Below are 72,089 nucleotides of genomic sequence, written 5' to 3' on the forward strand. Positions count from 1 at the left end.
TGCCTCATCCTCCCGAGTAGCTGAGAATACAGGTGCATGCCACCACACCCAGCTAATCTTTGTATTTTTAGTAGAGATGGGATTTCACCATCTTGGCCAGGATGGCCTTGATCTCTTGACCTCCTGATCTGCCCACCTTGGACTCCCAAAGTGCTGGGATTACAGGCTTGAGCCACTGCACTAAGTCTGATATTTTATTAAGTAGAAGCTACATAGTCAGAATCATAATACATAGAATTTGAGTTAATGATAGCAATATGAATCTAGATTTTAAGAAGTTGAAAGGCTTACAGTTCTAGATCACAGCTTCTCAGAGTTTAGTGTGCAAACAAGTCACATAGGGATCTTGTTCAAAATGTGGGTTCTGATTCGTCAGGTCTGGGTGGAGCCTGAGAATTCGAGTTCTAATACAGCCCCAGGTGATGACTATGTTGCTAGTTGATGCATCACATTTTGAGTAACAAGAGACTAAAGGAAACTGGTTCAAATTACCTTTTTAGAACCCCAAAGCTGAACAACACTCAGCATGTAATTATGTTTTCCTTTATTTTTGGAAGAAATAGAAATGTAATTAATAAATGCATCAAGATAGCTGCAGCTCCTTTAAGACATAGTGCAAACAGCTAGAACTTGAATAGATATGTCACAAAGTCCCTGTAACAAAAACCTGTCCAAGAATTATGTTGTCATGTTTAATTGGTTAAAAAAAAAATCACTGGGGGTTCCTTTCATTGAACTCAATCCAATGAGAAAATAATTCTATTCATTGCTCACTGGAATGATTTTTTTAACCCCAAAATATTTTAATGTAGTCACTGGTTATAATCAAAACTTTGTGTGTCCTTCTCCTATAAACATTGGTGTGTGGGAGTGGGTGAGTGGTGTTCAAATGGCCTAGGACCTTACTTAAAAAACATCATATACAGGGGATTGGAAATAATGTGAGTACTATATAAATGTTGCTTAACATTGCATAAGATATAAAATAAAGTGACAGTAGAAAAATCCTTTTATTTTGCAAGTCTTATCAGAGCCTGGAATTTTTGTTGCACTTCTAATTTTAAAAGATAGAGAATCTGAAGATTCCAGAGAAGAGAATCATCTATGATTTTGGCAATGCAAACACTGGTCTTTAAGAAGGTAATTTGTGTTTTAAGGAGTAAGCAATATGATCCATTGAGATTCAGGAAGAAAATATTAGAGTTTCTATTTTCACATATTTTTAAATTGAAAAAATAAGAAAATTATATTACACCAGTGTTTACTATATCACTTGACACATGGACCTTCATTCAGTCTCTATGTCATAGACTTACCTTGAAGAATTTCATTTTGGATATAAGTTTGAAATATTTTGGGGACATCCAAACAAGGACGTCAAGGAAGCAGCTAGACAAGTGATCACAAAAGAGAAGGGCAGATCCATAAACCAAGAAGGTGTCTGAATATAGAAGGAGTGGATGGGATGCCTTTGGTGACAAAAGCAAGTGTAACTAGGAGTGGAGCGTAACATTTAGACTTTTGGTACAAGAGGAAGAAATGAACAAGGAGAACTGAGAAGGAGACAAGGGTCAAAGGTGGCAACAGAAGCAGGCGAGTTTCCAGGAAAAAATGATAGCGTGTCAAGAAAGACGGATTAACCACATTAAATACTGCTGGAGGGTTGAGGAAAATGAGGGCACAGTGTGCCTACTGGGTTTGGTTATGCGAACACTATGGTGAACTCAGCAAGAGAGCAGCTATCTCAGAAGATCCTGTGAAAACTGGAAGTCGTGGGTCCATATTTAAGCAAGGACATTTTCTCCTTTGGTTGTTAACAAAACTTGATTTTATTCTGGTGTAAAGAAATGCACGCATCTTGTTTTAGTGTGCTCAATGTGAACATTTTTGAAGATCAAAGAAATGCAAAAGGCAAAAAACAAAAATATTTTTAAATCAATCACCAAGAATCCCATTATCTAAAAGCAATCCCTGTAATAATGCTGTGTCTAACTTCTGTGTTTTCTCACTTGATAAGTTTTTATTCTTTTAACTTATTCTATGTAATTGTGATTATATTTTATGCAGCATTTTATGCACTGACTTTTTCACTTCACTTTTTAATAAACATTTTCCAAGTTTTAAATGCTTTGTAAGCATAATATACCATAAAGTGAGCATACCATGGAGATACTTATCCCATTTAGGTTGTTTCCAATTTGAAGGCTGTTATAAATAAAGCTGAAGTGAGCATTTTTCTGTATAAACCTTTTCCCCAATTTTTCTAGATTATTTTCTTACGGAGGAATATCTGCAGGGAAATTTCTGAGTTAAATGTTAGAAGGACCCTCAAACTCTAAGGGCCTATTTTAAATGAACATCTGTGTGCTGTGGATTGGAAAGAAGAACCCCAAATCAACGCTAAAGCAAGATGATAAACTCTTAGTGGTTTTAATTCATTAACTCCCATGGACACACCTCATCCCAATTTCCTTTCTCACAACTTAGAATCTTACTTTTCCACTTCCTCCTCCAAGTTCATCTGGAACTTTCCTAATACTGAACAGAAGAACATAACTGACAGTAAAATGAGAAGGAGAAAGAAGAATAAGAGGCAAAGAGAGAGAAGAGAAAAAGAGGGAATGGGAGGAGCGGGGAGCAAAAAGAAGGAAAGAGAGGAAGATAAGGCCACTTGGTGCGTTCATTGATACGGTTTGGCTGTGTCCCTACCCAAATCTCACCTTAAATTGTAATAATCCCCATACAGGGCATGGCTAAGTGGAGATAATTGAATCATGGAGTAGTTTCTCCCATAGTGTTTTCATGGTAGTGAACAAGTCTCACGAGATCTGATGGTTTTATAAGGGGCTTTGCCTCATTTTGTTCAGCACTTCTCTTACCTGCTGCCATGTAAGACGTGACTCTGCTTCTCCTTTGCCTTCTGACATGACTGTGAGGCTTCCCCAGCCGTGTAGAACTGTGAGTCCACTGAGCCTCTTTCCTTCATAAATTACCCAGTCTCAGATATGTCTTTCTTAGCAGTCTGAGAACAGACTAATACATTAATTTTTTTAAAAGCCTTTGAGTTTTGTGTAATTTATATTTTTCTCCAAACACTTCCATTTTTTTAAGGCTGGAGCATTGTCACAGAAGACACATCAATTTTAAGCTCTTTGACAACCAAGCTTCTTTTTCTGTTATCTCACTTTCTCCCTTTTGAGAAACTCCTCTTAGTGAAGTCTTGGTGAAACGCTCCAGTCTATCACTTAAAAACAAAAAGCAAGCGCAGCTCTTCCCACCCTGTCCTGGGTCAACAGGAAGGTGGCACATGAATTGGGCTTATCCAGTTGTCAACTAATTCTGGGGTTTGTATCCTGAAAGAGTGGCCCAATAATGCGGAGGCCTCAGCAGCCAGCTCATGCTTCTGTTGTGACCCCTGCTGCAATCTTCAATGATCAGCTCCCCTGGTGATTACCCGTTCCTAAGTCTGGTCCTCCTGCTTCTTGTTTCTTCTATAGATCCCCGAGAACCCTTCCAATAATCTCCCTTTTCACTGAGTCCATCTTTGTTGCTTGTAAAGAAGCCTCTGTCTGAATCAAGTAGGCAGAACAGGGCCTCATTTAGAAATTTGGACTTTAGGGCAGTGGGAAACCACTGCACGCGTAAAAACTCTTTCTGCACTCGTTGCCCAGGGGGAAAACAGAGACATGGGGTATGAGGGGAGTTAGGGGGAAAAAAAGAAGGAAAGAAAAGAGAGAGAGAGAGAAAGAGAGAGAGAGAGGAAGAACCATAGGTCACACACGTGGAATTGCCCGGAAGGGTGGGGAGCAGACAGAAGGCTTCCGAGAGTGGCCGACACATCAAGATCAAGAACATTCAAGGACATTCTCGCTTTAGCATCACACTCAGACTCGGGGGACCAGGAAGTGAAGACAAGGACCAAGAGACTGTAAAAACTGCATGTGTCTGAAAGCAACGGCAAGGGCAAATGAGGATGGCAGGAGAGACATTTTACGCAGCTCCTGAGCGATTTTGCAGGGCTTCATGTAGCTCACTTCAGGGGAACAGAAAGAATAAACAGTCTGGTAATGATTTGTCCTTCTGACATCCTCTGACTCCACAATACTCATCTCCAATATATTCGACACAAAAAGGCCACCCCAGCATAGAGCTACCTCTCCTCACCTCCTAGAAGAGAGTTTCCTAAACTTTGCTGATAAGATTCACTTGCAACTCCAGTTCAAAATTTAGCTTCCTGGCTGGGCACGGTGGCTCATGCCTGTAATCCAGCACTTTGGGAGGGTGAGGAGGGTAGATCATGAGGTCAGGAGTTCAAGAACAGCCTGGCCAAGATGGTGAAAACCCATCTCTACTAAAAATACCAAAATTAGCCGGGCATGGTGGTGGGCGCCTGTAATCCCAGCCACTCAGGAGACTGAGGCAGGAGAATTGCATGAACCCAGGAGGCGGAGCTTGCAGCGAGCCGAGATCACACTACTACACTCCAGCCTGCGCAATAGAGCGAGACTCCGTCTCAAAAAAAAAAAAAAAAAAAAAATAGCTTCCTAGGTTTTGCTCCTGGAGATTCCTATACAGAGGGTCAGGGTGGGATCTGAGAAGTTTTTTTTTAACCAGTTCTACCACATAATTCTTGTCATCATAAAAGTGTGGAAAACACTACCGTGCAATTAGTTACTTGGTGCAGGTATGTAATAGACACCTAGCAGGGTCTATCAGGTGTCTATTGGAGCAGGGGCTAGAGGAGAGGATTGGTATAAAGTAAAAATGATGCTTTCCCTGCTGTGGGAAGGATTACAGTCTTATGGGATGGACAGAACTATTCATAACTAATTTGAATACAAGCCAAACTACAAGCATAGGAGTGACTGTCCAGTTAAGGGGCTATAGAAGACAGAAGACAGCATTGAAGGGGTAGATGGCAAATTGTGGAGACTGGGTGAGAAAGGAGGACTTTGACCTCGGGCCTAAATGGATTTTGAGCAAAAATAAAAATCAATCCCTTTGAGGCCGGCACTGGAAAGAAAATAACATGGAGGAAGAAGCACCAGATTCTGGAGCTCCGAACTTGTTTTCAAATCCTCTCTTGCTTCGTCTCCTTCTCTGGTTCCACTATCACCATCCTGCTGGCCTCAGAGGGTAATAATCTTCAAACACTCTGGCCCAGACAGAAAAAAGAAAGCCCTTTCAATGAACTCCCCATCGTCCAGCTGAGGCTGAGGCAAGGCTGAAATTAAAAATAGTGAAAATCAATAGGCCCTTTACTAAATGCTGAAGAGCAGAAACAAGGAAATAAACAGTCCTATAAAATCAAAACTCAAAGAAGCCCACTCCATCCACATGGAACCCCTAAGGAAAGGGAATTACTCCTGACTCCTTTTCTTCCTATGTCCTGATCGCCCTTGACTTGACAGGTATTATTTTCATCTTTGTCTATCATTTGGACTCCTAAAAGTCTAGACAAGGAGAAGGAGAATCATTCTCCTTGAACGGAGTGTTTCCCCTCCCAGGTCCAGCATCCTGAGTTAGAACTCACCTCTCCTCCAAGCAACTGAGAGCGACTGACTTTCCTTTCTGAGCTTCAGTTTCTTTACGGCCTTTCAAAGAACACCATGGCTACTTTGTCTGAAATCAAGTCTGGATGCCGTCATTAATTAACTGCATAAATTCTGCCTAGGCATTTAACGTTTCTGAGTTTCTATTTTTCTGTAGGTAAAATTAAAGGTTTGTATTAGAGCTTAGCTCAGTCCCATTTCTGATCTGTCTGTAATTCTAGGGACATCCATGGGCATGACTCAAATTGTTCATAGCATATGTTTTGCCTCAGCAGTAACACCTTAAATGAAATAGCCTGAACCTGAAAGCTCAAGTCTAAGAGGGCTCACATACCTAAATTCAAACATCCCTCTGCTTTTAGAGAGCAAGCTCCGTGTGTGGGAACTGAGCTCTTGGATTCTCTACTTCTCTATGTATAGCATTTAAAGTACATTAGGACTGAGGGACTCCAGAAGACCTTTCTCTCTCTGGCAAACTTAGCTGCACGCAAAAATAGCATACTGGTACAAACAGAAAAAGTGAGTCATCAGCTTCTACCTCAGGCCCCCGTGTCCAGTGTCTGAACCATTAGAAATGAAAAGCGGGATTCAAACTAACCTCATGGCATCAAGCAGTTCCCCAGGATCTACAAACCATAGTACTTACAACTTCCTTTTCATGCATAATATGTGTACAGGGCTTTAGTATGATGATGATGACAATAATGCTCAAAGATGAAAAGAACCTCAATGGAAATAACAAAATGGCTTGAGGTGTCTTCCTTGGCGTCCCCCATATCTATTCTTTTGCTGAAGTTCACACTACCCAATACAGGTTTTTTTATTTTTATCATTAAAGGAGCTTAGAGCATTAAAATCTTCTTTAACAGGAGATCTATAAGAGCTAGACCTAGAAAATATAGACAAAACAGAAGCTAGATTAAAACACTTCCGGTTGAGGGTATAGAAGTGATCAAAACTGGGAAACCCTGCTCCAATGATGAATCAAAGTTAGAAGGCCTGGAGGGCAGGAGCAAATATTCACAGCTGGGTATGGAACCAAGAAGTCCAAAAGGAAGGCAAAGAAGAGAACTGGCATTGGAGAAGATGGGTGAGCAGAAGGTTAGTCCGGGGAAATACTAGAAAACAGCTCTACTGGCCAGGCACAGTGGCTCATGCCTGTAATCCCAACACTTTGGGAGGCCGAGGTGGGCTCATCACCTGAGGTCGGGAGTTTGAGACCAGCCTGACCAACATAGAGAAACCTCGTCCCTACTAAAAATACAAAATTAGCTGGCCGTGGTGGCACGTGCCTGTAATCCCATCTACTCAGGAGGCTGAGGCGGGAGAATTGCTTGAACCTGGGAGGCGGAGGTTGCAGTGAGCCGAGATCACTCTGTTGCACTCCAGCCTGGCAGCCTGGGCAACAAGAGTGAAACTCCAACTCAAAAAAAAAAAAAAAAAAAGAAAGAAAAAACAGCTCTACTACTACTACTACTACTACTACTACTACTACTACTACTACTACTGCTACTACTGATAAATGGCCTTTTAACATTCTCGTGGTGTAGGCCATGGAAATTATTAGGGGTTCTATAAGTCAATGCAACCCTTCAAAAAGAGACAGTAGGCCAGTGGGCATATATATATTTTGGCTACATGATGTCACAGGCTTCCAATTGAATTTTGTTTCTACCACTTAATTGCATGTTGCTGATAAATAATTTACAACAAAGTTAGCAGCATAAAACACCACACATTTATTATATCACAGTTTCCATGGATCAGGAGTCAGGCCTGGCTTTGTTGAATCATCTGCCTCAGAGTCTCATCTGGAAGCTGCAATCAAGGCATCAGCCAGTGCTGCAGCCTCACGTCAAGGTTGGACTGGGAAAGCATCCTTTTCCAGGCCCATTTGGTTGTTGATGGCATCCTGTTTCTGGCAAGCTGTCAGATTGAGGGCCTCAGCTTCTTGCTGGCTGTCAGCTAGAAGTTGCCCTCAGTTTCTGACTATGTGGCCTCCTCCCAGGGACAGCTCACAGCCTGGAAGCTTGCTCCTCACAGCCAGCAAGGAAGCAATGTTACAATCACACCAAATATAATCATGTACATGCAATCACATATATCCCATCAGCTTTGCCATATTCCATTGGTTAGAAGCAAGTTACAGGACATGTCTATACTCAAGCCAAGGGGATTATCAAAGAGCATGATTACCGGCAGGCAGGGGTCATGGGGAGCACCTTACAGTCAGTCTATATGTCACACATAGAGCTTCTTGTTGGTGTGTGCTATTGATGCTACTCTTCTGTTCTCCTTGAAAAACCAAGCAAAGACAGCACAGTACCAGAAATAAGCTACCTCACATAGTGAAGTATACGTTGCCGAACCTGAAAATGGAGCTCTCCAGCCATACCAGGATTAATGAGACACAGTTGTTTCTCCTTTGTGTGGACTACCTGCTGCATTTCCTTTCCCAGAAACCAAAGCCTTCATTTCCCCAAATGCTGCAGACAGAAATCACTAACTAGATGAGATGAGGGGAGTAAGCAAACAGGGAAAAGTCTAAAGATCTACATTTGGGTTCCCCAAACCACCTGCACAAGTTGAGGCAGAGCTTGACAATAAAGGCTCCTGGAAAACACTTAAGGGATTTGATTGACTGGACATGTGTCAGCAGGATGATGGGGCTGCCAAAACCAGTGAAGGCAACTGGAGGCTGTGTTAGACTCAGTATAATTGGTCTAGACAGAGGGAGGAGACACTCCTTCCTCACCCTGTGCTACTCTGACCACACATGCAGAATGATGCTAATTGCAGATCCCATGTGCTAAGAGAGACATGCATCAACAGCACCTGCAAAGAGGACCCCCAGGAAACCAAGGACATTAAAATCATGGGAGATAACAAAATGGATAAGGACTGGGAATACCTATTCTGCAAAGATACAATCCTAACATGAGTAGTAGCACTGCTGTCAGGCATTAGAGGGCTGCCATATGGATGAGGAATTAGATGGTTTTATGTGAGCCTAAGGGATATAACTAAAACCTATAGAGGAAGTACAGGAGGATTCAATTTCTGCTCGGGGTAAGAAACATTCTCCAGTCAGCACAATTGCCATAGCAGATAATAGATGCTTCTCATTGGAGATCTTCATTGAGTCATTCACTTATTCCACAAACATTTATTAGCTCCCACTGACTGCCAAGCTCCAAACTATGCAGACATCTAACGAAGAAGATGCATTTCCTGAATGCACCTTGAATAAGACAAGCAAACAACCAATTTCAATAAAGTGCTAAGTGCTGAAGTAACCAATGACCCCCAAACCTCAGATATTTCTTTCTTGCTCATGTCACTTCTAGGAGGCCACAGCTCAAGTCCCATGGTTCCATGTGCCTTCTCATTCTGGGGACCAAGCTGAAGGAAATTGGCACAGGAAAAGAGCAATGAAGCTGGCAAAAACTTATAATGCCTTTGAAAACTTCCTCTCAGAAGGAACTAATCTACTCACTTTCCATTGACTGAAGAATGTCACTTGGCAAAGCCTGGCACCAGTGACAGAAAAGCACAGGGGGCCACTGAAAGTCATATAGCAAGAGGCAGGTATGTCTCATCCTCTATGTAGATGCAGGGAGCAGATGATCAGGAAAAAAATGAACTAATCAACTACAGTGCCCTTGGAGACATGCTGGGGGAGTTGAAAGAGAAAACTAGTCCTTTCCCCCGGAAGAAATCAGAGATTGTGTGGAAAAGATAACACTTCAGAAGGATCTTTGAAGATGGTGGCCATTCTTCACAGGCTAGGACTATCACCGTCACTTTCTAAGGTCACTCTATATTCACACATCTATGCATTACACAGAATAATACAATTTAATGTGAATGTTTATAAATCAGTTAGCACTGGTCTAAGCAGGATAGTTTTATTGCCTGGGGAGAAAGGTGAAAGAGTGAACAATCAAACTTTCCACTTGGGGAGAGAAATCTACAGAAATTTAAATGAGGTAAGTGAAATTTAACAGTTGAGAAATTATAGCTATAAAGATCTAGGTTAATCTGGGAATGAAAGTAGGTGAATCAAGAGAAAAATATAAGAAGCTGAATTTAATTAAGAAACCTAGAAGGAAGATATTAAGAGATGTTGTCCATGAGGAATAATAAATGAAAGATTTTTCTGTCATTTTTGGTTTCAAAGGCCTAAATTGTGGTTTTTCCATCCTCCTCAAAAAACTTTATCTGTGAAAATTCCACTGATAGGAGAATAACCACGCTGATTAAAGTTTGTTTATTTGTTTATAGGAAATTTTTATTGTCTGGCTACTGGGAGCAAAACAATCTTCACTGGGGTGGAAGATAAAAATTGTCCCTCTTTTCTAAAGTGTGGCTAGTGAACCAAGGGAATCTGAATGAGGCAAGAATGGGCACTTGGCCTAAAACACTTAATTACTCCCATTGTGCACCCTTTAATTTTTAATACATTTTATTTCTGCATTCAGGGAGTAATTTTTACTTTGTTTTGTTGTTGTTGTTATTGTTTTCTTCCTCTTTCTCCTGCTGCAGTGCTATTCCTTTTAAAACTTTTGCAATGAACATGCTAAATGCCAATTGTACCATGCAGTGCCTGTGAGAATAAGTGCTTCTCTATTAATTTTCAGCTTGAAAAAACTGCCTTCTTCTCCAAGGAAAAATACAATTTTAAAAAATAATGTTGGGATTGTAACAAAATTATCACATTACTTCTCACTAAAGCTAGTACTGGGGCACAATTAGGGGCGAGTGTAGTGAGTTTCAGAACTTCTGAATTGGTAAAGTTGTTGTGCAAGGCAAAATGTGTTAAATGGAAGTTAGAAGACCCCTTTGGATTTCTGTGTCCACAGTTGCTAGCAGTGTACTTTCGGCTAATCACAATAACACTGAGCACTTACTCTGTGCCACAGTTGGCTTGAAGCTTTTCTGTGTATTAACTGATACACTCCTCATAACAATATCATATGTGGGGAGCATTATTATTTCTATTTTATACGTTAAAAAACTGAGTCACAGCCACTTATCCCAAATATATAGAGGCTTTCTAGAAATCAGTAACAAAATTACAAACAAGCCAACAGGAAATAATAGGCAAAAGACAAGAATAGGCACTTCATTAAAGAAGAGATCCGAATAGCCATTAAACACTGTAACTAATTACAAGTAAACTAAACTGAAAGTATAGCTAAGTAAAAGTGTTCATGTGTCATCACAAAATCCAGTGAAAACCAAAATGACACACTACTACCTACTCAACAAAATGGCTAATATTGCCAAGACTGATACTACCAACATCTTTGAAAAAAAGCAGAGAAACACGCCTGGTAGGGTATGAGTTGGCCTCACTTCTTTGGAAAGCAGTTCAACATTAACCACTCAAGTTGAGCATTTGAAAGTCCTGTGATGTGACAATCTCACTCTTAGGTTTACACCAAACATATGCTTGAAATCGTGTACCAAAAGGCATATCTATGAGTATATTAGTCAGGGTTCTCTGGAGGAACAGAGCTAATAGGATATATGTATATATGAAAGAGAGTTTATTAGGAAGAATTGGCTCACATGATCACAAGGCACAGTCCACAATATGACTTCTGCAAACTGGGGAAGAAAGAAGCCAATAGTGGCTCAGTCTGAGTCCAAAAGCCTCAAAACCAAAGAAGCTGCCAGTGCAGTTTTCAGTCTGTGGCCAAAGGCCCAAAATCCCCCAGCAAAACCATTGCTGTAAGTCCAAGAGTCCAACGGCAGAAGAGTCTGGAGTTTGATGTCCAAGGGCAAAAACCATCCAGCACAGGAGAAAGATGAAAGCCAGAAGACTCAGCAAGCCAACTTATCCCACATTCTTCCACCTGCTTTGTTTTTGTCTTAGAGAGGACTGGGGGCAGTGGATTGGATGGTTCCCACCCACATTGAGGAACATCAGATCTTCCTCTCCCAGTCCACTGACTCAAATGTCAATCTCCTCTGGCAACACCCTCACAGACACACCCAGAAACAATGACCAGCCACCTAGGCATCCCTCAATCTAATCAAGTTGACACCTGATATTAACCATCACAAAGAATGTTCATGAAACCATGATTTGTGAAAGTCCTAACTGGAAACAGCACAAATACCCTCAACAGAAGGATGACTAAGAATATTTAGTACATTCATACAATATGACATTATTCAGCAATAAAAATGAGCCTTAGCCCAGGCAACAACATGGACGAACTTCATAACAACGTCAAAAAAAGGACTGAGACACAGAAGGATGCTATATGACGGTAGTGAAATAAAGTGTCAAAGATTGCAATAGTAAGCTCTAGTTTTAAAATTCAAGATAGTGGTGACTTTGGGGAAAGAGGAATATTATTATTTCTAATTTTTGTAAATTTCCCAATTAACTATAGTGAACAGGTAGTAATATACAATGAAATAAATGCAAGAGTAAATTTTAAAAATTCAGCTTAACCCTTGAGTACTGACATGTGGAGGTTGAAAAGCAATGCACAGTCCTCTCTTAGGTATCATCTGGGCCTGCAAATGCTTCTTTCTCCCCTCCTGCTTTCAGCAAGTTCAGTGGAGAATTTTGCTATTCGAAACTTCTCCATTGACACTAAAGCTGTGCTTCCTGGATGCATGTACAGATCCCACTTCCTTTCTGAGGCTTCCCCTTTTCTGATCAGCCAGCTAGAAGCAGAACTCCCAAAGCCCTTCCATTAAAGCCATGTTATTTCCATGAGTATGTCAAACATTTTGAGAGTTGGTACCCATTTCTAGAACACAGTAGTATCCATTTCCTGACTGTTTAAATGATTTAATAATTGGTACGTGCTCAAAATTTGATTTGGAGTTATTTTACTTTCTTTATTCCCTATTATAACATATAATATAAAAGATAATGTAAAAGTCACACAAAAAAAGATGAGAAAATGTTCTAAAACATGACTTCAGGGTGCTGTTTCAGATGTTAAAAAATAACATATTTTCTTTACTTTAAAATGACTTTTTTTACATTTTAATATTTATGAAATGAGGATGATCTCAAGATTGATGTCATTTTAGCATTATTGTTGGCCAAGCAGTCTACATGATGTTGATGTCACTGACTGACACTGATGGCCTTGCTCCTATTGGTAGGCAGACTCTAAACTGGCCTCCAGTGATCCCAACCTCCTGGTATTCATTCTCTTGAGTAAACTCTTCCCTTGAAAATGAGCTGAACCTAGCAATTTGGTTTTTTGTTTGTTTGTTTGTTTTTTGAGATGGAGTCTCACTCTGTCACCCAGGCTGGAGTGCAGTGGCACAATCTTGGCTCACCCCAACCTCCACCACCCAGGTTCAAGTGCTTCTCCTCCTGCCTTAGCCTCCCGAGTAGCTGGGATTACAGGCCTGCGCCACCACACTCGGCTTTGTATTTTTAGTACAGACAGGGTTTTGCCATGTTGGCCAGGCTGGTCTCCAACTCCTGACCTCAGGTGATCTGCCTGTCTCGGCCTCCCAAAATGCTGGGATTACAGACGTGAGCCACCACATCCGGCCCTAGAAACTTGTTTCTAACAAACAGAATATAGCAAATATAACAGGCTGTCACTTCTAAGATTAGATTACAAAAAGACTGTGGCTTCTATCTTGGGCATTCTCTTTTGCTATCTTACTTGCTCACTTTGATGAAGCCAATATGAACTGACCTATGAACAGGCCACACGACAAGATGCTAAGGGAACCTCTGGAACAGCCAGCAAGAAACTCAGTCCAACAACCTGCATAGAAATACAGTCTGCCAAAAGCCACGCTAGTTAGCTTGGAGGCAGATCCTTCCCTGGCGAGCCCTGACATGACTGCAGTCCTGGCCACCACCTTGATTACAGCCTGGGACACCAGGAGCCAGAGGACTCAGCTAAGCTATGCCAAGTCTCCTGACCCAAAGAAGCTGTGAAGTAATGAATATGCGTTGCTCAAAGGCATGAACTTTGGAGGTAACTAGTTATTCAGAAAAAATTAACTAATACGCTCATGCTACCATTACTTCACCTGAGAAATCAGTATTATTTGAAGTACATATGATGAGTATAATTGCTCTTTAAAACATCATTTAAAATGCACTATGATTTCACCTTGAAAAGGTAGCATATATGAAAGTAAACAAAACCAGAAACAGAATACTGGGGTATACTTGTAGCTTTATAAAGTCAATGCCCTTATTTGTAGGAATAACCATTCTCTTGCAAAGCAACAACCAAATCTTCGTGGGACTGTGTTTGTTTGCTAGGGCTACCATAAACACAGTGTCACAGACTGGGTGACTTAAGCAACAGAAAGATATTGTCTCTCAGTTCTGGAAGCTAGAAGTCCAAGAGCAAAGTGTTAGTGGAGTTGCTTCCATCTGAGGGCTGTGAGGGTGAATCTCTTCCACGTCTCTCCCTTTGGCTTGTAGATGGCTGACTTCTGCCCCTGTCTTCACATCATCTTTCCTCTGTCCTTATCTCTGTGTCCAAATTTTTCCTTTTTATGAGAACACAAATGACATTAAATTAGCATCTACCCTAATAACCTCATCTTAAATTGATTACCTCTGAAAAGACCTATCTCCAAATTTAGTCACATTTTGTGGTATTGTGGGCCACAACTTCAACATATTCATTTTGGCAGCATACAGATCAATCCATAAAACCATGTAAAGTAACATATTCATAGGTTCTGGAGATCTGGATGTGTATGTCTTTGTGGGGGCCACTATTCTACCGACATCAAAAGTGAATGATGTGTTCTCACTCATAGGTGGGAATTGAACAATAAGAACAGTTAGACACAGGAAGGGGAACATCACACACGGGGGCCTGTTGTGGAGTAGGGGGAGCGGGGAGGGATAGCATTAGGAAATATACCTAATGTAAATGACGAGTTAATGGGTGCAGCACACCAAAATGGCACATATATACAAATGTAACAAACCTGTACATTGCGCACATGTACCCTAGAACTTAAAGTATAATAATAGTAATATATATATATATATAAAAGTGAATGATGAAAGAGAAACCATGGGGACTTTCCTACTGCTGCAGTATGAATGGCATGTCACCCCGTGAATGGGGTACAGCTATCCTATATAGAAATAAAATAATGTGTTCTGCACAAGGAACATCTCCCAGACTTGGTTATTCAAACAAAAATGGGCCAGTTGTTTAGTTTTCCATGGAGGGCCTCTTCCTCTTGCTCTGCCCATTCAAGGTCACTTGCTTTGCAGGTAAGTACAAGTCAACTCAGGCAACATCCACAGCTCTGGGTAATGGCACTATTTGAAATCAGTTGCAGAAGGAATATTCCCTGGATTCAGTTATTCAACATATATTGATGTACAATGTGAATACATATTGAATAATGAACAATATTGAATACAACATATATTGATATAAAATACAATATATTGATGTACGATATGCCATATGCCATATACTATTAGTGGCTTTCAACTGCACCATTTAACCGAAATCTCAAAATACTGTATTATATGTAAATATCATTGTATTATTTTATTTAAAACATGAGGTTCAGGGGGGATATGTAAGTGGATTTGAAGGAAAGAGATTCAAACATACAATATCTGACCCAAAAATCTTGTTCTTTGAGAACGTTCTTCTTTCACTATGATCTTCAAGCATCAATGGCCTCTGGAGCAGATGTTGTTTGTTCTCAAGAACTGTTCCCTTAAAGCAGGTGTCCCCAGCCCCTGGGTTGTGGACCAGTACTGCTCCGTGGTCTGTCAGGACCTGGGCAGAACAGCAGGAGGCAAGGCAAGCCAGCACTGGCTGCCTGAGCTCTGCTTCCTGTCAGATCAGCGGCGGCATTAGATTCTCATAGGAGCCACAACCCAACTGTGAACCGTGCATGCAAGCTTGTGCGCTCCTTTATGAGAATGTAATGGTAAACGTAATGGGCTTGAATCATCCCAAAACCATCCTCCACCCCACCCGGGTCTGTGGAAAAATTGTCTTCCTCGAAACCAGTCTCTGGTGCTAAAGAGGTTGGAGACTGCTGCCTTAAAGAGTCGCAATACAGAGGTCATTCATTCAGAATACTTAAGAGAGTTGAGGAGCTTTTTTTTTTTTTCTGTATTAATTCTTTCTAAGGAAGGTAAAACCATCTGATTTAATTCCTTTTTGTAATAACAGCACACATGCATTCAGTGTGTACTCTATGTCAGGAACATTATGTGTGATAATATGAGAAGGGTGTCATTATTTTCCCCATTTTCCAGAGGAAGAAACTGAGGTTAAGTAATGTGGGTGAAGTTATAGAGCTAATATTGCAGAGCTGGAATCTGCTGGTTCCAGAACTTGCCCTCTTGGGGTTTGTGATATTGACTGCATGTCTATTTCAGGGGAGCTCACTTCCTGTTCTCTTTCTACTTATAAGTAGGGCCTAAAAGATGTAAGCTATAAACACGATAGACTCACAAAAACATCAAGAAAAAGCCATAGCCATGGTAACAATTAAAGAACAGGACAGTGCATAATGAGTGCTAATTATGGGCAAAGGATAAGTGAATTAGGAGCCAGAAAGAAAGGGATACAGAAAGCTCATCAGTTTTGTAGCTTTAAATCAGCCATGATGAATGACACCCCTCTTCCCTGCTCATGCAACAAAGACTAAGACAGATGAGAGCTAAGTATCTCCTTTATTACCAATAGAGGCCATGATGGAGGGTATAACTGTGACAGAGCCAAGATACCCACTAGCTGAACCCCAGAACTAGGCACACCCACCCAGGGAGGAAGAGGCCACCCCAGACCCAGGTAGATCTCTCCCCTACAGGGAAGCATCCCTGAGGAGCAGCAGAGAAGCCTCGCAGGCTAAATGCTCCCTGCATGCATCTCATTCCCAAGAGGAAGGACAGCTGATGAAAGCATTTATAGCCATACTTCCCCAATTTATCAATAAATAAGTCCCTCTATCTCCTGAGGCAGGCAGAGTGTTTCTGCCAACTCAAAGTGGATTCCAGGAAGAGGTGAATACATAAAGGCAGGCAGACTCCATAGCTGGAAAGGGCATTATATACTCCAAAGAATACACCAATACCTCTCTAATGTTTAGCTCCATGAGAATAAGGGTACTGTCTCTAGCTTGCTTTTGCATCTCCAGGGTCTACCCTAGTGCTGGATGGAGACTAAGAGCTAAAGAGTTAAGTGATGCTGAAATGAATGTGTGACCCTCGACCAAAAAGGTGATCTGAAACACCACATAAAGTCAAGGGCCTCAATGTGAGATAAAGTTTGCTGGAAACTGCATCTCTATAACAGCTTTTATATTTAAAGGATGATTATATGTGGGGAGAGAAAAATAATTACACTGAGAACTGAGCTTTTAAGCATAGCATTTTCCTTTGTCAATTAGTTGACTCAGGGCAACTAAAACAATATCATGAATATAGGATCTAAATACCTTATGGATAGCTAAATTCCTGGAATGTAAGTACATGTTGAAGGCATTAAGAACTCAGATATCTTCTTCATTTGAAGAAATGATGTAAAATATAGTGGAGTCCTCTTTCTAGTTTTATGAAGTATATATGTGCAGGTAGAGAATGGAAGGAGAGAATTCTATCATGAGACAGGAAGAAAGCATGGAACTTGACTTTGACCTGTTTCTAAATCCAACACGGCTAGTTGCAAGCTGGAACATACAACCTTTAAGAAGTTACTTCTCTCTACGTAAAATTAGGGGAAAGGAAAGGAGAATATTCAAATCTCCCAGCATACAGCTACTCAATAAATGCCATGTTTTTATTTGCCTCTTCATTTCTCTTTCTTGTTTCCCATATCATCTAATAGATTTTTCTAAGATTGCACAAAATAGTTATTTTTCATTAGTTTACAGAACTTACTTTACAATAATCATTGTGGTGCATATATTGAAATATCCTATCTTGATTATTTTAAATATGAAAGCTTTTTAAAAAAAAATTAAGAACTAATTACTGGTACATATACACCATGGAATACTTGCAGCCATAAAAGGGAGCGAGATCATGTCTTTTGCAGAGACATGGTTGGAGCTGGAAGCCATTAACCTCAACAAACTAACACAGGAACAGAAAGCCAAACGTCACATGTTCTCACTTATAAGCGGGAGCTGAACAATGATAACACATGGACACAGAGAGGGGAACAACACACACTGCAGCCTGTCAAGGGGGTGGAGGGAGGGAGAACATTAGGAAAAATAGCTAATGCATGTGGGGCTTAATACCTAGGTGATGGGTCGACAGGTGCAGCAAACCACCATGGCACATGTTTACCTACATGACAAACCTGCACGTCACATCCTGCACATGTATCCTGGAACTAAAAGAAAATTAAATTAATTTTTGTTAAAAAGAACTAATTGCCTAAGCTTCAAAGCATTCTACAAAATATTTATTTCCACCACAAAGCAGGTTAATATATATATAGCCAGCTCTTGTAAGTGTCATTGTAAACATTTCCAAAAGAACAGTATTCCAAAGTCTGTGGAAAGAGAACTCCACCATTGTCTAAGAGACTTCTTGTGACATTAGTGCTATTTTAAATCTAGAATTAAAACAAGGCTTTGAAAGGAAAAGCCAGCACCATCAGTTTTCAGGGACAATAGGGACATACTCTAGAGGACTTCAGTGGGGACTCCAAGACGGAAGAGAGCTGCTAGAAACAGCATGTGCTGATTGAAGTTGAGAGTTCAGAGTAAGAGGTAAGGGTCTGAGAGTCACAGTTCAAATGCTCCTTGGACCTTCCTATTACAAACAGAACTAGGGACTCATGAGAATGATTAGATTGAATTGTAATTTTTCTGTTAATGCACATATGTGAGCTCCTAAGTAAGGGATTGAATTTCGTTCTTCTTAATAAATCTCTACCCACGTACCTAGCACAGAGGCTGCTATATGGGAGGTACCTAATACATATTGATTCAATTGAACTGATGGCCTTGCCAGGAGAGAAAACTTTTTTTTTTCTGAAGAGTGTGAGGTTGGCAGTATCCTTGAATAAGGCCTAAAAGAGCAAATCATTAAGACCTACTCATCAAAAGATCAGCCAGCTTTGGTCCCAAAATCTAAAATCAAAGAGAGTGCCACAATTTTCCATTGCCCTGAAGGTATTCCAGCACTCAGCAGGGGCTAGTAATTTGAACAAGGGAACCACTTCAAGCCTGCAATACTGCAATTTTTGTAACACTGATGTGTGTAATTTTGGCCACAGTTTAACACAGGATAACAAATAAAAGCAATATTCTGTTTGTCTATAGTTGTTTATCTAACACCACAGACTATAAGCTTTTTTATGAAATTGTATTTACTGTGCATACTTTACCTAAATTAACTAAGCATTCCTCCTCTGCAATATCATCTGCACAGGGCCAAATTCTCCATTAGAAGTCTTAGGCACACTGCCCAGAGCTCATGGTACCTTGAGGGCTTCCCAAAAATGATTTAATTTCTTTTAAAAATCAGAAAAAGATAAACTTTTAGATTAAAGAAGATATTTAAATAAAGAAGAAAATATATTCACCTTTATACTAATGCACTCATAAAATATAATTTTAACTTGGCAAGGCAGGGAGCGGGATTCATAAAGGAAAACATCATAAAAGTCATAACTGGACCTCATAACCACATATGCCAAGATGTGTCAAATTTGGTGTCATAAAGTAGATAATCTTAACAATCCTGTTTTCAGAAAAGAATCACTCAATTTGTCATAGATGGATGGATTGTTGTTACATACACAGAGACAAAATTGGGAGTTGGGACGGGCTGGTTGGGGAGGCATGAGATGGGTGAGCTGAGTTGGAAGGAACAACAATCCTCCATGTTTTATGGCTGTGACCCTCATTTCCCCTCTCACTAGCAGACTGCTCTAGCTAATTAGCAAATCAAAAGCAATAGAAACAATTCTAGACCTCAACACAATCAAATGAGTGGAGTTATTTGAGGATATCATTTTCACACAGTGCAATCATGCTCTCTTTGTTTTGGTCAAACGAGTGAAAATTATCTTTCAAACCCAACGCCCTTCCCTCTACCCAACTGGCTCTGTGGATAGTGGCATTTCCTATCTGCTCTCATAAGTTTTACAGATGATCTTTTTCTATTAAGACAGGAACGTACAATGCACAATTAAACAATACCCAACAAGCTTCCTTTTAAAAATACATTTGACTTTTAAGGTGATTCAGCAGTAAGATCCATTAGTACATCATCTAAATCAAGACTTGGAAAGTTTATTAAAATTGAATTTTTAACCTGCTCCCAATTTCCTTTGTGAATAAAGAATCCCGCTAGAGTCTTTAATATTCATGCTATTAACCTGAAACATTAAAAAAGCCATGATGGGAAGAAAAGGCTATACAGGGCTGCCCACTAGACGGGGGTTACAAATAAAACCCCATTGAGTCTGAGCAGGTAGACTACTGTGGATTCTGGACATCTTCAAAAGAAGCAACTTCTCTCTTTTTCTCTCTCTCCCCTTTTCCTGACCTCCTGTCTCCTATTACATATTTTTGGGGAAAGAGAAAAACCACAAAAATAGCAAATATAAGCATATTACTTAATTACATAGAGCACTGGACTAGGAGTCTAGTTTTTACTGGAAGGGTAGCTTCCTCCTCTAGTGCTCTAATGAACTCCCTCAATTATAAAATAGGGAAGTCTGGGCTAATAATCTCTAAGATTGGTTGAGAAGACACACTTTGGAGTCAGGTGAGAACTATTTGAATATCAGCCCTACCACTTATTAGTATGTCACCTTGAACGAGTCACTAAACTCTTCTAAACCTCCGTTTCCCCATTTGTAAAATGAACAAAAGGTGCAGCTCATATGATTCATTTTGCATAGTACCTGGCACTATAAACCTTAGATACACTTTAGTTGGTATTATTACTGATTATTGCCCAAACTCATAGGTCAGTTGCTTTTGTTTCTATTTCACGCCTTGTCACTCCTTGAGCCTTTATCTTCTTCAGAACAGTTTACAACTGTGTTAACTGATGTCTGTGAGTGTCTGTAAAGGTAGGCTATGAGCGTTTGCCTTGTTTTTCCTTGAGATAAGATTTTATGCTCCCTTAGGTCAATGGAGATGTCTTAATTTTTCATCTCTCTCTTAGTAACTGGCATAGTGTTGTACACATACTAGGTGCTCAAAAAAGACTTTGAGATCTGAAAATATTAGCAGTACAGAGATCTTCCACTAAAAGCCTCTCATTTTTCAGTTGTTGGCACCGAGAAAAAGAGTCTTGGGCCACACATCTATGACTGACAGCCACTTTGACAGTCAACTACTACTGTGTCTCCTAAGAGCCTCTATTCTCACGCCCAAGGCTTTGAAAGGGAAACATGTTTGACTTAAACCCTGACTCCTTGAGGGAAGTTCCATTTACAATTTTTTTTTTTTTTAAGAGCATAGTATGTTTCAGATACTATGCAGGATTGCAGGATTCTGGGATTCAGATATCATGGAGGATTCATCATTAAATCACGATACCCAAGCTCAAGGCATTTATAATCTATCAGGGAAGACAGATCCCTAAATGGATGTTTCAATAATGTGATTGCGTTGTCATAGGAGAGCTAAGCTCTGACACTATATGAGCTTCTGGATAGGAAACCTAACTCATGACCAGAAGACTTCAGGGAGAGCTATTTAGGAGCAGTGGCAAATACCTGGACACACACATAAAGCTAAGTAAGAACAAAATAGCCAGTTGGTATTTTTATTCATCTGAATGTAAGAACATTGATTATTGATCAATGAACAATTGCTCAGATTTAAAAAGAAATCAGGAAAACTAAAATGTTAGTCCTCAAATTCCTGTCACTTCCCACATGTGCCTGCAGTCATTTCCTGCAAATGGAAACTTCTAACAACAACTCTAGGCTGGAGACCTGGGGTTCCAGTTTCTTTCAAGGTCTTGTGGTGGGGAACTAAGTAGGTGGGAAACCTGCCTTTGGCTTCCAGGGTGCAAACAGAATCATTGCTAACCCCTTTGTGTCTCACAATGGGTAATGAAATTCATACTATGGCACCAAAGCACTTTGAACTCTTTAGAAAAAGTGATCATACCAGCTTAGAGCATCAAAACCGCTCCGTATTTTGAAGGACTCATGATCTGCACTGTGCTTGGCTGCTGATGGAAGCTTAAAGACACCAGTAATTGGCAGAGCTTTACCTTAGACTTCCATTTGACCCTCACAACCTCACACATGATTTTACACAGCTTCCTATAATGGAGGAGAAAAGCACTTATTTTAAATCTAATGTTAGTTTAAATGCTAAGGCTTTCAAAATGGGGCTTTAAAGTCACTTTTTAGAATTTGTATTTTTTTTAACCTAAAATAGACATGCCAACATTATTCTGATAAAAGAAGTAGACAAGGTCATTCAACTCCTAAAAGCTTATCTTCCAAAAGCACACTTAGGTCTCAGCTTTCAGGGTGCTTCTGGCTGTATCAAAAAGACAGAAAATACTGGTCACTGTGTTGTTTTTTCAAAGTGCCGAGGGTAATCTGCGTGTGAGTTAAAGGGCCAATTTCCTATAGGAACCTTCTCTTAGAAGGGAGAATATTTTTAAATTAAACAATGTTGGTGAAATATATTTAAACGTAAATCACAAATTCGAAGTCTTCCAAGTATTTATTTACTAATATGGAAGACATGAAAACTATAGTAATCTCATTTAAAGGAAGTTACTTTGATGTGCCTTTGCTTTGGGGGGGCGTATGATTGCTGACCTGCCTTTCAGGGCAACCTCCTTTGGCTCAGGTAAGCAGGCAAGCCCGTTTCTCCAAGGCGATTCCAACCCCACGCCCCTCAAAACCTTAAATCTTAAATTGAGTTATTGGGTGCAGGTCCTTTCTCCCACAGAACCTCCCAGCTGCCGGAACAGAGGGGCGGGGCAGAAAGACCCTGCTTTTTATTTCAGAGCTGACGTTTGCAATCCTAGTGCACCAGCAAAAAAAAAAAAAAAAAAAAAAAAAAAAAAAAGCTGAATTTTCCGCGCTCTCCTGGCAAATTGGCGTCCGCTCTCCGACGCGAAACCACAGGAAAAGGAGTGTTCAATGGCGCCAGGGCGCTCTTTGAAGCTGGCTCCTCACGCGGATTCCGGCCCAGGCCGCCGCTCCGGTCCCAGTCCGGCTGCAGAGCGAATTGGAGAGGATGGCACCTCCTGCTTCCCGGGGGGCGGAAGGAGCGCCAGCGCCTAAGGTGGGTCACCTGCCAGGAAGGGAACACGCATGGTGCAGACGCACGTGGGAGGAGCACAGGTCCCGGGTACAAGTGCCAAGCTGTCGACTCAGGGAAGAGGTAGGCTCGGGCTCAGACCAAGCAGGTGTGAGGGAGTAGACGGGACGTCCCGGGTTTGCAGTGACGGCGGAGTCACCCATCCCAGCAGCCTCACCTTCTTGGAGCGCTGGTCCCTCCCCTTGGACTGAAACCCCAGGGGCCGCCGCACCTGGTAGGCGGGACCGACTACTCCCGGATCCGCGGCTGGAGCTGCGTGCCAGGCGGGGCCGTGCGGAGCAGCTGAGCGCAGAGCGGAGCACCAGGCACCTATCGGGCCGGACTCCGGGCCGCACCCGAGCGGGCCGGGCAGCAGTGGGCGCTCGCGATCCTCCTCTGCCCAACGCGCTCTCCCTCCGGGCCCGGCCTCCTCCGTCCCCTCCTTTTGCTCCTGCTCCTCCTCCCGCTCCTCCCCTCCTTGGGATTGAGCACCAAAACGCCCGCCTGCAAGGTCCTCTGCTCGCTGGCAGCCAGGAGTCGCCGCCACGACCGCCGGGTCTCAGTGGGTGCCTGCGCCTTCTCCCCGCCCGCCTGCCCCGGGCCATCCAGAAACTTGCTCCACCCGCCGAGGGTGCTCGGCAGTGCTGCCCATGGCCCAGCCCAGGAGCCTATTCAGGGTGCCGGACGGGCTGGACGGAGGCGCGGCTCAGGTGAGTGCAGCGCGCGCGGGGTGGGAGAGTGGCAGGACGCAGGCGTGGAGGGCTCCGAGGCGCCTTCGTCTGGCGTTCTGGACTTCGGGCAAGTGCAAAACCTAAGAAGAATCTGGGCTGGAGCAGGTGGAGTGGATGCAGAGGGAACCAGGAAGAAGAGGCTGGGGATTTTCCCATCCTCCTCACCTCCTGCCCTAGCACCTCTGCTCTGGAAGTCCCGAGGGATCGGTTGATCTGTAAGGACAGGGACCCAGATTTCTGACTCTTACTGGGTCGGATGTTTCTCCCCCCAGCAGAGTCGGGAGGTTCGCTCCTGCCGGCCGCTTCGCGACCGCAGCTTCACCATAGGACCCTGTAGGGCAGCGAGAGCGCAGCACTCAACGGAGCCTGGGTACCACCTGGGGCCAGAAACTGGGGCGAGGACACAGCCCACAAAAGTAACTCGGCCGAGGGAGCCTTTGGGAGTGGAGAAGCCTTGATCGGGTTTGCCTTTGCATTTGGTTGGAGATAGCCATCTCCCAAGGAGAGAGGTTGAGGTGACAGCCCTGACAATAAACCTCTCATCCCCAATGCCAGTTACATGAGGGTCTTGATTTTTTTCTTGTTACTTTTTACTGATTTTTTTTTTCCCGTCGTGGGTTTCTATTTCCGGGCCCTTGGGTAGTGGCAGCGGATGGAGGTGAGAGATGGCGGGGCGCGAACCCGCGGTTGGAGCGTCTAGCCCCCAGCTCCCAAGAAGGGTCTTATTCGCGGAGCTTGACCTCTCCAGGTGCGCTCTACCAGCCAGGGGGCGGACCGCGCGCTGCTCCTCCTTCTGGCCCCAGCCTGTCCCGGGAAGCGGAGGACAGACCCAGAACGTAGGCGGATGATGGGAAGAAGAAGCTGGAGCCAAAGCCGGGTACCGGCGCGGGATGGGGTGTGCTGGGCTCTGCAGTTATGTGCCGGCGCTATAGGTCTTCCATCTCTTTCCCTCCCCTGGGAGCCAGCGATTCCTCGCACACTCGGGGCGCTCTCTTGGGCCAAGGGTTGCATCCTCCCTCTTCCTCCTCCTTTGCAGAGCCAGTGGTACCCTTGCCTCGCCTTGCGCGAGTCTCGCTCCTCCCTTTCCCACAACGTTATCATGAGCTATTTTTATCCACAACTTGTGCCAAGATGCTTTTGGGGGGATTCTAGGGAGGCCACTCCAAATCCACTGTCTTTGCGCTGCGCTCCCAGAAACAGTCTCCTGTTAGCATGGAGCGGCCTCAAGGAGTGGCGGGGAGGGTGGCCGAGAACCAAAGGAGCCAGTCCGCCCTCTTCTCCTCCCTCAGCCCTAGCCCCGGAGGGAAACCCCGCCACCACCAGCTCGGCTGCGCCTCCCGCCAGTAGCCCGGGAAGAGGGTCCCCAGACGAGTCCCCACGCTCTCGCTCCCAGGCGCTGGGTGCTTGGGGACTGCTGAGGCAGCAGCCTGGCACAGGCAGGATCCTTCATTCCCACCCGTGCGTTCTCGCTTTGCAGGCAAATCTCATTTTATTTTGTTGAAATGCTTCCACCCAAAGGTTAATTCCAGGAATTCCATCTTAAAAAAAAAGAAAAGAAAAAGAAAAAAAAAAAGGAGGGAGAAATAACCCAACTTCTGCCTCCCTGCATTTCTAAAGCAAAGCGCATCCTTTGACGTTCGGATTTTTTTCTTGCTTTCTGCATTCCTGGTAATATTGGGTAACACTGAGTGCAATTAGAATAAGCCTTACCTACTGAAATTCCAGGAGATGCGCTTGGCTGCAAATCCCTGCCTTACCCTTCCCTTCGTATATCCAGTGCTTAAATTTTCCCCCACAGGATTGCAGAAATAACATATTGAAATGGACCACTGTGTTACATAAGGTTTTCTCCAGCGCTAAGCAGAGAAAGAACAGCTTCTAAAAGAGTCTTTCCAGGTTTCGGTTAGCCCATCTAACTCTTTCCGCTGAGTTTGACAGGGATGGACAACTTGATGACTAAGCACTCTTAAGTGGAAGCAGTTAATTACAACAGCAGCATAGATGAAGATTCCTTAGTGAGGCTTATTAAGCTGTGCTTCTAGACTGTGGATCCTCTGTGAAGCCACAGGGTATACAATGCTCTGTAGTTTTAAGATGGGAGATTTTTGTTCTGAGAAGCTGGTGAGAAATTGGCACCTTGAGATGGCATCGGAAAAAGCAAAGGGTTCTTTACTTTCCTGTTATGCCTAGGATGAAGCCTCAAGCCCTCCCCGGGTCCCCCTAAAAGTTGGAGCATGTACTTTTCTTATTAAAATAAGAAATTATTTTACTGGAAAAATCCTGCGAGGATTGGGGCGGGGGGCGGCTCTGAAGGGAAAAGCCACATGGAAGCTTCTCTTGCCTTGAATTGAAACTCGATGTTGACTAGAAAGGGGCTAGAAAGATGGCCTGGGTGGCGTAAATTGCTTCACCCATGCACACTGCCTTTCCGAGAACATAGCAGCTACCCACGATGGCATATCCCACCGTGGTTGCTAAATCATGTCTGTCTATGGGGGCTAAGGTTTGGAGGAAGGCACAGTAAGATGTATTGGGTGTCCTGATGAAATTGAGCCTGTAGGCTGGGTCAGTGCCCAGGCACCAGGTTTCCGGGCCTGCATCTAAGCCTGGGTCCCTGTGTTAGAGACAGTTGTTGCAGGAGAGTGGTAACTTTTTAGCAGCTTCCAGGGAAATGCAGTAACTTTCCAGCTAGTGTTGGAAAATATCAGGGCTATTCCCCAGTTTTTTTTTCCCTCAACCTGGCTACTTGACCTAGTGCTTTCAATTGAGGCTGCTCTTTTCTTACGGCAGAAGGCAAGAGAGTGCTAGCTGGATTTAAAGCCAACTTCTTGCCCCATGACCTTGGGCAACAATTTCTCCCTCCCTGAGCCTAAGTTTCTTCCTCTGCAAAACAGTGAGGAAAAGATTATTATGAGAAAGTGAGAAAATGTATACGAAGTGCATTTTGCCGATTATAGAACACTTGTGCAATTGTAAAGGGTAAAAAATACAAAAAATTATTAAGTTTTATCGTAGATCTATTTTAATGTTCATTTTAATCCTAGTTTGCATATGTCTGAGAAAATTACATATGCTAAACGTTAAGTGAGAGAGATTTCCTTTAATTGGCCAGTCTCTTCTTGTGATCACTCCGCCTGAATGCTACAAGCACCAGGCCTCACTGCTTCTCAGAATGATTCCTTTCTTGTTTTCAGGATCACAGTTAATTTTTAGAGCGTTTTTCCTTTTAACATAATACACATTACATGTCTTAAGAAAATCTGTTTGAAGAGAGGGCCCTGATGTTAATTCATCAAAAAAAAAAGGAGAAAAGTCATAAATGGGGAGTGACTCCATTGGGGAAAAGTAAAACATGACCAGCGTCATCAGATGACCCGGCTCCCCCTTGTCTAAATCTTTATCAGCATCATGCACTGGCTCCCCATTGCATTTTAGGTGTTGTTCCAAACGTGTCTCCAGAACCTAACTCAGTGCCTGCCTGGCACTTAGACATTCAATAAGTATATTTGGAATAATTGAATGAGTGATTGGACTGAATCTTCACAGCAACCTTGGAGAGCAGATGGCGTCATTTCTATTTTAAGGATTTGGAATCTGCCGATCGGAAAACTTAATTAATTTTCTAAAGGTACAAAGGATTCCAGACTAGAATTCAGGCCTGTCTGTTCTTATTCCACTCTACAGTCGTGCTTGTAGTGCTCTCTCTCTTCAGACTCACTTAAAACCCTTCTAAGCAGTTGGAACCAAACATCCTATTTAGGGAACACAACACTCCCTTCATAGAAGGATTTTTTTGGTGGGAGATGGGCCTCTTTCTCCTTGTCCATATCTCCCAGCCCTGAACTAGGGCTTAGTTGAATGATCCCACCTGGGGCCTGGAATCTTGAAAGACTAGCTAAAGGGCACAGGGACACTGGAGTGTTTATTTACCACCTTGGGTCATGGATCAAGTGGCGTCGGCAGCAGTATGCATGTCCCAAGCTGTGGTCCCAGAGGTGCCTTTTCTGCAACACCATCTTGACGTGCCCCTGGTGCCCGGGTTCCTTTCGTTCCTTCTCATTTTCCAATCCTGGCTTTTCAGCTTCTTGGCGATTCCTACAGGCAACCCATAGTCTTCAAGTGAATTCCCTTTCGCCCTGACTTAGCCAGAATTGCAACCCACTGATGTGCAGCCTCTCCCCATTCATCTTCAGGCCTGTCTCCAGCATGAAGCATCCTTAGCTTCCTCTACCCATGGGAAATGAAGTCTATAGCTTTTTCAGATCGTTAGAATAATATCTACTGGGCCGTAGTTTGTCAATAGTTATGTGCTACTACAAGAGGACTAGAAAAATGAATACATTATTCTTCCAAACAATAGTCTGAACATAACAGAAATAGATCCCAGTGGGCATCTTTCTTTTTCTCTAATACATGCTTTTTGGTAGTTTTCCAGCAGGGGTCGCAAACTCTAATGCCTTCAGCAGCCAGGCAAGTAACCGCTTGAGTGGAACAGGACTTGGGCCCTGTGCCTGCCTAAGTGGGGCTTGTAGCCCAGATCCAGCACAGGGGCTGCAGGCGGGACTTCAGGTCTGGTCTTGCCAGATCTGGTTATTTTATTTTATTTTTTTCAAGATAGACTGTCAATTCACAGTTTTATGTGAAATCTACTCACTTTCAAGTGCCAGCAGCTAATTCAATATTCCTAAATAACACCATGTGGGCCAAACCAAACATTTCTGTGTGTAAGCCTTATATCTGTCACACAGGCCTCCAATGTATGGCCTCCGGTTTCCAGAGATATGAGGGAAATTTGGAATATGAAATTCAGGAGGGTACGCTATTCAGAATATCGAGGCAAGAGTGTAGGGACATGGAGCGCAGACAGTGCTCTAGTTAGTTACTGTTTACAGGGTGAACCTCTGTTCGGGATGTTCCTTCTTCCTATCTCTGCAAGCGGTTACAGCAATCACGTTTACTCCTTTAACACGTGTTTATTGAGTTCCAGCCATGTACCACGTATTGTTCTGCTCACCTGTGACACAGTAGGGAACAAAACAGTTGGAAGTCCTCGCCCTTGTGCTTATCTTCCAGCGGAGGAGACAGACAAAACGCAAGACAGATAAGCAGAATCTCTCCTAGTTAGATAGTGATGTGCTAAGGATTAAAAAATAAATAAAAACTAGGGGACAGTGATAGGAAACATCAGGATACTGGGGAGCAACCTTAGGCTGTTAGCCAGGGAGCCTGCAGTTCAGTCTCTGGCTCAATATAACCCAAAGTTAAGTTTCATTATCCAACATAAAATATTTTCTATGTGGGAGTTTGATTGTATCCTGGGACTATCATCTGTTGGGTAGTTTTGGATATTGAGCTATACTCTCAATTTTAATAAAATTGACTATTGAGCACATTTATTGTCTGTCATATACCTGGCATTGCATTACATGTTAGAGTACATTGATGAACAGAACCAATCAAGGACTACTCTGTGAGGAAATTATAGACCAGCATGAAATACATTAAACATGATCTCAAATGATTAGGCAACTAAAGTGATTGAGGACTGTGGTAAGGATGCCTTAATTGTTGAGTTTTCATACTCAGAACTCTGACGTTCAGCACCTTTTATTTCTTTTTTTTTTTTTTTTGACGGCGTCTCGCTGTTGTTGCCCTGGCTGGGGTTCAGTGGCGTGACCCCAGCTCACTGCAACCTCTGCCTCCTGGGTTCAAGGGATTCTCCTGCCTCAGCCTCCTGAGCACCTTTTAAATTGATCATTTGTTTTGTTCCAGGCACAGTTTACATCTGTGCTTATTAACTTACTTTAAGCCTGCTCCCATCGTCCACGGAAATTTTTTTGAGGCTTTAATTTCTTTATCGGCAATGACATTTTTATTATAAAATTTCATTTTGTGTTACGAAAAGCATGTATTTCTAAAAAATGTGTTCCAAGTGTAAAGTGTGCTTGTGCCCTTGGAGACTCTGGTACACCTTCTCCCAAATCTGCCCCTACATTTGCTATTGATTGTTGTTCACAAGGCAGTTGTGCAGGAGATTAAGAAACAGTTCTTGTCATTGATGAATTTACAGTTTAGTATGAGAGTCAGATAAATAACCAAGTCTCTGCCTCTCTCATGAGATGGACCATCCCAAGAATATTTCCCTTTCATCACCTTATTTCTTTCTTTCATGGTAATAATTTCTTCAGTAACATAATTGGGTAGCAAGTATGTTTATGTGGAGTCACCTTGTTACTTGATTGCTTATTTGCTTACTTTCTCGCACTCTCCCACCAGAATACGTGCTCCAGGAGAGCAGGGGCCTGGAAGTGTGCGTTTGCTCCAGTTTCTAGAACAGTGTATTGCTCAGAAATGAAGAAACAGGCGGCATTTCTGTCTGGGGGAGTTAGGAAACGGTTCATGGTGGAAGAAATGTTTAAGAAAAGAGAGACGTGGTGAGAACAGCCAAAGAAGAATGATAAGATGTAGTCAAAATTGCATAGCCCTCAAACCTTTGTTGAAAACTGATTTGTCTATTTTAGAGATTCCCAATACGGTCAGTCCAGCTGAATAACTGGCATATTAATAGAAGCCCTTTGCTGAATAGATCCTGGTCTGCTTGTGCAAAAGCACTCTGGCATGAAAAGAATGTAGTAGATAATTCCTTACTTTCACATAATGTGACAATACCCACTGCCTCCTTTATCTCTCGTACCCAGCCCTGTGAGGGCTGCAGGGGAGCTCTTACCGTCTTCATTTGCTATTCAAGGAAACTGAGGTCCAGAAGTGAAGAAACTTTTCTTAGAGATGCCCAAAGTAAAGGTGGCAGACTCTGGATCCAGGGACAAGATTCTCTACCTGCTGTGAGCAGTTGGTTCAAGGTGGAGATTTGTTAAATCCCTGGAGAACTGAGTACCCCACATTTTCTATAAGCAAAGAAATACATTTAGATGTGAAACATTCACATCTCCTTTCATCCCTCAAGAACTTCTATTTCAGCATTTTATGCCTTGTCGAATTTCCCCTAGAATTCCTGCAGACGAAGTACTTGTACATCCTGCAGTAGGTTGTTTTATGTAAATGTCTTCACTCTTTAGTTTAGGAGGGTAAATCAAAGTTCTGTATCAGCTGTTAAAATACAGTGAGAGAAAGGTGATTTCGGATGCAGCTGAAATGAAAAGGCACGCTTGCCTAGCTGTGTTCTGAAAAATACATACTTGTGTGGCAGGAAATGAGAGTGGGCTGGGAGCCTCCTCTGGAAAACTGGCTTGCACTTTACTTGAATTACTTCTAAAACCAGATCTCTCCCAGTGTCCTGGGTAGGAAGGTGGGGGAGGGTGTTGGTTACAGATTTCTGAGATTAGATTTTGGAGCTATTTTTGTGGTTGAAAGAGCTTGACTTTGGAAGTCATGTATGTTTGAATTTCTGGCCTGGTTCTTACTGGTTGTGTCACTCTGAGTAATAGACAATTTTTCTGGGCCTCAGTTTTTCTCCATACCCTAGTGAGGACTGAGGGAGATGGCCAATATGTAGGGCCTAGCACAACGCTCAATGTGTTTTTTCTTGTGTAGATTTGCCAGATTCAGCAAATACAAATACGGAACACCTAATTCAATTTGAGTTTAAGACAGACAACAAATAATTTTTTAGTATAGTATGTCTCAGATACTAAAAAGTAAGAAGTGTGTCATGTTTATCTAAAATTTCAATTTAACTGGACATCCTGTATTTTGTTAGCATCCCTATTCTCCTGGTAGCAGTTCTGAAAGATTCTCTTCTGAAAGTTCTTGTGCCATAGGAAGATAAAGAAAGCAGTGTAGTCTTCAAGGTGAAATGACTTGTGCAGGGAGTAGGGTCCAAGGTGAAAGAGAAGGGCTGTTTTCCTTGGTGAGCTAAGCAACAGAACAATCAAACCAAAGCAAGCTTATTTCTTTGCTTAAAAGGACCAAAAAAGTGTAGAGCAAAACAGAACTCTGGGCATTGAAGAAGTGAGGCCGATTCCTGCCTATGTCACCAAAGCACAAGCCAGATTATTCTCAACACCCTTCAAGAAGAAGGTATTTCAACCCCGTGAGGCCACCAGGGTAGTGTTCATTCCGCTAAGATAGAACCTTATGAAATACTAACATTGCTCCAAGCTCGTTACTGTAGGGCTGGAATTAGAAAGACTAGCCTCACACAGCGTTCCACTGAATACACTGAAGGGATACTTTGTGCTTTGAAAACTCACACCTGAAATTCCTCCTGCAATAAAAGCTAATAAAACTGTTAGCTTTTCAGACTTGCTCCCCCCAAAAAGATGAACACAGATTATAAATTGAGTCTGAGATCTCTCCTGCGACTGCTGGAGCATGCTGTTCTGAGGAGGGCTGTGAAAATGTTGCATTTCCATTTCAGGTGATAGACCGATGGGGAACTAAATTAACAACAGTTTTGTTGCGTGTGGTCTTTCCAAAGCAGAGTTCCATGCTTTCTTCAATAGTGAGGTGTTGCTCATGCCAAAATAACCAGTTCCTGTTGCGTGTAATATCAGTGACTCCTCATTTAACCTGAGCTGCTAACTAGCAGGGTGTTTACATGAAATATGGGACAGAAAGAAGGTTACAGCAGTATGATTAGTGTGAAGGCTTAACCAGCCAGAGAGATCTGGTTAGAATCTGCTATGCTACTTTGCAGCCAGGCCATAAGAGGTGAGCTACTTTATAGCTCAACGTCTCAGGCTCCACCTCCGCAAAATAGGCTTAATTAAAATTATAGCACAGATTGTATTTCATGTGCATTAAATTGACAAGTTATTCATGCACTTATGCAGTGTCTGGTTCACGGTCAGAATTTTTTTTTAAAGGATGCCATTAATGATGAGGGAAAGCAAGGAAGGCCTCTGGATTGCGAACTCAATGTCCTGTCACAAAGACCACAGACTAATTTGTTTTTTCAAATTATATTTTTAATGGGTTAAATGTGCCCCCACCATATATGTTTTCTTACTGGAAGGCCCCTACTTTTTCTTTTTTTTTTTAATTTTATTGTATTTTATTTTACTTTAAGTTCCAGGATGCAAGTGCAGAACATGTAGGTTTGTTACATAGGTAAACGTATGCCATGGTGTTTGCTCCACCCATCAACCCTTCATCTAGGTTTCCAGCCCCGCATGCATTCGCTGTTTGTCATAATGCTCTCTTCCCCTCTCCCCAACCTCTGGCAGGCCCCGGTGTGTGTTCTTCCCCTCCCCATATCCATGTGTTCTCATTGTTCAACTCCCACTTACGAGTGAGAACATGCGGTGTCACAAACTAAATTTTATGCATCATGTTCATGGGAGAGTGTCTCAGTCTTTTGCCCTTTGTTTCTTTAGTCTTAATTTGTATAATTCAAGTAAGCACTGTTATTCATTTTCTAGGCCAACCAATGAGATGCAGCAATGTAGCAAAATATGGAAGGAACAGTGAGGGGAAGATGCAGAAAAAGTACAAGGAGAGGAAGAGAAGTGGGGAGATAAGACGAGATGGACAGAGGGTGAGAGAAGGGAAGAGAATACAAGACAAGAGAGCAGAAAAATCATGAAAAGCAGAAAAAAGGATTTGAAGAGCATAGAAGTCCAGTGATGTTTTGAGACAGGGTGGTCTTCAGCAGCCCCTGAGTAAACCCCAATGCAGCCAGGCCACTGAGAGTGGTACATGCCACTCCCTCTCCCTGCCTCAGCAGAGCTTCTCAGGACCCCAACACAATGCCTCATGACCTTGAGGGAAAGACATAGAAACTGTAGTGTTCCAACTAGAAAGCGTATGGAGCGTGATAGGAGCAGCGAGCCATGTGCTTTCTCCCCAGTCTGTTTCTGTGACAGCTGAACATCGCAGATGAAACTTGAAGGCAAGGGACCTGAGTGCCATCTTGTGGAGGAACAGGCCATGGTGCCCCTGGTGGTCCTTTCACTGTGTGGGGGTTTGGTTTGGTTTTAATGGTTTGCATGGTGTATCCTGGCCTTCCTCCTCTCCCTAAGCCCCACCTGCCTGCACCGTGGGAACTGATCCTTTCTGGGGTGATGAGTACATGGTCACCAGTCATTCTGTGATGCAGGATCATTCTTGGGGTCAGAGCTCCATTCGCCATGCAGTTTGAAATCCATGGTGGCTCTGGGTATGAGAGACTATTCCCTGATCCAAAAGGGAGTGTAGTATTTGAAGCATTTGATGACAGGGAAATGACTTTGCATCATTGAACCTTGGTCGCCTTATCTGTCAAATGGAATTATATTTCCTTATGGACTTTTGTTGTGAGAATCACATTTCATAATGTATGCAAAGCACCCATTAGAGAGCCTGGTATGTAGTTAAGTGTCTATAATGTGGCACTTAATAGCAATGATTATTTTTCTTGCTGGTAAGCCTGATTTTGATTGAAAAGCAGATTACAAATGTCATCATAGATCTAGCTGCTTATTGCCTTCCAGTCCACCTCTGCCTTCTGGCCGATCCTCCCCTCCAGGTGGCTAAAGTGCCACAGTGTCCCAAAGCAGCCGATCTCATTACTCTGCTCTAAAGTAGGAGGGGAGCAAGGTGCAGAAGGGCTGGAAAGAGAGAGGCTCTCTTTTAATCACAGAGGAAAATCTTTCTCAAATGCCAGAATATTTTCCCCTTGTGTGCCCTTGGCCAAAAACTAGGTCACAGGCTCACAGGCAAAATCATTACAGAACAGGAAACTGAGGCACAAAGACATTTGAAGCAGTGAAAGAGGAAAATGAATCGAATATGGTAACTCTGAATTGATCCCTCTTGCCTTTGGGCAACAATTACACTTCTGTTTGTATATTACAATTGGAGATTGATCCTGCTCCGCTTCATCGCTTCTCTTTTACTGCCATCTTCAGCTAAAATACAAATCTTATATCTTTCTGGCTTGTGTTTTGTTTTTCCTTCCCAGCTCTGTCATTTTTACAGCCATTTGCAATCTGCAATATTTCTCTATGTTAATCTCTCTTGCTAACCTGAGAAATCTTTGTAAAACACAAATATAATCAGGTTATTGCCCAGTCTCGTAATTCAGAATGTTCCATGGATTTCCATTGCTCATGATATTAATGTTTAAGTGCAGGACTTTTAGATGCAAGAAGAGGTCAAGTCCCAGCCACATCACTTCATCACAATATCACCTTGGGCAGGTGAATAATCTCTCTAAACTTCAGATATTCTTCCATGATTTTTAATTATGTATTTTTCATACACTCATTTATTGACATTTAATTTGTTCTAATAGATAAAATTGTAGGAGGATGGGGACTTTGTCTAGAGCCCCCCCCCCCCCAACAAAATCTGTCTCTAATCTAAACCAATGCCTGGAAGACAGTGGTCACCCAGGAAATAATTGTGGAGTGAAAAACCGTGGAACCTAACGCCCTCCATTTCATAGAATAGCCAGGATTAAATATGATAATGCATTTACTGATTATTTTAATTAAAATGTATTTGATTAACTTAGAATGTTTAGTACACATAGTGGGTGCTTGAAAGCTGGCTGTCCTTTCAGTTTTTTTTTTTTTTAATAATAAAAGTAGTACCAAAATTCAAGTTCTGCAGGATGGCTCTCACATTCTAATTTATTAAGCCTTATCATTAGCCACTCTCTGTTCTGTATACATACCTCATAATCTGACCTCAGGACCACCCTTTGTTCCCAGATAAATCAGGAATGTGAGCATTCACACCCCTACACATACTGTTTCCTCTGCCTAGAACTTTTGTACGTTTTCCCTTTTCTTATCAGGTTCAGACTGTATCATTCTTTAAGGGCTGTCTAGCTCTGTCCCAATACACTGCTCCCTCTCCATAGTAAATCACAGCATGTGTGCCTTTTGCCTTGGATCTCTCTCTTCCAGGCACTCGATGGGACGTACTTTCCTTCCTAGTTGGAGTTCAGCAGGGCCATGCAAAAGTGAGGGGAACTGAGGTGTGGTCACCTGGCCTGAAGCTTTAAGAGCCAGCCCATGCTTTGTGCCAGATCTCCTCCCCGCCAGCCTGGTGATTGGCACTACTACAGAGAGTACCTGCTCTGTCTTTCTGCCTCTCTGAGAGACTCGAATGAGCAGTGTCCTGCCACCAACCCTCGTGGGACAAACAGCCAAAGGGAGGAGGGACAGAGATGTAGGTGTTGATCTCAGCCTAACCTGGCATACCCTGAATGAGGCACTGCCTCTCCAGTCCTCCTGGAGCTCTCCACATTGTGCAGGTGGCGCTGTGGTCATTGCTCGTTGACTTGGCTGCATCCCTCAGGAGACAGGTCCCAGAGAGCAGGACAGAACCCCGGTCAGGCCCCTTCATGCTCCTTCACACCTCTCGTGCCTAGTCCAGAGTATAAGTCCTCCATCCCTGAGTGAAATATAGATTTATGTGGTGAGAGGCGATGAAAGGAGGGGCCTTTGGTCATGGTCGTTAGGAAGTGAAAGTACCATTATGATAAAAAGAATTACCAGTCTTTGAGTGGAGGCAGATCTTTTCGTTCGGATTGCCTGAGTTCAGATTGGCAGCTGTCCTTTGTCATCTCATGAAGGGTTTAAAGTGACCTGAGAAAATGTTCCCTGGGTAAGGTCAATGCTACCTGCACTCTGTCCTTCCCTGAACTCTCTCATGGGAGTTCTTATGTGCATCAGCCCTTCCCCAACCAGGAAGGCACCTGTTCTAGGAATGTTTTTACACTTTCAGTCATACTGGAGCAGCCTGCTCCTGCCGGCTTCTCACTCCCAGACGAGTCTCCTTAGCTGCACACATTTCTGCAGAAGCACTCTCTCTGCATTGTCATCGGGTCATTTGGTGACATAGACCACTGGGCCCTATTCATTTAGACAAACCCATGTGTTTGGTTTAAGATTGTCATCACCTGCTACTTTTCCTTGCTTTAGTTCTTAAGGTTCTCTGCTAAAGGCAGCACAAAGGCTAATTATCTTATGATAGTTGTCCTTTAAAAACACTAGATTAGCAGCCACTTTATGCTTTTTATTCTGCTTTTTCTTTGTCATCTGTCTCTGCATAGCTATCAATAGAGGAGCATTTTTGTGCTTTCACTGGAGAATGTTTCTTTCTTACTCATCAATTTTCAGAATGTTGTTTCTTTCTTATGACAACTATTTAAGCAGACAAAAATAGTTGTCGTTAAACCTAAATTATTACTAATATTTTTCTTTCCCTTTTCAAGTTAATATCATTGAGCTATTATTGATTGAGTGAATACTATTGAGCAATTATTTATTGTGAGTCTATCATATGTCAGGTGGGCTAAAATGATTTTTCTATAATATTTTACTTAATTCCACCTAAGAAAACAGGCAGTGGTCCCTTTCTTCAAGATAAGGAAATTAGGCCCAGAGTGAAAAATAGCTTTTTCAAGGGCATGTAACTAACCCAGAATGCAAACCCAAGATAATTTAAACATGATTGCTTTGATCTTTCTGCCCCATCCATTTATTTCTCTGTTTCCCTATCTACATACTTTAGCCTGGACATTAGTTCAAAGTGTTGAACTTTGTTTTTGTCCTCACCAGACCCCTGAACTTTCCTCAGGTGCCTTCTCCATGAAGCATATTCTAAATTTCCTCATCCCAACCTCCTTAATGTTGGTGAAATAGTGTCTATTCCACAGTTTCTTTCATCTCATTGGATTGGTAGTGTTTGTTTCCAAATCCATCTTTCCCCTTACACAGTGGGTTCCTTGGGATGGGACCTCATTTTCTTCCTACATTTCTGGGCTTGGTTACCTATGACCTGAGCAAATGACATCTAACCCTCATCAGTGTCTGAATTTGCTAATCTTACATTGTGGGAGTGAGGAAAGGGGATAATAATTGTAGAAAGAAATCCTGGATTCCAACTCAGTGACTCACAGTATTAAAATTCTTTCTCTCTATGAATCTAAGCATTTGAAGAAAAACTGTGAAAAACCAATCCAGAAATCTCAACACAATTTCCAAAGCTTATTTAACATGAACTACTGTTCTTTGGCCAAGCCTACTCATCTTCCTTGGCTTGTTGGACACTAATGAATCTGTTGGTTTAGATTTGATATCAATCTGGAATACAAAGCCAGGCCTGAGCGTTCACACAAGCTAGTGGGGGAAGTAAATATGGTTGTTAAAGTAGAAAAGCAATGGGACTGACTTGACCAAGGCAGCCACAGTCAGTTTTATTGTTTAGATGCCTCTGAAAACTCATCTTTATGGTAGTATGCTATGGGCTAGAACATTTCAGGACCTCTAGGCATTGCTTCCTTCATTAATGTGCTGATGACCTAGAGGAGGTTGTGAGAAGCAGGAAGTCTTGAAAACTTAGTTCATCATTGGAACAATCACACATGTGTGTACATGCGTACACATACACAGAGAGAGAGACACAGCAATTATATGCCACAGGCCCGTCTTGAAAGGAGATGGAACCAGGACTTGATGAGTGAACCTTGCTAAGGTCCCGTCAAATCTAATGAACATGATGGAATAAAGAATAACATAGCAAAGGCTCTCTTGCTTGCAACTATACTGCCCTGCAAGTGCCTGACTGCAGAAGCTAAGCACGGTCAGGCCTGGTTAGTACTTGGGATGGGAGACTGTCCAGGAAGATCCAGTGTTTTGTGCTTTAAAAAAAAGGAAGGAAAAAAGCCTATCTCATGCAGCCTCCTGCTTGTCCTTCATTTCTCCTGCCGATATCTTTGCTTTTCCTTCTTTCTTACTATGATTTAGAGGAAGAAATACAGTTATTAACAGATAATAAATCATGTTCACATGGTTTTTTTTTCAATTTTGAAACACAAAGCAATCTATTTCTAATTGTAGCTCTGCTATCGTTCTTCGTATCTCGTAACACATGAATAAGACCAAAATGGTTTTCATGTAGATCTCTTAGTCCATTATTGATGAGTCTCTGTGCTCTTCCCACAAGCATCCTGTCCTTAGCCCTCTCACAGCCCTAACCCTAATGTGATCATGGCTGTTTTTGTTTTGTTTTGTACCTTCTCTCCTATTGTTCCCTCTCCACACCCTATACACTGCATGGTCCCAAGCTGTTTGAGGGAAGAGACAGGGTGGGTGTCAACTGTCTCTAATTTCTTAGTGCCTGATGCACCGTACATTTATTTAGGCCTTGACTCTGAATTGCGGATTCTCTCACACCCTGATACTTTACAAAGTTTGCTTCTCCATTTGCTAAGGAAGAGGCTAAGTGTCATATGTGGTGCAAACCAGGAAACTAGACCCTTGTGGCAGCTCTCAGTCCTCGGCTCTTTTCCCAAGCAATTCTACTCACTCCCATTTGTCCATACCTCATTTAAGCAAGCAGAAGCCTTAGAGCAAACTGCCTTCCTCCAGCCTAGAAGGTGATTAAGCTGCCTGTTTGGTGTGGGGATAAGGGAAATCTTATCCCACCACATGCCCCAGGTTGAAAGGATTCTCCTCTAATGGTATGTTTTATTGTCACTGAGAAACTTTTTATATAATACTTATCTTAGTTAATTAGGGCTACTATGACCAAGCACCACAGGCCGGATGGCTTATGAACAACAGAAACTGACTTCTCACAGTTCTGCAGGCTGGAAGTCTGAGGCCAGGATGCCAGCATGCTTGGGTTCTGGTGAGAGCCCTCTTCTGGGTTGCAGCCCCTGCTGAATTCTCCTTGTATCCCCACATGGCAGAAAGAAAATGAGCCAGATTTCTGGCCTCTTCTCAGAAGGGCGCTAATCCCATTCATGAAGTCTTCACCCTCATGACCTACTTACCTCCTAAGGGCCCCACCTCCAATATAATCATGATGGGGATTTAATTTTAACATATTAATTTTGTAAGGACACAAACATTCAGTCCATAGGAGTACAATGCTTTCTTCTTTGCCTTGCTTCATTCTAGTAATGGTTAAGCATTCTTCATAGATTATTTCTCAGTCTAACTGACCCACCTCTCAATCAGGTCCTAGGTTCAATGAATATTCATTGAATGAGTGCTAAGTATGATCTGAGTAGAGTCAGATCAGCAAGTGCAGTTTGAGAGGTCCTACCCAAGGAAACAGCCTCTTTTCCACTAAAGGCTGTATTCTTCCCCCTCCCCATCAAGAAGACCTCAGCAGCTTAGAAGTTTGATATATGGTGCTACCTTTAACCTATAAAATGTTAGATGCCCACATTGGTGACAAAACTTTGTGGTTAATTTTTAACAGTAATCACTTTGGCTAGGAATTTTGGATTCTGTAGCTCTTGGAAAATTCTCTTGAAATTTTGGATTCCAAGAGAGCCATGGTCTCTTGACGTGATCAACCCATATGTTTCTCAATCCTCTAAAGCATTCATGTTTTAGATTGATCTTATACGATCCTAGAATTTACGACCCAATCGTTTCACTCTGTAAACAAGGCTTAGAGTAGCCCTGTGTCTTGCTTACCATCACGTGGAAGTCAAGACAGAACCAGGGACTAGACCCTAGCTCCTATCTCCCAGTTCAGCACCCTATTTACCCTGGTGATTTGGCCCTTTCGAGCAAAGAAGACTTTGTGGATATGCATCTTATGTGTCTGAATTATTGATTACCTGAATAGAAGCTTTATCAACTATTGGGATATGAAAGTCTGACAGTGACAAAAACTGAAATTTGGTGGGAGTTTTCTACGCCAGCCCCATTCTTTAATACTTCACACAGTCACATCTCCTTTGATCCCCATGACAATCCCATGAGGTTGGTGCTGTTACCATCCCCATATTTCAGATGGGAAAATGCATATAGAGGTCACATGGCTTGCTCTTGGTCATATAGAGTCAGTATGGGTGCAGCTAGGATTCAAACCCAGGCCCTTAATCACCATCCTCCCCACTCTGAGCTCCTGTAATTCATCTTGATGATTCCTGAACTTCTTCTGACATTACTTTATTTGAGTAATAATAAATAACATTTTAAAAGTATCAAATGTAAATCATTTTGCATCAACATTCAGAAAGAACGAATGACCAGGCCACTGATGGATTAACTTGACATACACCAGTGCATTTAATCTGAAGATAGTGTAATTATAATAAGAGATAACAAGAGATTACAGAGAGGGCTGTGTGGAGTGCACGATCTAGTTGTTGTTTCTCTGGATAGATTACATGGCATTTAAATATTTCAAGATTAGCAAGATGATAAAACAGCATCTCCTGTTTAAAGTAAAGCTTGAGTCAGAGGCAAATGAGATACTAATTTACTTGTAGAACCTGAAGCATCAGTATAATGAAATATTCAACTTGAATGACACTTTAAAAACATTTCAAGCAAGGGACAAATGGAAATCACAGTGGTGTGTATATGTATGTGGGCCAGAGGAAAGAACCATGTACTATTGCTTTATTTAGTGCTATCATATGAACTGCAACAGTGTTTTCAATATAAAATCAAAACCTACTAGGGCATACTACTTGTATTATTTCTATGCCAGTTTTCCCCTTGAGCTCTTTCAGGCATGGATGCTGCTTTGTCATTGCTCTACCCCTGGTGTTTTTCATGGTGCCTGGCAAGATAATAAAAAGTTCCTGGGCCAAAGCTGAACAAAAGTTTCCAAGTTACGCCTTAACTTTTCTCGAGTCAGAGCTTGTACATAGTGAAGTGACACTGCTGAGGTTTAAGTTCAGGACTATATGCTTCGTCCCAATGCCAGGGTTATTTTTCCTCTACATTTTTTATTTTTTTTTGAGATGGAGTCTCGCTCTGTCGCCCAGGCTGGAGTGCCATGGTGTGATCTTGGCTCGCTGCAAACTCTGCCTCCCAGGTTCAAGCAATTCTCCTGCCTCAGCCTCCTGAGGAGCTGGGATTACAGGCACATGCCACCACGCCTGGCTAATTTTTGTGTTTTTAGTAGAGACGGGGTTTCACCATGTTTGACAGGCTGGTCTTGAACTCCTGACCTCATGATCCACCTACCTTGGCCTCCCAAAAGTGCTGGGATTACGGGCATAAGCCACCGCTCCCAGCCTCCTCTACCCTCTTTCTAAATTTCTAGGGAGAGCACTGCAGCCTCTCAAGCTGTGGCTCCTGTAGCCTCATCCACACCAGCACCTGCCATGGCCTGTGCTCACCATAGCACATCTTAGCATAGGCTGAGGTTTTTGTTGTACCCCATTTAGCTTTTTCTCCTACTGCCCTGAATGAATGCTCCCGTGGGACTTTCTCCTGAGCAATGGCCAAGTTTTCTCCAAGATTGTGTTCGAACATGATCATTGCAGTGAGGTCCTTCCAGGCCCTCCCTGACCCTCTGCTAGCTCCCATCTCTTTCCTCTGGGCTCTTGAGTTTCCATGGCTGGATCTATGTCTACTCTGAAGTCTAGTCATTCATTCCTTCCACGTGCATCTTCCACATTATAAGGTGCTCCTTGAGGACAGGGACGGGATTATTTCAGTGTCCCCAGGGACTCAGTACAATTTTAGAAACATCGTAGATGTCTTGTAAGAGTTTGAGTGATCACCTATGGGCAAAGCATAGACCTTAGGCATTGCTCTTTGCAGACTTGCCATTCAGTCTTTTTTATTTTTATTTTTTCCTTTTCTTCACTTTACTTGGCAACTTATATCCATTTATGAGATTCCTAAAAATCAGCACTTTTCACATAAATATCCATAGTTGAGTTTTGAAAAATGTGAAGATCAGACCACTCTGGTCCCTGGTCTCTGATAATATCTGCCAGAGTTGGCAGCACCTGCTTCTTTGGCCAAACTACACACACAGCTGCTTGCCACCGTCTCCCACCAGCCAGCCGGCTTCATACATAGATGTCACCTGCCCAAACCTGGAAGCATCTGAGTGCTGACCCTGGAAAGACACACAATGGAGGAAGTCCCAGCCAAACTGTTTTGCTTTACTAATTATTCTGAGGACCATGTACTAGTCAGCTAGGGCTGCTATCATCAAATACTGTGCAATGGATGGTTTAAACAACAGACATTTATTTCTCACAGCTCTGGAGGCTGGAAGTTCAAGATCAAGGTGTCAGCAGAAGTGGTTCTTCATGAAACCCCATTCCTTGCTTGCAGAGAGCCACGTTTTGGCTGTGCCTTCACATGGTGGAGAGAATGAGAGAGAGAGATAGAGTGAGCTCTGTTTTATCTTCCTCTTTTTATAAGGACACCAATATCGTGTCAGAATGGAGCCCCACCCTTACAACCTTATGGAAACCTAATCATCTAAAGCCCCCACCTCCAAATACCATCACACAGAGGGTTAGGGTCTCAACCTATGAATTTGGGGAGGACAAAAACATTCAGTCCATAACAATATGGCTCAAGAAATGAGACAAATCATCTCTCCCTATTTGTCCAAATTGTTTCAGGGAAACAATTTACTTTGGTTTGTATGAGTTTATTTTCAGCTGTGAATTATTCCAATCCTCCTTACCTAAACAAAAAAGGACAGATTTCCATGTGTATGGAGGTTTGTGAGACGCAAATTGGGAGACCCATGTTTCTGACTGAGTTCAGTCCCTGCAGGCCTGACCTTGGGGTTCTTGTTCTCTGCTTACCTCAGTTTCTCTATCTGCAAAATGATAAGACAGAACAAAATGATGGTACATGGCTGTTTTGCCTCTGATGCCTTGTGTGTCTTTCCTGACCAATTCTGGGTTAACACAAAAGATCTGTGGGTACTCACCATCTGCAGGGTGATAGATGACCGTCCACCCCAGCCAGGGGAGCTTCTTCAGCTTCTTCAGCTTCTTCAGCTAAGATGGTACCTCTCAGAGGCTCAGTCACACCTGGAGCAGGGGCCAAAGCCATGCACCCCAGCGTGGGCCCAGGGCAGCCCAGCTCCTCTCTCCTGTCTGCTGTGGGGCCCCTCTTCCACTCAGTTGCACTGAGTAATAAGAGAAGCCCCGTCTGTCCGCCCTCCTGTCACGGAGCTCTGCTGCGCAGTGCCTGAGCCAGTGTGTTTCTGCTTCTAATGAAGGATTTATTTAGGTCACTGCTGCCTTCTGTGCACAGCAATGCAGATTAAACATGTTGAGAAGTAACTCCTCCTCTTCCTTCACTGGGGCCTGCCTCACCACTGCACACACCTGGCTGCTCATCATTCATTCAGGATCCCTTTATGAAGGACCCACAGCCACTGCGTGCCCTTCCACAGAGAGCTAAATTATTTCTATGTGTCACTGTCCTTTCTTCTTTGAGCCTCTGTCTGGTTGAGTCACTGCAGTACTTTGCATCATGAACAAATGTGTTTGACTAATTATCATCCCAGGATCCCATTTATACCACCCAACATTTTTTTTTTAAGGGACAAAAATAACTACCATGATTTGAGAGCTTACCACAGGCCAGACAGTATGACAATGCCCTAAGCATGCCACATGTACTATTTTATTTAATCCTCACAGTAAATATGTAGGGCCAAGACATTCAATCTCAAGCTCTGAGTTTCAGGGCTGTCTTGCAGATTTCAAGTTACAGGGCTAACATTTGAGACTGGGTTTTTGGCTCTAAATCCTGTTAATTCCCAGCATCTTCCCTCCATCTCCCGCCTCCCAAAATACAAACTCGGCAGCCAAAATAATCCCTATCTATTTTGTCTACCACAATTGTTTTCAGTCCTGGAATTAAAAATATACTACCCCAACAACAGTAGAAAACAAACAAATAAAAAACAAAAGGCATTGCCCATCTCTGCCCCAGGCCAAGAGTATCAGAATCTGAATTGGCACCCACATTCTAAGCTCACAGGGGCCTAGCCGTTCCAAAGACTATCGAGGGTTACATCAGCTCCTCTGAGAATTTATGAGGAATACAGAATCCCAGGCCTCTGCTCAGGCCTCTTGCATTAGAATCTGCATTTGTAACTGGCTTTCCAAGTGACTTGCATGCATATGCATGCTTGGAAAGCACTATGCCTGATAATTATAACTTGCGGCCACAAGTCCCTCCCAAGAGGAAATCTTTAGTTACCGCTCATGCGAAGTTCATATCCAGATCCTTGGGCCGTAAACCTTCGCCTCATCTGGGCAATAATGTTTTGTGGGTTAACTTCAGACTACCTATGGGACAGGTTGCATTTATCTTTCTCATTTTATCAAGGAGCACTTAGAGGCTCACAAATAACACTGAGATGGGAAACCTTATCCCAGTGACCACACCACGCTGCCTTCCTTGGCTTGCCAAGGCATCTCCTTCCTTCAATTTCAGAGAATTCAATTTACTATCAAGTTAAACTTTTGCAAATATGGCACCTCGCAGACATGCAGAGGACTCAAGGAAGCATAGAAAGCTAGAGGAGGAGATATTCGAATAGTCCTCCTCTTTTTCAAGGAAAAAATGGGGCCAATGACTCTAACTTATCCCCGACTGCATAGTAAATGTGGTCCAAGGAAGCTTATTAACATTATATGGCCTGACTTACGGTCCCTTCTACCCTAAACTCTTTTCACCCCATCCCAGCTCACAGCAATTACCATAAGGAAATCCAAACAAAAGTGAATGTCAACATTCGTTGAAGATTGACACGTATAGACAATTTCAAGAAAATAAATATTTATGTAGGTCTTGAAATATCACTGTCCTCTCATAGACTGACAGGCACAAACTAAATCTATTTCCAATTTCACTGTTTCCAAAATGACCTGCCAAGGATGAAAATCTGACACCACTGCGAGGTGCTCTTCAGTAGCTGTGCAAAGATGAAAGTGAAGACATTTTTCATTCTTAACAATGAAAAAATAATCTTATACTTTTGATTGTCCAGAAGTTTGGTAGATTAAAAAAAAAATGACAGTTCTGTTGTTCAACCTGTCTTTCTCATGTTTCAGTATGTTCCAGAAAATTAAATCACTCAGCACCATGGGATTCTTGGAAAGAAGCAGTTCTTGCATAACAGTATAATAAATCTCACACTTCTATCTCATTGTGGTTTTAAGTAAGCTCTCCCTCGCCTGGAATGCACTCCCCACTGCCCAAGGGTAAGCATCACCATTCAAATGGGACAAAAGCACACCATGGGCTTTGAGGATGGCCAGTAGAATATTTTAGTTTTGATATTTCCTGGTTCTGTGACCTTGAGGAGGTCATTTAACCTTAACAGCATGTTTCCATTTCTGTCATGGCAGATACGAATATGAAAGGCAGGCCATTAACATTTGTTGAATGACTGTGTGCCAGACACTGTGCCATGTATTTGGCATGGGTCATCTTATTTAATTATGATGACACCCCTATCAAGTAGATTTAAGCTCATATTTGCAGAGGGGAATGTGGAGCCCCAGAGAGGTTAGACATTTACTGAGGTCAGTTAGCAGTAAGAATTCTAGCTTGGATCTACCTGATTGCAAAAGCTTCTTTGATCATCTACTACTCTCCACCACCTTTTTATTGCTTAAAAATATAAAATAAAATGAGAACAACCACCTCTTGTATTGTCGCAAGTATTAGAAGAAATAATTTATACTCAAATGCTTACCACCTGACACCCAGTGAGTGCTCAGCAGGTAATCTCTTCCCCTCTAACCCTTCTGTTAAATCCCATAAGTGACTTGTGGTTGTATGTTTTGATCATCCCCACTGCCCTAGAGGAGATTCCTGCCTGTGACAGTGTGTCACCATCTCTTGTTGAGGGGCTGTGAAGGTGTCCTGCAGACAGCCAGATGGCAGGCATCGCTGTTCCAGATTCATTAAATGTACCTCTTGTGAAATATCCTAGTTATTTCATTTCATCTATGAATATGTTCCAGTAGTGGGACTGAGAGAATATATTACAGTTAATTACATTTGAAATCTAGGTCATGATGTGAGTTATGTAATAAGGAGTCATAAGGAGAAAATGAAAATATGTTTGAAGGGTTATGTCATAGCTTCCCCTCCTTTTTTAATCCAAATATTTTCTAGGCTCTCAGGTGAGGTCGCCCAATCACGATTAGAAATGCGAGTCCCCCTTTCAACATCTGGTTTCTGCTTGACTCTCTAGAGACAGAAGTTTCAAACCCTTTAAGTTTCTCTTCCTACTGTGTTAAAATATGTTCCCAGTACCTTCCAGCTATTTGCCTGTCTACTGCATTTGACGAGTTCATTCAGCAAACAAAATGTCTAGTACGTGCTATATACCAGAAACCACGCCAGGCCCGAGGCGATAGAGCAGAGCAAGGCAAGACCTCCATTTGCAGGAAAGGTATCCTTAGAAAGGAGTTTAGATTTAATTCCAAGTGCAAGGAAAGCCTCCATCTGGAAGATTCTGTGGAATCTCCCTTGGGTTTCCTATGCCTGGCATGTGGCTACTGTCTTCACAGTGGGACTCGAGGAAGCTTACTGTTGCTGATAGGAAGGACCTTAATCTTTTCAATTCGTGAAACTCAGGAATTGGGTTTTCACCGTAACACCCAGAAAACAGCCTCCCGATAAAGGGAAGTAAACGGAGAGGTAGCTGGATCTTCCTTTGGGACCTATTAACCCATCTATAAAAGGAAGGCGGAGGTTCATTTTGCCCATCTTAGCAAGTCCGGGCCTTCACAGAAATTGTGACCTTCATCAAAGAATTGGTGCAAGGCACAACTATTCAACAGGACCGAAGAAGTCGAGCCAAGTTCATCAACAACTTGCTCACTAACTCCAGACATTGCCAAGAAAAGTGAAAGTGACAGTGAAGTTCCTGGCTTTGTCTGTTTAGACTGAGTTTGACTCCTTTCACCTCCTCTAACTTTCTAGACACAAGACTTCATTTCTCTGCACCTCATTTTTAAAAATAATAATATCACTTACCCTGAAGACTTGCAGTGAGGATTACAGCAAGCCCTGTGTGGAAAGTTGCCAGCCTAGTGCCTGTTCAGTAGCAATTGCTGCAGATGGGAGCTGCAATCATTGCTTTTGCCAAGGATGTGGCCTCAGCTCCAGGTGCTATGGAGAATTCTGTATCCATGCCCACATCAGCCAAGTGCTTCAACTGTCAGAAGGTCCCATTTGTTTACTTTTACCTGGTTTGTTTCTTGAGGGAGAAGATGGAATTTGCCTTTGTGCTGCCTGCAGGTTCAAACCTGCTTTCCTGGTTCTTCTGTTCAGGAAGCTCCTCATCAGTGAGTGGGTAGAGAATCTTGCTTTCAGGAGAGTGTGATCCACGCTTGAAGAGCTCTCAGATTAAGAATTGCAAACGTGCCCAGTGCTATCTATCTCTGTGCTCTCTAACTCAATTGCCACCAGCCATATGTGTCCTTGAGATGTGCTACATGGAAAACATATATGCACTTGCATTTTGAAGACTGGGTAGAAAAAAATGCAAAATACCTCATTAATTTTATATAGTGATTAGGCCAGGTATGGTGGCTCATGCCTGGAATCTAAGCACTTTGGGAGACCGAGGCAGGTGGATCACTTAAGGTCAGGAGTTCGAGACCAGTCTGGCCAACATGATGAAACTCCATCTGTACTAAAATTATAATACAAAAATTAGCCAGGTGTAGTGGCACATGCCTGTGGTCCCAGCTACTTGGGAGGCTGAGGCACAAGAACTACTTGAATCCAGAATGCAGAGGTCACAGTGAGCTGAGATCATGCCACTGCACTCCAGCCTGGGCAACAGAGGAAGACTCTGTCTCAAAAAAGAAAAATTATGTAGTGATTATATGTTAGAGTGATAACATTTTAGATTTATTAAGCTATATAAAATATATGTTTCAAAATTTGACCTTTGGAAAATGTGTGAATGCATATGCGATACACAATATATTTGTATTGGACAGTCCTGACACACATTGTTTCATTTCAGTCTCAAAGTAATCATCTGAAGCAGGTGGAATTATTACCATTTTACAGATGAGGAAACTGAAGCTAAGAGAGGTTAAGTCACTTTGACCAAGGTCCAAACTAGAGACAGGAATCCTGACTCCAGAGCCTGTGCAATTCATTTGGACCCTTCTACTGAACAGAACAAATGAGCAAGTTTGACCCTGTACTGCACATACCCTGTGTGTCAGCTGACACTGGAAGTTGGTGGCCAGGGAGTTGTCATTGCTGGGTAGATTTTGTTGGGTTTTTCTTCTTTGGAATCCCAAAAACATTGTCATTGTTTTACATTACAACCACTCACTCGAAAGACAGTAATAACAGCAACTAGACTACAGAACTGGAATTCAGGAGCCAAAAGTCCTAGGAACAGATTTACTATGTGACACTGGGCAAGTCATCTTGGGGTGTGAAAGGCAGAGACTAAGTGACTCCCTTCTTCTCTGATGTTTATAATTCCATTGTCAAGATCAAGGTGGCCCACAGGAATGGCTTACAGGTTCACCTGAACTTGGGAATCTTTTTGTTTCTGAGAGTGTTACAAAAAGGACCAGAAATCCTTTCTCTGCCACTGGGAAGTCCAAATTACAAAACCACAAGAGGAAGTTGGCTCCCAATGCCCACGGTGTGTATGTAATATAAAACAGGTTATACTATATTTAGGTATGAATATATGTGTGCATACATTTACACGCACAAACACATATATACTTATAAACATTTTTACATATACACATAAGAGATACACATGGGGTATATACATGATAGATATGCTATATATAGTATGTGTGTATGTATATGTTTGTGTATATACTTGCATATATGTGTAAAGACATTAGCTAATTTCTTTCTCTATAAGCCTCAAATATTTTTGAATGAAAAAGGTCTAGACATAAGTAAATACATTTTTAGAAAGGATTAAAGTACAAACAAAGAGCTTATAAGCTGCTTAACTTCCCAATATATTGTTGTTATTTTCTTTCATAAAGGACAAACTATATTTAGTTTCTTCTCTACTGTCTGCTGGTAATTCCCCTTCAGGAAAGAAACCTCAGATGTACACTATACTAACCAGGATGCCTCAGGTTAGAGTGGAAGGAGCATAAACAGTCAGATAATATGAATTTCAGATCTGGCCTCTGCCTCTACACTTAGGTATCAAATAATAGGGATGTGTTGTTCCCTGAGTCTGAACATGGAACTATAAGACAGGGATAGAAGTGACCCACACACAATATAGCTCTCTAAGGGGTAGTAGTTAGTCCCTCTCTCATTTGACTAACCTGTTATACCTGCACACACACACACACATGCATGCACACACATACAGACACACTCAAGCATGCACGTACAATTGCATACATTCTCACATCTCAAACATGTAAGAGCCAAGCACAATTGGTACATTTGGTCGAACCACATAGGTGACTTGAGAAGGAAATGAAATTCAGCTGAAACACTCTGAAAGCACGAGTTGACTAAAAAAATTGGTCCATTAAATTGAGCTCACCAATCGGTAGAACCAACCTGAAACCTCATCGTTCTTGGCTAGCTTTTCTAGAGCATTCTCGATTTTTTTCTTAAAGAGTTACATCACTGATCTCTCAGGTCCCTTCTCCAGTGCACTGTGGTTCTCTAAAACCTTCCATCTATTTGATTACTTGCTCTTTAATATGTTTTTCAAAGCAGATAACAACATCTGAGAAAGGTAGATCAGCTGGTTGATCATAAAAATGGATGTCCTGGGATTTGTTCTTCCTTTATTCATTCTGGACAAGTTTTAAACTAATGAAGTACATTTTGAAACTACCGTACAAAAGATGATGAGTCCTCTTGATGGAGAACATTTTTACTAGCTTTGTAAATCCCGCAGTTCCCAAGCCAGGCTTGTCTCTTACGCTTCTCTTAATGTGTTTTAACAGAGATGACTCAAGTGAGAGCATCTAATCTCCTCTTTAGGGGAGAGTGTGAAACACAGACTGATGAGTATCAGCTCCTTGAAAACATAAACCCTTGACTGGTCTGTCTTGTGGAACCCCACAGCATCTAGGCCAGCAGTTCCTGTGTCCTTTACTGACTAAATGTAATAAATCTTAAATAGGTTAAGAGGAGAAGTTTTGTGGAAAAGATGTGGTTTGTGGATAAAGAACACTGAGTTTAGAGTTTTCAATTTGGGCTTTGAATTTTGAAATAGACTAATAGAATAGTGTCCTTAGACAAGACTACCCTCTATAAAATGGTGGTGACCGGCAGGGCGTGGTGGCTCATGCCTGTAATCCCAGCACTTTGGGAGGCTGAGGCGGGCAGATCACCTGAGGTTGGGAGTTCGAGACCAGCCTGACCAACATGGAGAAATCCCATCTCTACTAAAAATACAAAATTAGCCGGGCATGGTGGCGCATGCCTGTAATCTCAGCTACTCGGGAGACTGAGGCAGGAGAGTCGCTCGAACCCGGGAGGCGGAGGTTGCGGCGGGCTGAGATCGCACCATTGCACCCCAGGCTGCGCAACAAAAGCAAAACTCCATCTAAAAAAAAAAAAAAAAAATGGTGGTGACACCTGCCCTGCCTTCCTACCTTACAATGTAGGGTTGTAGTGACAATAGCTGAACATAGTATGAGAACATATTATCAATAGTAAAGCTTTGTACAAATGAAGGCTTTTTTGCACTTTGTAGTAATTTCACTTGTTTATCCCTCCAGGCCTACTTCAAATGTTTCCTCCACTGTGAAACCATCCCCAATTATTTTAGGCAAAATGAATGAAAATGTGTCTTCATAGTACCCTACCTAAATTACAATCATAACGTGTATCTCCCCGATGCCTACAGTCAGGCTGCATCAATTAACTTTTGCCAATCTCCCGCTGCAATACAAACCACTCCAAAACTCAGTGGCTTAAAACCACAATCATGCATCTTCAGTCATGAGCTGGGATGGCTGTGTGTGTCTCTCATCCTCCCTCTGGGACCGTGGGCTAGCCAGGGCATATTCTTCTCATGGCAAAGGCAAGAGTGAAAGAGGGTGAGCAAAAACACACAAGGCCTCTTGTAGCCAGGCTGGGAACTGATACGTTGTCACATCTGCTCATATGCTAGTGGCAAGGCCAATTCAAGGGTTGGACACAAGGTGAAGAATTGGGACTAATCATGCAATCTTTCATACTAATTCACATGCTTTGTTAGATTAGGAGCCCCTGGCTGGAAGAGTGGGGGCAGGAACAAAGCCTGCTTCTATATCACCTGCCCCTCTGCCAGGGACTGGTGAGTAGTAGATATTTTATTGATTTTTGCTGAGTTCCAAAGGGTCTTCCCAACCCTTTCCTTTATAGCAAGGGTTAGCATGCTCTGACTAGGGGGCCAAACCTGGCCTGGTTGTATGCAGCCAAACAGCTAAACATATAAATGATTGCAAAAAATAATAACAGTAAAAAGGAAAATAATATTTAATGACACGTGAAAATTATATGAAATTCATTCAGTGCCCGTAAATAGAGTGTTCTTGGAACACAACCACACCCATTCCCTTGTGTGTTGCCTACGGCTGCATTCCATCTATAATAGCATGGTTGGAGTTGGAGCTGGCATAAAGTATGTCCCTTAAATCCTAAAATACTTATTCTCTGGCGTTTTGCAGAAAATGTTTGCCATCGGCTCTTGTATAGGATAAGAAACTGAGAGTCCTGGGGAGGTGAATATAGCCCTCACTGCAGAGTGGCTACAGAGTTGTTAGTTGAATTATCCCTGTGTTTGTTATATGTTAATATCTTCCCTTTTTGTTCCCTAGTAATTGAAGGCCTGAAACGCCCATGTGCCACTGACTAGGAGACTTCCCTGCTGCGGTGCTTCATGACCCAGCGGCGCACGGCCCAGTGAAGCCACCGTGGTGTCCAGCATGGCCGCGCTGCTCCTGGGCGCGGTGCTGCTGGTGGCCCAGCCCCAGATAGTGCCTTCCCGCCCCTCTGAGCTAGGCCAGCAGGAGCTTCTGCGGAAAGCGGGGACCCTCCAGGATGACGTCCGCGATGGCGCGGCCCCGAACGGCTCTGCCCAGCAGTTGCCACAGACCATCATTATCGGCGTGCGCAAGGGCGGCACGCGCGCGCTGCTGGAGATGCTCAGCCTGCACCCCGACGTGGCGGCCGCGGAGAACGAGGTCCACTTCTTCGACTGGGAGGAGCATTACAGCCACGGCCTGGGCTGGTACCTCAGCCAGATGCCCTTCTCCTGGCCACACCAGCTCACGGTGGAGAAGACCCCCGCGTACTTCACGTCGCCCAAAGTGCCTGAGCGAGTCTACAGCATGAACCCGTCCATCCGGCTGCTGCTCATCCTGCGAGACCCGTCGGAGCGCGTGCTATCTGACTACACCCAAGTGTTCTACAACCACATGCAGAAGCGCAAGCCCTACCCGTCCATCGAGGAGTTCCTGGTGCGCGACGGCCGGCTCAACTTGGACTACAAGGCCCTCAACCGCAGCCTCTACCACGTGCACATGCAGAACTGGCTGCGCTTCTTCCCGCTGCGCCACATCCACATTGTGGACGGCGACCGCCTCATCAGGGACCCTTTCCCCGAGATCCAAAAGGTCGAGAGGTTCCTGAAGCTGTCGCCGCAGATCAATGCCTCAAACTTCTACTTTAACAAAACCAAGGGCTTTTACTGCCTGCGGGACAGCGGCCGGGACCGCTGCTTACATGAGTCCAAAGGCCGGGCCCACCCCCAAGTTGATCCCAAACTACTCAATAAACTGCACGAATATTTTCATGAGCCAAATAAGAAATTCTTCGAGCTTGTTGGCAGAACATTTGACTGGCACTGATTTGCAATAAGCTAAGCTCAGAAACTTTCCTACTGTAAGTTCTGGTGTACATCTGGGGGTGGGGGAAGAATTTTAAAAAAAGCATTTAAGGTATAATTTATTTGTAAAATCCATAAAGTACTTCTGTACAGTATTAGATTCACAATTGCCATATATACTAGTTATATTTTTCTACTTGTTAAATGGAGGGCATTTTGTATTGTTTTTCATGGTTGTTAACATTGTGTAATATGTCTCTATATGAAGGAACTAAACTATTTCACTGAAAAAAAAAGATTTTTTCTGGAGACGCTATCTTTTTTTGAATATAATTAACTTGCCCCCAACTCAAAATAGCTGTCTGTGTTGCAATCATTGCAAAATCTAAATTCTTTTGTTACTTAAAAAAACATGTTTTTCATGGCTATTATAATCCTCTCTCTCCCCTCTCCTTTCTGCATTGCTCTTTTTAATTTTTAATGTCTTATTGTGATCATCAGATTTATTTTTACTTGGATTGTAAGATTTATCTCCTCGGCGATTCCTTGTCATTTTTGGAGGTCACAGTTTTACCCATTCCCACATGTAAACTTCAAGTAAACAAAGCAATATTCAGGATGGAGAAGCAGTTAGTGACTGGCTAGAGGTCTCTTGGGATCCATCTTGACCTCAAAGAATATTTGCACACGCTTCTGATCTCAGCAGTTATAATAAAGAGGATTAAACCCTTGGCCTTCAGAATGATCTTGGGCCTGGGTACTTTGCCGCAGGTGGCAGTTGGCCTCCAGAAAGCCAATTAGAATAGCAAAGAGAAACTGCAAAATCTATGCGTGTCTTCATCCTGTAGGTTCTGTGAAAAGCTGACTAAAAGGGTAGTAGTCTTTTGCTTAGTCTGAAAGTCTGCTTACTTCCTGAAAGATACATTGGCATTATAGAGATATATTCCATATGCACTGAAACATAAATATGTGTATGTTTCAAAATCAACTCTAAATTTGGAGTCCTGAACGTGAAAGAAAAAGTAAGCTCCCAAGGGTTGAAGTTAAAAAGAGAAAAGGGCAGAGTTGAGGGTAGCACCTAAGAGAGCCACTGTACCTGCCCTCAGAGGAGAGGCTGGAGTTCAGGTTTACTTCTGCCCCTGAGCAGCCAGCTTGTTGGAGATGGTCACACAAACCCTTCTTATCCTCAGTTTTTTCATGCATTCTTCGTGCCGTCAGCCTTTTACAGAATTAAACACATTGGAATTTAATAAAAATAAAACATTCACGACAGTAAAAGAGAACATACAAACAAGCAAAATAAACCGGTTTCCTGACATAGTTTATACTGAAGGAAAATGACAGAAATGGACGTTATTAATCATCTCCTACACTTAAGAACTCATTGAAATTTCTCCAAGCAACCCCAGGATGCAGATATTATTATGGAAATTTCAAAGAGGAGGAAATAGGCCCAGAGAACATGAGAAACTTGCCCAAGGTCACATTGACTATAAACTCAGGCTTAGAGGCTACTCAGAGCCAAAGCACAGGTTATTTATGTATTTAGTTTTTACTCAACTCTTTCTGAACTCAAAAGGAAAGGCCCAGACTCAGAGCCAGTTCTTCCTGACCTGACTTGACATTTCTTCCCAGGTGCCAAATATCTTCCATCCTAAGAGGTGTGTCCCAGATACAGGAAGGGCAAGAAGAAGCCTGCGGTTTTCTCAGCAGTGTTATCAGGGAAGTGAGTCACCTTGGTGTGTTTCAGCAGCTCCAGCCTGACCTGACCTTAGCATGTCCTATGCCCTACTCCATATCATGCACAGAGAGCAGAGAGGATGCCTTCCTCTTTAGAATCCATTAAAGTCGTCATTAAACCATCATCTCCCCCAGAGGATGTAGCAGAAATATTTACAACAGGCCCGTGGTGGACATGGTACTTTTCAATAGGCAGAGAGCCTCCCTCTGCAGTGCATCATTGGATCTTGCTTTTACCATACTCGTTGAAGAGCTGAAGAAATAAGAGGGCCCAGAAAGGTTAAGTCAAGTTTCCAAGCCTGTTCAGGAAACTGGTGACTGAAAGGAAACTGCAATGACAGTCTCTGACTCGGAAGAAGATGCTCTTTGCAAACTGCCTGTAAATTCCTGTGCCCTGACAGGGACGGTCTGGTTGAAGCATGAACTGCTGATGCAAGAGGCAGCGGGGAGGAGCAGAGGAAGACAGGAACAGCACGTGGAACATAATCTAGCTGTTGGGACTGGCATAGTCGATGGAGGGGGTGGTCCAGTGTAAAATGATCAGTGAATGTAAATTCAATATGTTTTCCTTTGGGGGTGTAGCGTCATGGCTAAAGGAATGTTCAAATGAGTCTACCATGAGCAAGGGATCAGAGGTCCTAGTGGCACTATCTGTTCATTCATTTTTGGTACAACCCCAGCCAGTCATTGAGAAGGTACACTGAGAAAGAAACCATCACTCAAGACTTACCCAAGGTATTTATTAATAGATCTCACCAAGCACTGTCAAATTCAAAGGAGGCCCTGTAGTAGACCCTGTGCTATCCTTATAGGTCCTTATAAGACCCTGTGCTGTCCTTATAGTAGACCCTGTGCTGTCCTTATAGGCCAAAATGCAGTGACTCAGGAGCCTAATAGCACCCAGTCCCTCCAAAACATGCCTTCTACCAATTCCATTAACAGAGACAGATGTCAGTAGAAGGCTTGGGGCTCCTGTCCAGACCACCCCAGCCCAGGAGCAGCCTGAGGGATCCAGGTGGGTCCTTCCAGAGAGGCAGCTGAGAACAACTGAACCAAGCCTCAGCTATTAGATTTGGAATATTCACACATGTGACACTCCAGAGTCAGAACAGCCCCTTCCCTTTCCCTTCCTCCTGGAATCAGATAGGGTTGAAATCCTTTTAACACCATTTGGTTATCAGTGCACAACCTGAAGGTTTGAGAGTTTAGGAAAAGTGACATGTCTCTGAGCACAGGGTGCTTTACTCCTTCTGTGCTTGGAGGCTTACCCAACTGGAAGGAGATGCAGGGCAGGGGAGACGAATGCCTAGCATGCCTGCTGCTTACAGGGGTGATGTCACAGGTCACCATTATTCATTAAAATTTTACTTTTTTGAGCCCCTACCACATGCTTAACATGGTATTGAGTCGTCAAAAACATAAAAAGAAAATACAACAGGAACCAGTATTCATTAACTGTTTGTTCTGGAGTTTAATAAAAATATAGAGGGTCTTGGAGTACAAGGGGAAAGACATTTAGCTGTGTATAGACTGGGTGGGGGGATGTGTTCCATGGTTTGGCATTCAGTTCAGCAACATTCCTGAGAGAAATCAACTAGCGCCCTTATAGAGAAGAGGAAACTGAGATTTAAAAAGTGGTCCTGGCAAGACGCAGTGGCTCACGCCTGTAATCCCAGCACTTTGGGAGGCCGAGGCAGGTGAATCACGAGGTTAGGAGTTCAAGACCAGCCTGACCAACATGGTGAAACCCCGTCTCTACTAAAAATACAAAAATTTGTCAGGCATGGTGGCGAGTGCCTGTAATCCCAGCTACTCAGGAGGCTGAGGCAGGAGGACCACTTGAACCTGGCAGGTGGAGTTTGCAGTGAGCCGAGATGATGCCACTGCACTCCAGCCTGGGTGACAGAGCAAGACTCCATCTCAAATAAATAAATAAATAAATAAATAAATAAATAAATAAATAAGATAAAATAATAATAAAAAATAAAAAGTGATCCTGACCTCAAGTCATTTTTTTCAGAAGAAAGGATTTTTGCTCACTCCAGGGAAATAGTCCAGAAATGGGAAACGTTGACATCACATATCACAAAAGAAGGTGAAAAATATCAGAGACCCTCTCCAGAATATCATTTGTCAGAAATATTAGGAAATAGAGAATCTTCCCAGAGGTCGCATGGCAGGGCAGGTCACTTAACTTGTGGGCCACAGAGATCCTGACCTTCCTATGGGAAGGTTTCATGGAGGAATTGCCATAAAGCTGGGGCACGAATGGCAGTGGTGTCACCAGAGCAGGGCATTCTGAATAAGGGAAGCTTGAGACATGAAGACAGTGGTCATGGGGAGAGGCTGGGGTTAGAGGGTAGAGGTAGGCAAGAGATTTGTCTAAGTGGCATGTCAAATGTGTTAAACTCAGTGAGAAGCTACTGCTTTCCAAGGCTGGAGTGTTGGAAGCTTACTTAGCAGGCACCCATGTGAATTTGGGTCCTGTGCAGGTGTATCTGTTGCATAAAAATAGCTATCATTTGTTGCACACCTGCCATGTGCTTGGTATTTTAAATATATTGCTTCTAACCTGTATAACAACTCTAGGAAGTAGAAAATGGGCTACTAATTTTACAGAAAAATAAACTCAGAAATTAAAGGGCTTGCCCGTGTTGATAGAGCCATTGCTTCTTACAAATGAAATTTTGTCTCGGGTGTCTCTGCTCCTTTTCAGTCCATCTATTTGTGGGTAAGTGGAGGAAGATATAAAGCATATGTATCTGTCTATTAGGCAGAGCCTGTAAGGGAAATTATGGGCATCTAGGATTTGGAGTTGGACTGTTAGGGTGTTGTCAAGATTACCTTCAAGCAAAGCAGTGGCTGGGATTTGATGCAACAGGGACGTGATAAAACATGCTTCTAACCGGCAGCAGCTCATTTCGGAAGACTCAGCCTGAGTTAAAGGCCAGAGCAACGTAACGGATTTCTCCAAACAGCGTACAATGAGAGAAGGCCAAAGCTAAAGAGGACATCATCAGATTTAGCTGCTTCACTAAAGTGTTTTGATGTAGAAAATGACCTTGGTGCTTTAGTTCTCCCTGATGTCAAGACCTTTACTCCATTTTGCCCAAATTTCCCAGTTAGATAACAGCAAAGAGAGAGAGCCAGTAGACCTGGGTATGCATCCTAGCTGTAGCAATCACTGACCATGGGATCTTAGATTCAGATTCTGAGAACCTCCATTTCCTTCTCCATAAAAATGGGCAGATATGTACTGTACTCTGTTTGGGGGAAAACTCCAATTCAATGAGATAAAGTAGGTAAAAACTATAAACCCGGTGCATATGTTACTTAGTGGTTAAAAACATTTGGGACTTCAGGAGACAGACCAAAATTGGTTTTGAACCAGTCGGCAGAAATGCACTGCCCTTTTTCCTGCTCTGCTTCTCAGCTATGTGACTGTAGCTGTTGCTGCTAATGCTTCATCCAGAGCTCATTTACTAGGGAAGTGCTCTCAACCCCAGCTGCCACCAAGATTGTCTTCTGTACTATTTCCTGAAGGATTTCTCTTAGTTGGCAGGAGTTTCCTTACCTGAAGATGCCTGAGAAGTGTTGTCCACCCCACTCCCCTGCTTTCCTAGGGTTAGGGCATGACTAATGATTGACTGACCGATGTGGGATGGGGCATGGGGGTAGTAGGGTAACAGTCCACCCTCATTGCCTCTGGGCAGGACAACCTCTGGTGTGACTCATGCTCAGAGCTCCTCGTGAGATCAGGCTGAGGCTAGACTTCTCCTGAAACCTTACTTTTACTTATTTCTTCTGAAACTTCGTCCTTTTCCCACATTACCTTACTCATTTCTTCTGCTACCCTATTCTCAGTAAATGTGTTTCCCAAGAAAACAGGAATCCCCCCTCAGACTTCGCTTCTAGACCATCCACTCTAAGGTCTTAACCTTGCATGCATGTTTTCTTCTCTCTGTATTTTAAATGTATAATATGATCAACCCACGGAGTTATTAGAATTCTTCCAATTAAATGAGTTGTAGCAGAGAATGAGTCTATTTTATTGGCTAGCAAATAGCAAAGTGTTAAATTCAATAATGGCTGAAATTGTTACCAAGTAGTAGGCTCTTTTATTAGCTTATCGGACTACCAAAATAGTATAATGCATCAATATCAAACTTAAATTCCAGCTTCATAGAACAATTCTGGGCCAAACAAATATGAAGGTATTGCTCCATCTTATGTAGCAACATCTTGTATTTCTATTGTTTGATAAATATTCCACTTAGAACTAATACATGGATGTCTCTTCCTTTTGATTTCAACCCTCTGGCACTTAACACAGCGCCTGGTACATGGTAAGTAAGGAGTATTAATACTTGTTTGTGGATTGAAGGGTAACTCTAGACTAGTTGTCAGTTTTATGCGAAAGCCCCTTCTACAACATCCCAGCCTCATGATCTGGCCCGCCTCCTGGAAGTACCCTTTCTGGCCCAGACACTGGTAGGTACTTTAAAATATGCTGTTTTATGTAATCTTCACAAACCTCAGGGGAAATAATCAATTCAAGCTTCCTGTGTTTGTTTACCATTAGATCCCCATCACATAGCAACAATACTTGACATAGGAGCTATAAATATTTATTAATCAAACAAATCACCCTAATACCCAAGCTCTTTTCACTATGCCTTACTATATGACCTCTTCTTGAATATTGAACCAATGGATAGTTCTCCAAGGTAACCCATTATATCTCCAAACTGGCTATTGAAATTCATACTTACTGTACCTCGACCTACATCCCCCAACTTTCTCTCATGAATCTGAGTTCTACCACACAGTGCCATAATGAACAGGTCTAATACCACTTTCTCATGTTGGCGTACTGAAAAGAGCGCTGACCTCGGATTCTGAAGACATGAATTTAGAAGTTTATCTCTCAGCCTTTTTCACAGCTATGTGACCTTGGGCAATTTCCTTAACTTCTCTGAACTTCCAGTACCTTTCTGTAAAATAGGGATAATTATACCTTCTTCACAGAGATTCTATGAACAATTTATGGAAAATGGACAATGGACATATAAGACATCACAATTTCATAAACTCTCCAAATATGTAAAAGTGAGTCTTTCTAATTCCTAGTTAGCTCTCATGGCTGGTATCATCTTCGACAGAAAGTAAAGGAATAATACTCATGTGCTTATTAAAACCTAGGTATTATCTCATTTAACCTTCATATCAACCTATGAGACAAATGCTACTATTTCGCTTCTTTTATATATGGATGGGGAACCAAGGCACAGAGACATTAAGTAACTTGCCCAAGGTCACATGGCTAGTAAATAGTAGCACCAGATTTGTCTCTTGCATGTTCTCTTCATAACTAAAATGCTTTACCTCTAGGTTATAATTCCTGTCAATGCAAAAGAGAATCTCTTCTACAACATGTCTGTTCATAAAAAGAGCTAGAACACAAAGAAGGCAAAGATAGAGACCAGAAACTTAATATAAATATCAGCAAAAAAGGCTGTCGCAGGCAGAATTCTAGAAAGGCTCCCTTGATTTCCACCTACTTGTGTACAAACCCTGCATAGACGCCTCGCCTTGAATATGAGCAGAAGTTATAAATAAGATGAGTCATTTACTCTCTTGGTTAGAGTACTTTATATGGCAAAGATGATGAGCTATAATGACATTGTGTTATGTAAGACTCCAACTTAGCACACTGGGGAGATTCTTCTACTGGCTTTGAAGGCATCACCTGCCATGTTGTGAAAGAACTTTTAGAGGGCCATGTAGCAAGGGACTGCAGTGTCCAGTAGTAGCTGAGACTGTCCCCAGCCAATATCCAACAAGAAAGCAAAGATCTCAATATTCCAGTTTCAAAGACTAAATATTTGCAATAACACATGAGCTTGAAAGAGGGCCCCAAACTCTGGATAAGAAAGTCATCTGTCTGAAATCTTGATTGCTGCTTGGGAAGGCCACAGCAGAGGTAGGATGTGATTGGACTCCTGTCACAGAGAAGTTGAGAGAATAGGTATATATTGGTTTAAGCTGCTAAGATTGCAGTAATTTGTTAGGTAATACGTAATTAATTCAAAGTGTAATTCTATTATCTAGTCTATTCATCTTGCCTCATGCTCACTTTTCTGTATGCTCCCTTGAAAACAAACAAAATGTAAGGATTTTTGTTACCCAAGGAATGCATTTCCATTGTATATTAACCAGAGCCTTATAGCAAGATTATTCAGAGACGACAATTTTTAAATTTTTATTTATATCCTTTGAGATAAAAACACACACACACACACACACAGAACTGCGGCTCCATCAGTTGATAGAGTTGAAAGGGAACTTACAGATGATTTTAGCCAAACTTCTCTTTTTATAGAAGGATTTAAGGTCTGGAGGAATAAAGTAATGTAGGTAGCAGCAGAATCGAAGGGAGAACTCAGAACTACTTTGTAATATCTATCACACTATGTATCTGTTTTCCAATCCCTTGCTCTCCAAGTGAAGACCTGTTGCTTACTGTGGAGACCAATGCACCACACAGTTCTCTGCATAAAGAAGATACCCAGCTGAGAGTTGATTGAAATTATGCTCCTCATTTAGTAGTGTTTTTGGTACAGCATGAAAAACAATAATAGCTAAACATACCGGGTGTTCCAGTTACCTAAGGCTATATAACAAACCACTCCAAAATTTAGTGTATAAAGAAACAATCTATTACCTCTTATGGTTCTGTGGGTAAATTGGAAACATCTGGGAAAGTCTTGCTTGGGGGTTTACCTGGTTGTAGTCAGGTGGTGGCTAGGACTGTAGTCATCTGAAGACTAACCTCATCTGGATGGCCAAGATGGCTTCTTTAATCTCATGTTGGGATAACTGTAAGACCTCCGGGTGGCCAACTTGTATTTCCTCACAGCATGGCCGACTTAGATTTATTGGTGGAACTTTTTATATGGTAGCTGGCTTTCCCTAGAATGTTCCAAGAAACCAAGGCAAAAGTTACAAATGTTACATAGTGAAACTATTGTCACATTTAATGTTTCAACAAGGCCGGCCCAAATTCATTGTGGGAAAAGACCACAAAAGAGGCAGAATAATTGGAGGCGTGGTTCACAGGGGGGCCCTCTGTGGAGACTAGCTTCCATACCTGGTTGTTGCTTGACAATAAAATGGACAGAACACCTGCTTAATGGTTATGCGGTCATACTTAAAAAGGGAGATTAATATAAGTGTAAGCTTTCAGGATATTAGTGTTCATTACACAAATGTAAGTTATCATTATTATAAGTCCTTGGGCTTGCTATGTAATTTCAACTATTTTGACCTAAGGAATGTGGTCAGTTCACTCCTCTTTTGATCCTATGTGATGGTGATTAAGTGATTTTGCATAAATCAATTTATTCTACAAGTAGAATCCAGGCATGCACACTGTGTTGCTTCCTCTGAATTTTTTTATGGCTCAACCAAACCATGTGAAGAAAAGATAACACTTAGAACAAATTACAGGCTGGAGTCAGCTTGGAAAACTTTGTGTTATATGAAAGCACAAACCCTGACAGACCTGCAAAATCTGTTAGACAATTCATCAGACATAAAAGACTATTGCTGAGACATTTAACACTGGATATTAAAAGCTATGCACAGCACTCAAAAGACAATATATGGCAGACTCTATTTCCACTTTCTTTAATTTGGAAGTTCTATCTTTAGTAGCAATTTACATTTTCCACACAATTAAAGACTGTACCTCGTTCTGATATGCACTTCAAGTATCCAATTCAGCTGTGATTTACATTTTCTTCTCTGTTTATCTGTTTATTTTCCTATCAGTTAGAAAATGAGGTTTTAAATTTTGGCATCATCACTTAAAATCTGGGCAATGCCAGGCAAATTTGATTAACCATTTCAGAGGGTCAGTTGGCTGATATGTTAAATGGGAATACGATTTTGTTTCAGGAATTGTTGTGGCTCTTGAAGGCTATGAGCACAGCCAGGCATGCAGTAAATATTCAACACATACATATTCATTGATCTTTTAATACACTTTTTGTTGGTGGATTCAAAGGGTCTGTAAATAGGAATTCAGTTGTGACAATAGAACAACCCTTCAGATATCATTGTACCACCATGAATGTCAAGGCCAATACATCTAAAAATCAATGAAATTTTATTGTGCCTCTAATGGTAACCATTTACATAAGGCCAAGCCATGGGCAAATGTGATACAGTGGTATAGCAAGAACTATGTACAAATGCTCCTTGACTTACAATGGAGTCATATCCCAAAAAAAAATCTGATTTATTGAAATATCTTGATAAGTTGAAAATATTATAAATCAAAAATGCATTTAATATCGTAATCTATTGAACATCATAGATAAGCCTAGCCTACCTTAAACATGCATAGAACACTTACATTAACTTAAAGTTGGGGAGAATAGTCTACCACAAAGCCTATTTTAGAATGAAATGTTGAATATCTCATGTCATTTATTGAATATTGCACTGAAAGTGAAAAACAGAATGGTTGTATGGGTACCCACCACTAGCACATACAGCTGAAAGCACACTGGGCCTGAAATATGTTTGAAGCATTGAACTAAAATTAATTTTTGAATGATGGGGATGCCACAGCAACAGGATCATCAATTTCTCTCTCTTCCAGTGAGGCTTAAGAAGAGCTGATAGAAGGCACTGGAACATGGACGCTTGTTTATGGGTCAGCAGCAATGGTGTTCTTCAGGACGACACCAAGTGTCAGTTTACCCCAGTGAGCAAGTGGCTGAATGGGAACTACTGCTTGCTGCCACTGCTCAGCCTTGCTAGAGAGTATCTTACTGAATATCACTAGACCAGGAAGATATCAAAATTCAAAATTGGAAATATGGTTTCTACTGAATTTGTATTGCTTCTGCTACCATCACAAAGTCAGAAAATAGTAAGCCAAATCATTGTAAGCTGAGAACCATCCCTATGTTGGTCTTCATCTTGTTCTTGACATACAGCTTCTAAAACTCTTGGAATTTCCTAAGGGATAAAAGCAATAAAGCACAGAAGGGAGCCTTTTGTTATTCACAACAGGCCACTTTCCACCACACCTGAGTTAACATTGATGAGATGACTTTTGTAAAACTCCTGGATAACCACAAGATGGGAGGTGGTTGCCAGGGGAAAAAACCACATGATTAAAAGTTCTGAGCTTTCAGCCCTAGCTGCCACTCTCCCCCACTTCTGATCTCCCTGAAGGAAGCGGGTGAAGAGGGGCTGAAGATTGAGTTGATCACCAATGGTCAATGATTTAATCAGCCATACCTACTTAATGATATGACCATAAAAACCCAAAAGGACAGAGTTCAGAGTTTCCAAGTTGATGAACATTTGGGGGTGCTGGGAGGATAGCAAGCCCAGAGAGGCCATGGACGCTCTGCACTCCTTCATTCTGCATCATCCCATGGCAGAAGGTGGAAGGGCAAGGGAGGGTGAGAGCAAGAGAGCAAAATATGCTGAACTCACTTTTAAAAGAAACCCACTCTTGTGACAGCTATTTCACTCCCTTGATAATGACATTAATCCATTCCTTCAGGCCGATCTCTCATGACATAATCACCTCTTATGAGGCCCCACCTCTCAACAGTGTTGCACTGGAGATTAAGTTTTCAACACATAAATTTTGGGGACATATTCAAACCATAGCATTCCATTATTGGTCCCCCAAATGTATGTTCATACAATGCAAAATACATTCATTCTATCCCAATAGTCTCAAATTCCTAACTTGTTCCAGTCATCAACTCAAAAATTCAAAGTCCAGAGTCTCATCTAAATCAAATATAAGTGACACTAAAGGCACAGTTCATCAGAGGCAAATTATTTTCCAGCTGTGAGCCTGTGAAATTAACAAGTTATGAAATACAATGGTGAAACAGGCACAGAATAGGCATTCTCACTTCAAAAGAGAGAAATAGACAAAAAGAAAGGAGTAACTGGGCCCAAGTAAATCCAAAACCTAACAGGGAAAATAACATTCAGTCTTAAATCTGGAGAATAATTTATTTTGACTCCATGTCCTGAATCCTGAGCACAAAGTGGGTTAGGAACTGGGCCCCCAAAGTCTCAGGCAGCCCCATGCCTATGGCTTTGCTGGGCACAATCCATCCAGAAGCTATCATGGGTTAAAATCTTGTGCCTGCAACTGCAGGGTTCCTGGAGCTGCTCTCCGGTGGATTTACAGTTCTGGGGTCTTAGTGGCTGTTCCACTCTCATAGCACCATTAGGCTTTGCACTAGTTGGTGCTTCCTGTGGTGTCTACTTCTGTGACAGGTCTATGCCCCCAGACTGTCCAAAACATCCTTTGAAATTTAGACAGAGGCCATCTTGGCCACATAGCTCTTGCATTTTCTTTGCAGAATTAGAATCACATGAGTTCTCCCAAAGTTTATGCCTTGTAACTTTTGGAACAGTGGGTAAAGCCACACCTGGACTCACCCAAGCCACAGCTGGGGTGGCCAAGGGGTGCTGCACCAGAATTCAGGGATTCCTGAATTTTAGATGTCACAGGGCAGCAGATTCTGAGGTTCCATGGGCACTTCTTTGAAAACCTTGCCCTCAAGTTTCTAGCTCACTTGGGATATCTCTGAAATGCTTCCAAGAGCATTCTCTCATTGTCTGGTTAAATGGAACATGGCTTCCTTCTATCCATATTAATCACGTTAGCAAATGGTTACTTGGCCACACTCTTAGTGTTCTCTTCCAAGCATGTTTTTATTTTCTTTTTTATTTTTTTTTCTATTCCTGACATGGCAGGCTGAGCATTTTCCAAGTCTTTTCATTGTGCTTCCCTTTTAATTATAATTTCATCTTTAAATCACTTCTGACTTCTATCACTTCACTATAAGCAGTTAAAAGTAGCCAGGCAAGTCTTTCAATATCTTGCTTAGAAATTTCTTCCACCAGATATCCTATTAGGTTGGTGCAGACGTAATTGCGGTTTTGCCATTACGTCCAATGGCAAAAACCAACCTAATAGTTTATCACTCTTACTTAAATTGCACCTTCCATAGAGCCCTTGAGAATGGACACAGCTCAATCAAATCCTTTATCAATTTATAACAAAGATAGGCTTTATTTCAGTTTCCAATAAATTATTCCTTGTATTTATCTCAGCTTTGGCTGAGATATGAATGGCTTTTACTGTCCATATTTCTACCAACATTTTGATCATGACCACTTAAGTAACCTTTAAGAAGATTTAGACTTTTCTTACAGCTCTTGTCTTCTTCTGAGTCCTCCCCACAACAGCCCTTAATGCTCTGTTTATGGCAATCTAGGCTTTTCCTAGCCTGCTTTCCTAAATTCTTCTAACCTGTGCACATTCCCCAGTTCCAAAGCTGCTTTCATATTTTCAGGTATTTGTTATAGCAAAAACATCACTTTTTCAGTACCAATTTTCTGTCTGAGTCCATTTTATTTTGCTATAGCAGAATACCACAAACTGGGTAATTTATAATAAACAGAAATTTATTTCGCTTATGGTTCTGAAGACTGGGGAGTCCAGGAGTATTTGAGAACCTTAGTGCCATGTCATCCCATGGAACAAGGCATATAGGTGAGGGTGGGAGTGAGAGAACATGAGGGGGGCAAACTCATTTTTCTAATAAACTTACTTCTGTGGTAACTAACCCACTCCCTTGATAATGACATTCATCCATTCATGAGGGCAAAGCCTTCATGACCTAATTACTTCTTATTAGGCCCCAACCCCAAGCACTGGAGATTGAGTTTCCAACATATGAATTTTTTGAGATACGTTCAAACTATAACACATATCTCCCATTTGTCAGCTTCTGAGTTGTATCTTTTATAATAAACTTGTAATCATATGTAAAGCACTTTTCTGAGTTCTATAACCTATTGTAGAAAATTATTAAACCTGGGAAAGGGGGTTATTGGAACCCCTGAATTTGTACTTGCCAAGTCAGAAGCAATGATGACACCTTAGATCTTGTTATTGACTTTTGAAGTGGGGGCAGTCTTGTGGGACTGAACCTTAGCCTATGGGTCTGATACGATCTCAGGATCATATCAGAATTGAGTTAAATCATAGGACACCCAGCTGTTGTTGTCTGCCAAGAATTTAAGAATTGCTTGGTGTGAGGGAGAAAAATAGCACACATTTGATGACCAGAAGTGAAATAGTAGTGTGGAAGTTGAATGAGTATAAAGATAAACAATTTGTTTTATCCTGTACGACAAACACCACTTTTTGAGATAATTATCAGGATTATAAAGATCATTTTGTTTTTCTGAAATATTCCAATAATGAAGAAGAAAAGGCTGATGATTTTCCTGTTCTTTCTTCTTACACATAGACAGATGCAGATTAAAGGTAATTTTCTTAAAAAACTTATTCTACTAGCTAGTTGAGAAATTTACTTCTTTTTCTAAAGACGATTGTTAACTGTTTGTCAAGGATGTTAAATGATTATTTTCAATTATCTATCAATTTTTTTTCATTTTTACCAAGGTGATTCCTTTAAAATTCAGTTTTTTTCCCCTCACCCAATGCAAATAGCCCTACTTATTATTATTACTTTTTCTAGAGAGGTGGAGGATGACAAGTTTGAAAAAGGACAAAAAGAACTGTAAGGGTCAAGGGATATCTCAGCCTTGCCCATCTATTTATTAAAATCCAATCTTACCCTTATTCACAATTGTCAAAATGTAGAAACAACCTATGTCCATCAACTGATGAATAAATAAACTAAATGTGACATATTTATACAGTAGAATATTATTTAGGCAGGAAAATGTATGAAGTTCTGATACATGCTGCAGCAAGGGCGAGCCTTAAAAATGTTATGTTAAGTGAAATAAACCAGACACAAAAGAATAAATCTCGTATGATTCCACTTATATGAAATATCTATAATGGGAAAATCCATAGAAATAGAAACTACATTAGCAGATACCAGGGGCTGGCGGGTGGGCAATGAAGTGTTATTGCTTAACAGGTATAAAGTTTCTGTTTGGGTGTTGAAAACTTTTTAGAAATAATGGTGATGGATGCACAACATTTTGAAAGCAATTAATGGCTCTGAATCATATAATCATACACATGAGATTAGAAAGGCAAATGTATGTTACATATATTTTACCACTATGTGAGTGTGTGTTTGTGTTTCTGTGTGTGTGTCCCAAAACAGGGGAAAACATTAATCTTAGGTTCTATGTGAACTTTGTATTTAATTGCAAGCAAGTCAACTATGTTCTTGACTTATTTGTAGGATGTGCATAAAATCTTCTATAAAAATGCTAAATCTATGCATCACTGTTGCATGACAATTTCAGTTACCAATTGCTACATTATTTATCAGTGTATAGATGGGAAATAAACATGGTACTTAATGTGAAGCAGGCCTAATTACACCCACTTTTCATGTGCCTAACCTGTGACTTAGCTTCAAACCAAATAAATCATTTACACTTATAAATTAAACTACTGTACAAGCAGTTTTCAATTTCTCCCATCCTGAGAAGTATATTATTGCCTCTCTAAATCACGTTGTTCCCAATCTACCTGTAAAACATTCAGCAACACAACCTCAGTGTGAATGCATCATCAGTCAGCAATTTCCAGGGTGGAAATTAACCCCTTGCCCTCTCAGTTCTGTTAAACAAAAATTCCTGATCATGGGTTGAGCATAGCTGCCCAAATTGGAGTACAAAATAGATGAGCTCCTTAATAGTCAAAAGCAGATAGTATACTTGAGCTGTAATAAAATTAACCAAAAGAATACATTAACAAGGGGTGGGTGTACCTTCAAATTATTTTTGTTTTGTTTATCTCCATCAGACACACAGGCTAATTGAATAGGCATCACTTTGTCTGGTATGCCAAGTTTCTGCTAGATAGCAAGTGAAAAATGTTATATAATTGGAAATAAGACTGACTATATTTAACGTTATATAGAATTAAGTGTATATATCTGCAGTCTTACATGGAGAAAATTTGACACCTTAGAATCTGATTGGATTCCTTAAATAATAGTTTCGTTGTTTAAAATAAGTCCTGGGCAACTGGGCATTCTCCTACTAGAGGCCAGTAAATAGGAAGTTCAAGGGATTTGGGGGCTGATCAACAAATAAGATATGATCCTGAAAGGCTGTAACACACAACAAGCCTTATGGGGCAGTACTTGGATAGGGTTGCATAACAGGAAAGTCCTTACAGCACGAGACCATCCAGTGGTTTGTGTGCCCAGGTGATGTTGCTAAACAGCAAGGTTGGGTCAAAAAGCTCCCAAGGGTAGCAGCTGCTTCTTCTGAATTTGTAATCACAAAGCCCTATCTTCTCAATGGGTAACAATTGTCTGATGAGGTTTCCTGGGGTATGCAAAACAAGCAGGCTACAATTGGCTTGTTTGGGTTATATTTTAAATAATTGGATATGCAAAAATATTTGACTTTGGAGCGAGTGTAATTTTGAGCTCAGGGGTCTCAACCTTCTGCGAAGAAATAAACAACCCAGTAGCCAATACATAGAGGGCATCTTTGGCTCACTTATATAACCACAAGAAACTAGAGTGTCTGCCTTACACAGGAATGGATTGTTCATCTTCAAGTAGACTTCTGTCAACTCAGAATATCCATCAAATGGCTTATATTTGTTTTTGTTTTCTATCGCCACGGAAACACATTACCACAACTTAGTGGCTTACACAAGAAAAATGTATTTTCTTGCAGTTCTGAAATTTGGATGTTCAAACTCGGTCTTGGTGAGCTAAAATCAAAGTGTTATCAGGAATCTATTCCTTCTGGAGGCAATGGGGAGAATGTTTCACGAAGTCTTTTCTAGGTTTTAGAGTCCATTCTTATTTCTTGGCTAGCGGTCTCACATCAAATCACCTTCCTTCAGACTCTGATCTACCGCTGCTTCCCTCAAGATTTTTGTGGGTTCACCCAGGTAAGTTATCTCCCCATTTCAAGATTCTAACCTTCATCATAACTGCGAAGTCCCTGTGCCATGTAATTTAACATATTCACAGGTTCCAGGGATTAGGATGTGGATATCTGTGGTGACATTATTCAGCCCCCCAAGGGGTGCTGGAGAAAACACAGACTCCAGGTCTGTGAGGAGCCTCAGGTTCAGGACACAGATAAAAGGAAGCTCAATGGACTCCCTTCAAGGCAGCCTCTTAACTTCACTGAGTGACTTCTGGAAGCGGGTATAGCTATTTTCAAACATACAGGTAGTGAGGATGAAATTTATGATTTTAACGACTCAAGTTCTTCTAGCCCAGGGAAGCATTCTGACTCCCAGCCCCGGAGCAGTTTAAGAGATGGAGCCAATAAAGTCAGGCTTGTCTTCCTCAGGCTTCTTCCTCTTCAGACCATGCTGTTCTGTGTCCCCTTTTCAAAGTTTGGGCCTCTCTGCACCCTAAAATCCCAGTGACTGACAGGTGGCTCAGATGCAGTTCTTGTCCTGGTGGAGCCCATAGCCTGATGTGAAAGACATAAATATAAATGGAGATTCCATTTCCTTCCAGGACCCTGAGCATCTAGCCAAACCATTGATTCTGCAGCCCATGCATTGACACATAATTGCATGTCTAGCCATTTCTCCTTCCAAGTAAAGTGCACAACCAGGGGCACTGCCCAACGTTCTGTTCACTGGGAGGTTTTCCCTTTGCTACTGTCCTTCACGGATGTTCTGGAAAGAGGCTGTGGAGCTGCAGCTGTCCACATTTGGTGGTGTCCGCATATTATGAAAAACCATCTGAAGCCCGGTTCAATTGTCCTTTTCCTCTGTCAACTGATCATAGGGTACTACCCATGAAGCCACAGGTGCAGGCTAGAAGAGAGAAGGCAGTGTAGCCAGAGTAGGGACCATGGGCATTTGGGTCACTTCTTCATGTAATTTACTTACGCCTTCAGGACTTTCTTGGGTCTGAATCAGTATACAGAACTTCCTTTGGTGATGAAGTATTGTACTGCATGCCTAAACTTATTGCTTGGTAGGTCATGTAACACCCAGTTCATGATAGGTAGCTCAGATAGCATGGATACTTAGTGGCCCATAGTCAAGCATTCAGTTTCTACTAAGGCCTAATAGCTGGCAGAGAGCTGTCTCTCAAAAGGAAAAGAGTTTTCTGAATATGATGGCAGAGCTTGCTCCAAAATCCTAAAGCCTATACTGTTTGCCTATGGGGGCTACAAACATTTCCATCTGCTACTAACATTTCAAGCACAGGTTATTCTGAAACACACAATATGATTGAACCATTATTCTATAATTTGGATCTGAGGGGTCCAAGGCTTGAGAATGTCACCGAACCTGATGGAATTCAGGCAGTGCCACATGAAGGCTGAACAACAAACCTTGAGTCAGGGTTATGGGTTCAAATCTCAACCTCTCTTCTGTCTATCTAGAGTGGAAATATCTCCAGACAGACAGAAGAGAGTTTGACCCTGGACAGGTTCTTTGACTCCCAGTGCTTCCTTCCATCACTGTTAGAATGGCAATGATAATGGCAATCCCTTACTGGATTATGGAAGGCTGAATAATCGAATATGTGGAAAACAAGAACTCTTCTCGTGTGATTAGGTGATGAATGAATATTCATTATGATTGCTGCCTCACTTTAACTTAGCTCTGTACTCACATACCACCAAATAAAGGCTTCCCTCACCACCTTATAACTTCTGCTTACTTCCGATTTTCATTGTACTTGATTTTTCCCCATAGAACTGATCATTACTAGATATATTAGTAACATATAGATTAAATATTATTTTAAATGTTGCCTCTTTTGTTTTAATTTTTTTTACCAAATGTAATTCATTTAAATCATTCTACAGATACTAACTGACCATCTACTATGTGCCAGGACCCATCCATGGGACTGGAAATATAACAGTAATTAAAAGGTAAAATTTTGTTCACCTTCTTTTCTGGTGTTCACTTACTGACCTTCACTACCAGGAGCCTGTTTCCATGAGGGTAGGGATTCTGTGTCTTTGATTCATTCCTGAAAACTCAGAACCTAGAACAGTGACTATCCCATAAAGTCAACACTTAGTGAATAAACAAATGAGTGAATGAATAATATTTTTACCCAGCACATGAAAATTGTCACCAGGGAAGAAAAGATGAGCAAACCTTGAAGCTCTTTAACACAGAGAGAGTTGGGTAATGGAATGTATCTGAGATTTCCTCCTTATGATTCTTCAGGGTCTGTGCTTTTTCTTAGTGTGGGAAGTGAAAATCAGAGACATCAAACAGCTTCCTCAAGGACACACAGTTAGA

The 72,089-nt window shown here is 42.0% G+C and overlaps 2 protein-coding genes across 2 annotated transcripts; both read left to right on the top strand.

Moving 5' to 3' along the window:
- Positions 1–22,303: 22,303 nt before the first annotated feature.
- On the top strand, positions 22,304–45,411 carry LOC116456807 (basic proline-rich protein). Its single transcript, XM_032135612.2, has 4 exons — positions 22,304–22,346; positions 22,628–22,831; positions 22,948–23,512; positions 45,291–45,411. The coding sequence occupies exons 1-4, from the start codon at positions 22,304–22,306 to the stop codon at positions 45,361–45,363; spliced, it is 885 nt and encodes a 294-aa protein (XP_031991503.2). The 3' UTR covers positions 45,364–45,411.
- Positions 45,412–52,125: 6,714 nt separating this feature from the next.
- On the top strand, positions 52,126–53,249 carry HS3ST1 (heparan sulfate-glucosamine 3-sulfotransferase 1). Its single transcript, XM_058430151.1, has one exon. The coding sequence runs from the start codon at positions 52,140–52,142 to the stop codon at positions 53,061–53,063; it is 924 nt and encodes a 307-aa protein (XP_058286134.1). The 5' UTR covers positions 52,126–52,139; the 3' UTR covers positions 53,064–53,249.
- The last annotated feature ends 18,840 nt before the right edge of the window (positions 53,250–72,089 follow it).

This window comes from Hylobates moloch, unplaced genomic scaffold (genome assembly GCF_009828535.3).
Source record: "Hylobates moloch isolate HMO894 unplaced genomic scaffold, HMol_V3 SCAFFOLD_17, whole genome shotgun sequence".
In the NCBI taxonomy this organism is placed as follows: Eukaryota; Metazoa; Chordata; class Mammalia; order Primates; family Hylobatidae; genus Hylobates; species Hylobates moloch.

Bases quoted from the DNA above. Each gene is read 5' to 3' on its own strand.
- HS3ST1 (XM_058430151.1), top strand. From the start codon at position 52,140: ATGGCCGCGCTGCTCCTGGGCGCGGTGCTGCTGGTGGCCCAGCCCCAG.
- LOC116456807 (XM_032135612.2), top strand. From the start codon at position 22,304: ATGATTGCTGACCTGCCTTTCAGGGCAACCTCCTTTGGCTCAG. The intron at 22,347-22,627 runs GTAAGCAGGCAA...GCGAAACCACAG, and splicing joins GGCAACCTCCTTTGGCTCAG to GAAAAGGAGTGTTCAATGGC. The intron at 22,832-22,947 runs GTGGGAGGAGCA...CCGGGTTTGCAG, and splicing joins CACGCATGGTGCAGACGCAC to TGACGGCGGAGTCACCCATC.